Here is a 72089-nt window from a genome sequence, read left to right as displayed (position 1 = left end):
TGTTAAAATATACTATATTATTTCCTATGGTAACATCAAATAAACTGTGTACCTACTATATACATTGTCTATGGACCATGATATGTTATTTTTGAATAAAAGTTGTTCGTTGCTTGCTTCCACTGAAGTACGTCGTTTTATTAGGTATAATCTTTCGCCGTTTTGTGCATTTTAAGCAAAACGAAAATGTAGACAGACCTAGTTCTGATAACGATACTAATAAACAATCTTAATGGATAATACACGACATAATTGTATATTCGTAAGTTTTAATTGTAAAAACGTAAAGCGTTCCGTAGACCAGATTAAGGATCTGTGTGACTTCGCTGACATCATTGCACTGCAGGAGACGTGGCTGATGCCGGACGACCTGGCTTTCCTGAGTACTATTAGTGATGACTTTGCGTGGACGGGAACCTCGGCCGTGGACACGGCAGCAGGCATGCTGCGCGGTCGTCCCCATGGTGGGACTGCGTTACTATGGCGTAAAAGTGTATTTCCATCCGTGTCAGTGATAGCGTGTCATAATCCCCTAATTTGTGCAATAAAAGTGCAGTCTTGTGATAAACCGTTATTAGTATTTAGTGTGTATATGCCCACGGATAAGGCGGAACATTTAATGGATTTTGCTGAATGCGTGAGTACTTTGAACGCTATAATAGTGGATAGTGATATTGAATGTGTGTATATGTTAGGCGATTTTAACGCACACCCCCGTGAGCTGTTCTACTATGAGTTGCTAAATTTCTGTGCGGAGCAACAGTGGATCTGCGCGGACTTTCAAAAATTAGGAATAGACTCAAAAACGTATACGTTTGTGAGTGAAGCGCATGGCAGTGAGCGCTGGTTAGACCATTGTGTTACCACACAGTCGGCTTGGGCCTCGATTGGCGATATTTTTGTGCAATACAGTGTTTACTGGTGTTGTGATCTTGATTTAATTAAACCAAAGACTTTTTGTAATGAGTTAAATATGAATAAAATAGTGTGGGGGGAAAGAAAGCCATTTCAAATTGAGAAATACACTGTTAGTTGTAATGAGTTATTGAGAAAAATAGACTTCCCTATTGAATTAAGTAATTGTAGTGATAAGTTTTGTAATAATCCGTCCCATAGTCAAGTGATACAAAAAATGTACTGTGATATCGTATCTGCTTTAACAGAGGCTTCAATAATTAGTTGTAATTTTAATAATTTTAGTAGTAAGAAAAAACAAGTAATGGGTTGGAATAAGCACGTTCGAGATGCTCACGTTCAGGCCAGGCTTGATTTTCAGACCTGGTTACAAAATGAGAAGCCGCCGGTCGGCTGGGTATATGATGCGATGTACACTAGTCGTAAAATTTTCAAATCTAGACTTAAGTGGTTTCAACTACACCAAGATCAGATTAGGATGGACGTACTAGCATCTCACCATTGTTAACAACGCAAGTTAACACACCTCTAAGACACCAGAGGGGCCGGAGCGAGGCGCGGGACGTCACCGCGCTGCCTGCCACTCAGACATTACGACAGACGACGTACGGAGAGGACGCGTCATTTTAATTGCTCATTTTCTTTGTTATCCAACCTACTTAGTTTTTTTCATTAAAAGTATACTGTTCCTGTAAACTGGTGCCTCATTCCGTCTTCATCATCATCATCGAATCCTGTTGTAAACATTGGTGACCCCGACGTGATATTCGAGAATATTTCGCAGAGTGTAACGGAGGACTTGCGCAAACAAAGGACATCGAGGGAAGTTTGTTCCGTAAGGGAAGTACGGTAATTTTTTGTACAATTACCTACGCGCTGTTGTGTTTATCGATTCATTATTCATCTTTATTTTAGCGAACAGTGTATCAGTTTGGTGCTAATTAAGGTATTCTTTTCAATTTTTTGAGGCCATTAGTCTTACGTGATTAAGTGATAACATATTTTGCATTAATTTCTATAGATTATGTTGTAAAAACAAACAATTCAGCAATAAGTAGTGTTTAATAATCTACTTTCCTATTGCATTTTTTGCTATTGTTTACTTATAATTTCATTTGGGTTTTGCTTATTCACTTATATCGTCAGGACGTTATAATCACATCCTACTTAGCTAATGAATTTCCAACAATAAGTAGACCGTACATGCCTACCTGCCTACCTTGCTAGCTGAGACATAGCACCATACATGACGGTATAAAACGTTGTACATACCTATCTACATTACGGTTTAGTTACTTAACTATTTACCTAAGCACGGTGTATTCCTAATTTGATATAATTGTCTACTTACTTACTTAAAACTTTATCATATACCTACTTAACTATTCGCTATTCTCGCTAAGCTGTTTATTATTTCCTCGCATTTAATTTAAGCTAATCCTTTTAGTTTGCGATTCTTCTAATTTTTAGTTTAATCAAATCCGATTAAACTACTTATAATAGGCACAACAATCTCCTTAATTAGGCAACTCACGTAATTTCTACTTCGGTTATTTGAAAAGATCGGCCGAACATTCCAGTTTCGCCGCAAATCTTCTGCCTACGAGATTACGTCATCGCCGCTGCCGCGCGCTGCCAGAAACTACCTTAACCTACCTTCCTCTCATCGCGCTTACCTACTCGAGCGGCCCTCGCGCACGGACGCTTTTCATTGCCGCTTCGCAGTACATTGCGGGCGTCAAACAAGGTTTATTTTTTCAATTTTCTTTTTATTTGAACTTTGATTTAAGTAAGTATTGCATCTGTTCGTTCACTGTATTGCGTCTTTTCCTCAACACACCTTACCAATGTCTGCAGAAAGGTTTAGATCACTCACTCAAAGACGTTCCACTATGAAAGGAAGATTAACTATCTTTCAAAAATATTTTGAACCGTTAAAATTAATTAAACCTTCCAAGTTTACTAAGCCAGTTCTGACTGAGTTGCAATTGAAATTAACACGTCTTCAAGAACTATTTAAAGAATTTGACAGCATCCAACTTGAGATAGAAGATATTGTTGAACCTTCTGAGGTGGAAACGCAACTTACAGATAGAGAAACTTTTGAAAATTTATTTTACACTTCCATTGCTGAAGCTCAGAGCGTCATTGAGTCAGTCCTAAATTTAGAAACAAAACCTGACACATCCTCATACACATCATGTGAAAATAACTTTAGTGTCAAACTTCCTTCTATAAATTTGCCAAGTTTCGATGGAAACTATTTGAATTGGTTAGAATACCGCGACACATTTGACTCGCTTGTCAATAAAAATGCATCAATTCCATCTATCAATAAATTCCATTATTTACGTTCTTCTTTGAAGGGAGCTGCAGCAGTCGCAATACAATCGATTGAATTTTCCGGTGACAATTATAAATTGGCTTGGAGCATTTTTTGCGAGCGCTTTGATAATAAGCGCATTTTGATAAATAATCATTTAAAATCGTTATTTAATTTCGAACCTTTACAAAAGGAGTCGTACAAAGCATTACGTTTCATTATTGATCATTTCTCTAAAAACATACGTTCTCTGAATAGTCTTGACGAGCCAACCAACTCGTGGGACACTTTGATCATTTACTTAATGACGTCAAAACTTGATAGTTCCACGAGTCGCAAATGGGAGGAGCACCGAGGTGCCTTGAAATCATCACCCACGCTTGAAGAGTTCTATCAATTCTTACGTAGTCGAGCGGACGTTCTTGAAACTGTTCAAGGTAACAAGAGTGATGCCGCAAAACCTGAAAAGCAACATTTTTTCTCCAAAGAAAATAGGCATACAAAGACCTTTGTGGCTTCATCATCTAGTGATCTTCTTTCTTCTTCAAATAAATCTTGTCCGATTTGCAAACAAAGCCATTTTGTTCATGAATGTAACAAGTTCAAACAACTGAGTGTAGATGAAAAATATCGTCATGTCCTTATGTTCAAACTTTGCTCGAACTGCCTTCGTTCGGGTCATCATAGCTCACGATGCCAATTAGGTCCTTGCAAATTCTGTAGAAAACGACATAACACATTCATTATTACATAGACATGATACACACACTCACGCGTACAACAACAACACTACACACGCACCTGGTGGCAATTCCGCTACTGCTGCTGGTGCCGACGCCGCTGCTGATGCCAATACCGCTACTGGTCCAGTGTCACTGTCCGCGGTGATGCCTTCTCATGTGTTGCTCTGTACAGCAGAAGTAGAACTTTTAGACCTAAAAACAAACAAAACTTACCATGCAAAAGCGCTTCTCGATAGCGGAAGTCAGTCTTCGTTCTTAACTGAAAAGGTAAAAGACACTTTAAATCTTGATTGTTCTAAAAATCGTATTTCGATTTCTGGTATTAACAATACCACTACAAACATTTCACAGATGTGCAACATTCGAATCAAATCTTTGAAAAGTTCATTCCATGTCGATGTGTCGTGTCTCGTAGTTCCTCGCATCACTAGTAATTTGCCTAGTGTCCATATAAATACTTCACACTTCAACATTCCCACTCACGTACAACTAGCGGATCCCAGTTTCTTCCATCCTTCCGAAATAAACGTTCTTTTGGGGGCAGATGTCTTTTGGGAAATTGTGGATACCGGTCGAATCAAATTGGGGCGAAATAAACCCACACTACAAGAGTCTAAGTTGGGCTGGCTAATCACGGGCCCAACCGGCGGTATGCCTAATACTCATACTAATTCAGTGCATTGCAATTTTTCACAAGAGGTGAAAGAGTCCCTTGCCAAGTTCTGGGAAATTGAGGATATGCATTATTGCTCACGTCTTCTTAGCAAAGACGAGGAATTCTGTGAGATACATTTCTTAGAAAATACCAACCGTTTGCCAAATGGTAGATTTTCCGTGAGAATCCCATTACGCGAGTCTCCAGACAAAGCATTAGGTGACTCTTATCGTATTGCTCAAAAATGTTTCTTTAATTTAGAAAGAAAATTGTCTAAGAATCCAAAGTTAAAGCAAGACTATGCTGCCTTCATTAATGAGTATAAAGCCTTGGGACATTTAACTGAAATTCAACGTCCAGTCTTTGGTTATTATTTGCCCCATCACGCTGTTATTCGCGAACAAAGCGAAAGCACAAAGCTAAGAGTCGTTTTTAACGCATCATGCAAGACAACATCTGGCAAATCCTTGAATTGTATACAACTGGTCGGGCCTGTAGTACAGGACGATCTATTTTCCATTTTAGTGAGATTCAGGCAAAACACGTACGTTGTAACAGCAGACGTGGAGAAAATGTATAGACAGATTGAACGAATCTCAGCGTCACTTGCAACTAATTCTCTGGAGGGACGAGGAAACGCAACCGCTAAAAACACTACAACTGAACACAGTCACTTATGGCACTGCGTCGGCTCCATTCTTGAGCACGAGATGCTTAACGCAGTTAGCAGAAGAATGTTCAGATGAGGCAGTGGCAGAAGTGATCAAACATGATTTCTATGTAGACGACCTTAACACAGGTTCAAACTCTAAATCTGATTTAAAGCATATTGTAAAGGACGTCATTCAAAAACTGAACGAAGGTTGTTTTCCCCTGCGAAAATTTCGCACTAATTCTCCAGACATCCTTGACGGTATATCTACAATAGATAATACCCAAGATTTCAGCAAGCAATCCACAGTTTTAGGGCTTAAATGGTCACCTACCGATGACATACTGTGCTTTTCCGCCGAATCAGTGGCCATTTCTAAGATTACAAAACGTAATATATTATCCACGTCCTGCAAAATATTTGACCCTTTGGGTCTGCTATCTGCTTGCACTATCATCCCCAAAATGCTGCTCCAAAAATTATGGCTGGAGAAAACAAGCTGGGACGAGCCTGTTCCTGACAGCGTGTCTAGGGCTTGGAAGAACTTCTAAGCTAACATACAAGACATCGCCAATATTATAGTACCAAGACACGTACTTTGCTCTGAATCAGTAACCGTAGAAGCACACACTTTCACAGACGCATCACAGGATGCCTACGCTGCATGTTTATTACTTAAGTCCATTGATGCTCATGGTAAAATCACTACCAATCTTCTGTGTGCCAAAGCCAGGGTCGCTCCATTAAAGCCAGAAATGACAATACTGCGCTTAGAATTACTAGGCGCTCAACTTGGCGCTCGATTGCATGACAAGGTCATAAAAGCATTGCGTATCCGAGTTCATCGATCAATTTTCTGGTCGGACTCGACGATCGTGTTAGGCTGGATCAAGACGCAGCCAAAAACTTTAAAGACTTTTGTCTGTAATCGCATCCAAGAAATACGTGACCTGACTGGCTAACATGAATGGAGACATGTACCTACGGAATTTAATCCTGCGGACCTTGGAACACGGGGTTTAAAACCTGAATTATTAGAAAATAGTGATTTGTGGTGGAACGGACCTTCATTCTTGCGGAAACCAGAAAAGGACTGGCCACCTAACAATCCGTGTGAAGTAACATTACCTGAAACAAAGGTGAATTTAAACATTCATAATAAGCAAAGTGTCATTCCATTTGAGAAATTTTCACAGTTTTCGATGTTACAAAGAGTTTTTGTTTATGTCTTGCGATTTATGCACAACTGCAGAAATGCTCAAGCGCAACATAGAGGTGAACTCACAAAAGTTGAGTTACACAAATCATTAACGGCCTTATGTAAAATGGCTCAAAGAGATTCATTTGCAAAAGATATCCATTCTTTACAAACCAACAAACAAGTACATTGCAAATCTAACATTTTATGTCTCAATCCCTTTTTGGATGGTGACGGGCTGCTTCGGGTGGGGGGACGTATACAAAGTGCATCGCATTGTCCTTACGACAAAACACACCCGATACTCATCGATTCGAAGCACCCCTTTACCAAATTGCTTTTTGCAAGGGAACATCTTCGCTTGATCCATTGTGGGCCGCAGCAATTATTAAATTCTATCCGCGAACAATTCTGGCCAACAGGTGGCAGGGTGCTGGCCAAAAGCACTGTCAATCAGTGCGTAACTTGTCACAGATTCAAAGCAAAAGTATTTCAACCAATAATGGGTAACTTACCTCATTCTCGAGTATCTCCTGCTCCTCCATTTGAGACTTGCGGCACAGACTTTGCAGGTCCATTTATGATCTCCAATCGTAAAGGCCGCGGCGCAAGGACAACCAAGTGTTATCTTTGCATCTTCGTTTGCTTTGCCACCAGGGCGGTGCATTTGGAGGTCGTAAGTGACCTGACGACTAACGCGTTTATTTTGTGTCTTCGCAGATTTGTATCTCGTCGGGGAAAACCTCGATCGATTTATTGCGATAATGGTAAAAATTTCGTTGGCGCAATGGGTGAATTGAACAGAATGCTTCAAACGTCTAACCGGTCCGTAAGCGAGTTTGCGCGAGAGGAAGGTATTGAATTTAAATTCTGTCCCGTTTATTCACCCAACTTTGGCGGAATCTGGGAGGCGGGGGTTAAATCGGCAAAATTCCATTTAAAACGAATCGCAAGCAATACTAGCCTAACTTTTGAAGAGTTGTCAACACTGTTCGCTCAAATAGAGTCAATCATGAATTCGCGTCCATTGACACCGTTGTCAATGGATCCGTCAGATTTAGCACCATTAACTCCGGGCCACTTCCTGATCGGGCGTTCTTTGACCTCACTACCATCACCCGTTACTGAGAAGATCAGCGTGAACCGCTACCAACTTCTGGAAAGACTCAGGCTACACTTCTGGAACCGTTGGAGCGCCGAGTATCTGGCGGAATTACAGAAGAGGGTCAAATGGCGTAAACGAGGCGAAGACATCAAACTAGGAGAACTGGTCATCGTCAAAGAAGAAAACTTACCTCCGATGAAGTGGCTGATGGGACGAGTTACCAAACTGTATCCAGGGTCTGATGGCGTATGCAGAGTCGTCGACCTCATGACGAAGAAGGGCGTTATAAGGAGGGCACTATCAAAATTGTGTCCTCTTTTGCCCAGAAAATCCCATGAGCCTCTTGAAAGTCAGGCTTTCAAGGGGGGGGAGAAATGTTAACAACGCAAGTTAACACACCTCTAAGACACCAGAGGGGCCGGAGCGAGGCGCGGGACGTCACCGCGCTGCCTGCCACTCAGACATTACGACAGACGACGTACGGAGAGGACGCATCATTTTAATTGCTCATTTTCTTTGTTATCCAACCTACTTAGTTTTTTTCATTAAAAGTATACTGTTCCTGTAAACTGGTGCCTCATTCCGTCTTCATCATCATCATCGAATCCTGTTGTAAACAACCATGTTAAAAACGACTTCCGTAGTTTTTGGAAGAGTACCAAAAAGCTGAATAACAGGCCTGGACTGTCAGTTAGTGTTGACGGGAAAACCGAGCCTAAGGATATTGCTAATATTTTTAAGGAACATTTCTCTGTGAAGTCACCGTTAAATTCGACGAGGCCAGTGATCGATGCTGACACGGATGGTGGAGGGGATTTTGAAGTTAGGTTTAGTGCAAAACAGATAGCGAAGGTTATTAACGGTATGAAGAGAGGAAAATCCCCGGGCCACGACGGTCTCAGCATCGAGCACCTACAACATGCAGGGCCGCACCTACCTAGGGTTTTAGCTATGCTTTTCACCCTTTGTATGGGACACTCTTATCTACCGGCGGATTTAGCGAGGACTATGGTGGTTCCTATAATAAAAAACAAGACTGGTGACATATCGTCTAGATCCAACTATAGGCCTATTTCTTTGGCAACAATCGTAGCTAAGATACTCGACAGTTTACTTAATTCACAATTAGAGCGGTACATACATTTACATGATGCTCAATTTGGCTTCCGCCCGGGACTGTCAACGGAGAGCGCAATTTTAAGCCTTAAGAACACTGTCGAGTATTATACTAAAAGAAATACTCCTATCTACGCATGTTTCTTGGATTTGTCCAAAGCATTTGATCTCGTAAATTACGACCTGCTTTGGACAAAGCTAAAGGAAGCTAAAGTACCTAGAGAGATTGTAGGAATTCTTCGGACATGGTACTTGACGCAATTAAATGCAGTTAGGTGGGGAGGGACATTGTCTGATGAGTATGGGTTGGAGTGTGGTGTGAGGCAGGGGGGGTTAACCTCACCCAAACTCTTTAACCTTTATATGGATGCCCTGATCGTCGAGCTCAGCAGCATGCATGTCGGATGTCACCTGGATAACGTATGCATTAATAACATCAGCTATGCAGATGACATGGTGTTGCTGAGTCCGTCGATCGGCGGCTTGAGGAAGCTCTTACTGGTGTGCGAGAGTTATGCTGAAAAGCATGGGTTAAAGTATAATACTAGTAAGAGTGAACTTATGATTTTCAAGGCGGGTAACAAATGTCCTTCTGATGTTCCCCCTCTTATGTTAAACGGATCATCTATAAAAAGAGTTGGTTCTTTTAAATACCTTGGCCATATGATGACTGAAGATATGCGTGACGATCTCGATATGGAGCGAGAGCGTAGGGCTCTGGCGGTCAGAGCGAACATGATAGCCCACAGGTTTAGCAGATGTACAGCTCAGGTTAAGATAACTCTTTTCCAGGCTTATTGTACCTCGCTGTACACTTGTAGCTTGTGGACTCGTCACTCGCAACGATCATTGGACGCCTTACGCATTCAGTTCAATAATGCATTCAGGGTGCTGTTGGGGCTGCCGCGTTTCTGCAGTGCCTCGGGTATGTTTGCGGACGCGCAGGTAGATGGCTTTCACGCCATACTCCGCAAACGGTGCGCTGCGACGCACTGCAGAGTGCGTGCCAGCACCAACAGCATCCTGGCTGTAATAGCTGATAGGTGGAACAGCAGCTTTATAAAGCACTGGACCCATCAGCATTTAAGCGTGTGCCATTATGGTGTTTTATAGCTTTTAAGTATTTTTTTTCTTGTATTTTAGGTTAGTACATATGGATGTAAATTTGTCCGAAATAAAGTATATTTTATTTTATTTTTTATAGTGGCATGGCGACCCATCCAGTCTTTGCTAAGACTTATGTGGTTATTTACTTGAGAAGTTACCTTTACCTGGTTGTCACTAAGAGCTTTAATTGCCTTGTTATACTTAATCGCGTCGGTATAATCTAGATTCCCGGTTAACGATTTGATAACCGAGCCTAGGCCATCAATAAGGCTTCGCTTCATCCTATGTGGTTCTAAGCTTTGTAATTGATACGATACTTTATCTAATTTCGAACTAAGGTAAGTAATTTGAATTTCGAATAATGAATGGGTATCATTAGGTAATTTATTTTCCATTTCTGTTATTTGAGACCTTATTAAATTAATTTTGTCATCGATGTTAGTAAGCTCGATGTATTGCACAAAGCTATGGTGGTGTGTCACCATTCTCATCGACCCTAGTTTAAACGGTAAGATGCCATCCCTACTTATTACGTGACCAAGGAAAGCGGTTTCCAATTTCAAGAACTCGGACTTGTCCATTTGTATCTTGAAATTAGATTCCCTCAATCTTTGAAATACCTTCTCGAGATTGATCATGTGTTCCTGTAAGCTGGTGCTGAACACGATGATGTCATCAAGGTATACAAGACAAAGGCCTCTCAGAACATTATCCATCACCCTCTGGAAGGTAGACGGTGAGTTTTTGAGACCCATGGGCATTCTCAAGAATTCAAAGTGCCCATGTTCAACATTGAACTCGGTCTTGTGTATGTCAGCTTCGTTCATCTCGACTTGATAAAAGCCACTTGCCAAGTCTAAGGTGATAAAGTATTGGCACTTCCCCAACTTGTCGAGTACGTCAGTTATGTTAGGGATGGGATATTTATCGTCAAGTGTTTTTTTGTTCAATTTCCGGAAGTCAACAACCAAACGCCACTTTTGTCTGCCTGAAGCATCAGCTTTTTTGGGTACTACCCAAATTGGCGAACTCCAGGCCGAGTCTAAAGGTCGAATAATTCCCTGTTCTAACATTTTAGAAATTTGGTCAGCGACTTCCTGTCTATGTATAAATGGGTATCGGTAACTTTTACTGTAAATTGGGACTTCGTCAGTAGTTTTAATGCAGTGCTTTATTTTATTGGTAAAAGTCAAATTTTCGCCGTCAATATAGAATATGTCCGAGTAACGTGAGCAAAGCTGTATAAGGTTAGCTTTTTCCTCGGGGTTTAAATGCTCAGTTCTTAAACGAGAAATGACTTCATCGGTTCGTGGTGTCGAGTTCGAGTCAGTGCTCGTGCACTTAGTATTGTGATGCTCAGAAGGGATTTTGAACACAAAACAATGATAATTCGAAAACACTTGATTTTATTGCGTATCTCACACAAACGTTCGCACTCCGACCGTTGACCAAATTCGAATGCCCGACCAACTGACAGCTCCGGTTTTCACAAATCGAATTGACGATAGTTGTTTGACGTCTCGATTGAACATTGACGGGATTGTCAATGTATCGATTAAAATAAAATAAAGATTAATGTAACCACTGGGTTGAGTGTTCGTTACAGTCGGCCATCCGTCACACAAACGAGTCCCTTCGTTTAGTTAATTACAAATTTTTTTGTCACATTGAACTCTTAACTATGACAAAGGTAACATTAACATTGTGATTAATTACAATATGTATGTACAAATAACAAAAAGTAAGCAACCAAAATTAATCCTTATCTATAGCTAGACACTGAGAGGTTACTTCCTTCACCGTAACAGTGTCATAAGTAACGTCAGATTTAACTGTAACCGCCTTTAACATGCCTGTTTCTATCTCGACGTCATCAGTACTAACGAGAGTTAACTTGATTTCATCATTTAAATTAACTCGTTCAAAATTCAAATCGGTTGCAGTCTTAACTATTCTTAAATTAGGACGTTCGGTAAAGCTGTGTCCTAACAAGACCGGGGTATTAATAAGATAATCGTCAACAATAAAAGCATCAACATGGTCTTCTTTTATCCCTTGTACTTGAACGGATACTAAGGTTCTGCCCATGGGTAGGTAAGGGACATTCCCTAAACCCCTTAAAAGTGGGCCATCCACCTGTTCCCAATTCAGTCCCATTTTACGGGCGTCCGTATTCCGAATCAGCGTGGCTTGACTCCCTAGATCTACCTGGCACGGAATTGGCTTGTCATTTATTTTGATCATGATTTTATATTTGTCATTTCCATCATCGTCGACCGAAACCTCAAGAACATTTTTGGATCTACTTTGATTGTTATTATGATTAGTGTTAGTATTTCCCTTTTTGGGGCAATTGTTTGAAGTATGGCCAATGAAGTTACAATCTGAACATTTATTTATTGGTTTGGGGCATTTAAAACTGGGGTGTCCAGGCTCCTTACAATTAAAACACACAATCGCTGATTCTTTAGGTCGGTTTTTGAAAAGTTCATTGTTTCGCTGTGCATTACCTACCGTGGAATTTGTACTATTAAAACGTTTTTCCCTATAGTTATTATCTCTCCTAAAATCAGTACTACTCGATTGGTTTTTAACAGTTTTGAAAAACTCTAGCGTCTCTTCCGGTTTTTCATATTTTCCCGCTTGTGCACTAAGACGTATGCTTTTATCTTCTATTCCGTATATTATGCAATCAACTGCTTGTTTACCAAAAATTTTACATCTGTTTAGCAAATTTATTTTTGAAAAGTAATATAATTCAAGTGATTCCCCGGGACGAGCTCTTCTATTAAGCATTTCTGTCAGTAATTCGGCATAATTTTCAGTGGACGGAAATGATTCCTGCAGTAAAACTTTCCACTCTGACCATGAACGCTTAATAGAAGGCAGGCCCTGGTACCATACTTTGGCGTGACCAACTAACTTAGGTAGCGCATAGTAAACCGTTTGCTTATCATTCCAACCATAAATGTCCGCGGATTCGTCAACTTTACTCAACCACATGTTAATAGTCTGCTCTCTACACAAGGGATCAAATTCCGGAAGTAGGTTGTTGAAAGAAGGAATCGATTCACGGTCTCTACCTTTGAAAATTTTCACAAATTCTTCAAAAAAATCCAAAGATGACTCATACCTAGGTTTCTTACGCTCCGGGCTCCTCACGTAAGAGTCGCAGGCTGCTTTCGATGGAGATCGGCTGACAGCATCTTCACGGAGTAAAGGCTCTGCTTGTGCCGCACTACTATTCCCACGTACTGGTCCTGTTCTCTGTACGTTCCCTGTTTCACGTCCCTTGAGTATCTGATCCTCTAGTAGTCGTAGTCTCTCATATAATTCGTCCCTGTCGTGACTACAACTTCGGTTATTAGCCCCTCGTCGGCTATGGCTGCGGCTACATCGGTGAGTCCTGCCTCTGCTGCGGCTGCGACTCCTTCGATGCCCGTTGTGTCTGCTGCGGCTACGGCTGGGCCTATCTTCTCGGGTACTGCGGCTCGTATTATCGGGATTGCTTATACGTCTGCTTCTGCTATGACTCCGTTGGCGCTGGTAACTCCCGTGTCTAGTGTGGCTTCGTCCACGATTATCACGCTCACGTCTCTCGTTCTCATGGCGGCTGGGACTACGATTACTTCCAACCGGCCGTCGTGAATTCTGTGATGATGGCGTCTCTCGCCTTCGACGATTACCTTCCTCAACATCATCCCCCATTTTGTCTGAAACTCGAGAATAGAAAGCATGTATGTAGATGTTCAGTAACCAACACACTCCGCGATTGCCTTAATTGTCCCTAACAACGATAGAAATAAATTTACTAGACTACCTATTCAATTTCAGAATTTTATACTTTTATTCACTCATAATATTTACAACGTAGGTAGCTTGACGCAAGAACACAAACAAATTGTTCGGAAAAATACTCGTGCACTCATGCACAATTAAATTTAAATCCATTTCCATCTGCCTAATGAGTAGAAAAAAAACACCTATTTTATTATGCGCTTGCTATTCCCAATGTATTTCAGGGTATGCTATCGATATTTTGCATGATTCCCTTAAATTTATGTTTTTAATTATAAAATTAAAAATATGCAAATTCACAATTCAGTATTTGAATAATAAACGTAATTGGTTTAAACCTTAGCTCAACTAACACTACCAAATGCATATTCTCTAAAACTGTAACTTATTTTTTCAATTTAAAGGGATAAAAAAAATATAATTCTCACCTTGAAAATCCAAGGGCGTTGCAAAACCGTATGTTTTGCGGGTTATCCCACTTCTGAGCTGTGATGCTCAGAAGGGATTTTGAACACAAAACAATGATAATTCGAAAACACTTGATTTTATTGCGTATCTCACACAAACGTTCGCACTCCGACCGTTGACCAAATTCGAATGCCCGACCAACTGACAGCTCCGGTTTTCACAAATCGAATTGACGATAGTTGTTTGACGTCTCGATTGAACATTGACGGGATTGTCAATGTATCGATTAAAATAAAATAAAGATTAATGTAACCACTGGGTTGAGTGTTCGTTACAGTATCAAACAGTTCGGTGTTAAATATCTCCGCCGTTGCGGGCCTATCTAAAGAGAAAATAATGTCAAAGTTGGTTGGATTTTCGATTGTGACTATACCGCGATTATTTTTAACTTTTGTTAGGCATTCATGTATTAAACAATTGCAAAGAATTTGTTCTTCAACGATTACGTCACCGTTAGGCGCGTTGATAGGTATCCGATATAAATTAGAACTATTTGCAGGGATTACATTCTCATAAAAGTTTACATTCCGTGAGTTGTACATTTTTATAGGGTTCGTTGAAGTCCGCGTAATTAGAACGTTATCCTTAAGGTCTATTCTCGCTTCCCACTGGCTCAGTAAGTCTGGTCCGATGAGTCCGTCGAAAAAATCGTGAAACTTATATACGAACAACTTAATTTCTTTATCATCGTTAAAATTTGGAAAACAAGGCAACATAATGGCGTAGTTATTCTTACTTGAACCGTGTATATTTGTGACTGCAAAAGGATCAAAATTTAGCGTTAAGTGCGGGTAATACTCCTGCACGGCTTCAGGGTTCAAGAATGATTGGTTGGCACCTGTGTCGATAAGTAATTTTAACGGAGGGTTTTCTATTTGAATGTACGAGTTGCCTTTGACACTGTAAATTTATCTCTATTTTGACTTTTTTGAGCTGTTGGGTTTCCGAAAATCCTGACCATTTTCAGGCTGAGTGATTTGTCCTTGCTTGTCCTGAACTTCAGGCTGCTGATAGCACAACTCAGGTTGTATCTGTGACGGTTCATCATAATGATAAGGAGTAAAGTTGTCGTATATAATACCGTTATATGAATTGTAATCCGTGTATACAACTCGGTGTCATAATTCACATCGGGGCAATAGTTATAACAGCTGTTATAGTCGTAATAGTCGTCATATGAAATGCATTCATTCACATTTACGTCTCGAGTTTTAAAATACACTTCTCATCAAAAAAATCGAAACACTTCCGTTTTCATTGTTTCTATCCGAATTTAACACAAAAAAGAATTCATACGATGAAAAAAAATACATAAATGTATAGCTGGCAGTTTGGCCATTACAGTAATAAGCGAAAATTCTAAATTCAAAATTAGAATTTCATTTGTTTATCTTATAAACGAAATGAATCACTGTTTTGAGACAAATGTGTGTTTAGGGTTGGAGTACATTTAGCGTTTAAAAACTAAAAATTGGCGCCTATCCTTAAACTTTTTGTTTTTTATTTCAATACTGTGACTTTGGGACGTCTGAAAAAAGGTTTTTTTTCTAAAACGTATGGATACTTCGCCCACAGAAGCCGCCCAAGTTGTGGCATTGCTGGATTCTGACCTTAGTCAGCGTGTTGTGGCTGCAAGACTGCATCTAAGCCTGTCATCTGTTCATAGAGTCTATAAACGTTATCGGGAGACTGGTTTGTTCACGCGCCGTTCGGGATCTGGCAGGAATCGGGTCACTTCTGAGCGAGATGATCGATTTATTGTAACAACTTCTTTAAGAAATCGACGCCTTAACGCTTTTCAACTGCAGCAGCGGCTTCGTGTTGTACGAAGGGTGGCTGTAAGTGACTCTACAATTAGAAGAAGGTTGAAGGATCGTGGACTGGTACCGCATAAGCCAGCAAATGGGCCGAAATTAACTGCAGACCATCGAAGAGCGCGCCTTAACTTTGCACGTGAGCACCTAAATTGGTCATACCTACAGTGGAGCAAAGTTCTCTTTTCTGATGAGTGTAAAATTATGCTGTATGGTAACGACGGAAGGAACAAGGTCTACAGAAGAGACGGAGAACGCTATGCACAATGCTGCATTGAAGAAAAGGTCAGCTATGGTGGCGGTTCGTGGACGGTTTGGGGAGGAATCAGCGCCGACGGTAAGACAGAGCTTGCTTTCGTGTCTGGGCCACGTCTGCCTGCACTAAACTGTCATCGGTACGTCGAAGAGTGTCTCGAGCCTCATGTGATGCCCTATGCACATTTTATTGGCAACGGCTTCATATTCATGCACGACAATGCTAGGGCTCACACCGCGGGCGTCGTACGAGATTATCTTAACGAAGTCGATATCTCTATTATGGAATGGCCAGCAAGAAGCCCGGACATGAATCCCATTGAACATCTGTGGGATGAATTAAAGAGACGAATTCGAGCAAGAGATCCTGCCCCAGAAACACTTAGCCAGCTGCAAGATGCAATCCAAGAGGAATGGGACAATATACCACAGCATGTGATCGTGACTCTCATCCGATCGATGAAGAACCGTATGGAAGCAGTAATTAGAGCTCGGGGAGGGAATACAAGTTATTAAATAAACGTTTTTTAGCTTTTTTTCATTTACGTGTGTTGTTTTATCCATTTCCTTTATACTCCATACGGAATAAAAATGACTCATTTAACAAAATACGAAACCTATGAAAAATACATTTAAATTTAGAACATTAACATTAAGATTTGATAAGCTCATATTACTCACTATTAAACGACATTTAACATTTATTCCTAAATGTACACATTTTTCTGATAATCCTGACAAAACGTAAACTTGCAAGGTGTTTCGATTTTTTTGATGAGAAGTGTAGTTCGACGGGGGTGGATTGCCCTGTCGTGACGAGTCATGTCCTGTCCGTAGTGGTTGTCCAGTTGGTGGCAAGACTCGGGGCGTAAAATAGCTAACACCGCTCATAGGTTTTGGGAAATTATTGGTATTAAAAGTGGGTCTTTGTGTAATTTTAAAAGCGTTATTTTGCGGGTTGTAATTAGGGGGTCGTGCTGCGAACATTTGTTGCGTGCGAGTGGGCATACGCATGAAGGGTTGTGGTGCAAATGGTTGAAATTGGGGTTTTTGCGGAACATAGTTATTAAAGCGGGGCTGTTAAGGAACCTGCATGTTAGGTGGGAACACAAATGGTTTGGGCACAACATAATTATCGTGCATTGGCATATGTACAGGAGGTTTGTAACTTGACGCGTTCTGTAACTGCTTTGGCAATAATTCGTTACGATGTTGGAGGTATATAGCATTCGACTCTTCCTGTACATCTTTCAAGGCATCTTCAATCGTTTCCGGACGCATGCACCTTATACGAGATCCGAGTGGATCCTTAAGTCCACGTACTTAACATGGTACGCTTGCATGGTTAACTTTCTGTACAACGTACGCTTCGCTTCTATGGTGGTAGGCACGTTCTCGTGTAAGGTTACATACGTCATTATGGTAGAAAATAACGATTGGCACTTTTCATAGAACTCTTGCGGAGTACTGTTACCTTGGGTTTGGGCAGCAAGGTCATTATTATATAGGGCGGTTTCATCCCTTTGATCACTGAAGTTATTTATGAGAATGATTTTAATGCCTTCCCAACTCGCAGGTATTCCGTTAGAGTTTATGGTTCTTGCTGCTGGACCCGAGATTTTATTTAAAATCCCATTTAGCAGAAACAATCTATTTAATTCATCGGTTCCTCCTCCATAGGACTTGACGAGTTGGTCACACAATTCAATGAATCTGGTAAGCACATTAGGATTTCCATCGAAATCCGGCAGCGCGCGGAGGCTTTTGAAGATAGTATCTGGATCTGTGGCCATTGTGCTATAATCGTCGCTTTTGGTACTACTGCTATCACTATCAATATTCCTACGACTATCTATACCCTGATTACCACTGGATCGTAAAACAGCCTTACGGTCACTAGAATTACGGGGGTGAAAATTTTTGAAGGCTTATAATATTCAATTAAAAATGGGTAGTAATTAAACAAGCTTCTATTTAATAGCATTATTCGCATCTGAAAATCGAATTTGCCTTCTAAATTACTAAGACAGCCACAATCAACGCGCGTCTAAATAATATTATCTTAGCCAATAGTTATCTCCTAAGTAAGCCACTCTAAATATAACTCAACATGGTGGTTATTTTTTAGCATCTAAATTTGTGGCATGCATTCGAGTAGCTAACTTCTAAAATATTAATATACTGCATCAAAATAGTAATTCTATTAGCTTCAAATTTTATAACTCAATATGTTTAAAATGTAATACATCCTACATTAATTGATCCTCAAGTTTACCTAAAATTTTCATCAAATCTATATTAAAGCCACTAATTTCAAGTACCTAGACGCTATTGGGGGAAAACAAAATTAAATACTTTTTTATTTAAAAATCTGTGTACTTATTATTAAAATACCATAATGAAAACGTACAGTTATGTAATTAAAAGTAGAAAAAAAACATTATTGAATAATTAACGCTGCTCGCGCTTTAGTTGGCCTTCCACGCTTTCTTTTCATTCCAAGCGGTTGTGCCTTAGCCTCTAATGGTGGCGTTACGAATTTCAGTCTGATTGCAAGGCCTACCACATGCTTACAGATGTATTTGCGTACATAGGCACTTCGTTTTCACTTTTAGACGTCATAATTAATTAATACTTATCGAAAACATCAATTTAATTACGCCGACACGCGCGAACAACAATAAACAAAACAAACACGGGAGGTAGGCACTCGTCTGCACATGAATCGAATGGCGCTCTCTGATTGGTGCAAATGGCCAGTCGCTGTCATCTCTCGCACTCCCGCCAAATCGTGCAGTGGCAATTTTCACGACAAACGAATATGAATTATTATTTTACGTGCTAAGTAATGATATATGATGTTGTCTATTGAAGCTTGAATTATTAAAAATAGAGGAGCTTGTATTGAAGCTGTAAAACGTAAAATGGTGATGAGTTGTAAAATCCGTGGCTGAGTTAGTAAATTTCGTGGCAAGGTATAAATCAGAAGGACAAATAAAAATAACAGTTGATCCATTTTTGATGCATTCTATACAATATTTAGTTGGCATTATAAAAAAGACGAATTAGTTTATTAGAGGCTATCTCATTTTCCCGTTGCTTTTTTATTAAATGAGAAGTTTGAACACGTGGCCAAATAATAATTCTGCGGCTGGACTTATAATTTCTCATTAAAAATAAGGAAGTATGAAAGGAGAGCAACGCAAATAATAAAATCTAGCGGTGCACTTACATACACATCTTCTTCTTGGTCTTCTCGAGTTGCAATCGATGTCTGGATTCTCCGGCACTGGATCGTAGATTCAGGATACTCTCGATTGTGACTTGAAAGCCACCCGGGGAGATCTTCCACGATGTTCTTCGTTCTTCCCGTGAGTATCCTACCGACTGCGCCAATTATGATCGCGGTAGCCGGAGTACTCAAAAAAAAACAATTTCTAACACTAATTTAATTACGAAAAATAACAAGTTAATTTTACGGGCGAGTTGACCTGATCGATACAAGAATCAAAGTAACTCGCAGTGGCGCGATCACGTTACGTTGGAGTCTCATCGGCGTCAGCAGTTTACCCCACTCGCAGGAATGAGGCCGTGACACGTGTGGGTATTGCAGCGTCTGCAGTTGGGGCCGTGTGCAATATTTCCCTGCAGATGGAGTATTCAGCATATTCCCTTCTGTGTGATGACGTAACACACTCGTTTTCTTTTTATTGTTTACAATTTGTTTATTTGTTTTGGTTGAGTTTGATTTTTGCACATCATGGATTTGGACTGTTTCCTGAATCTCCTTACTTTCTTCTATATTTTCAGCAATTCTCCCACTAACTACGTCGGCATAAGACGGTGCTTCATTCAAAAAACGTATTCTGTTATTCAAGTCCATCTTTTTCTTCTCTTCAGAGATATTTTTACCCACGACGGAACGGAGCAGGTATATGCGTTTAGGGTGAGAGATGTTTGTGTGTGCGTTTGTGCAAAGAAATGTTATTAATTATCTTCTAAACTAATAATCCGATTTTGATGCGGTTTTCAATAACGGGTTTGTGTTTGATGAGTTCATGTTATTAGACAAGTGTCATGTCTGTTACTCACTAGGGGGCGCCACAATATTAGTGTTTAGAATAAATATTATCCGAAACGCCTCTTCAATTTATAATAGCAATTTGTTTGCAATAGTTTTTATTAGTTAATTGTTTTTGACAGGCGTTTTTTTTTTCGGTTCCATTGATTACACGTAATTACGTCGAACACAATGCTGTTTCATTGCTACCTAAATCCCTTAAAAATCAGTAAAAAGGCATTGATATGCCTTTTTGCCTGATGGCATATTCATGGTCCTTCGAGCCAGATTTCAGAGAAGATCCCAGATCACAATCAATAAATTGTAGATAAATTAATACGAAGTGATTGGCGAAGATTAAAGAGAAGATTAAAGAAAAATCAAGATCGACTATAAGTGGCACGTGGATTGTGTGGTCAAGTGAATCAAATTCATCCAATTAATCCTCATTTAATTCATAAAGTTGAACCCATCACTCAATAATCAGGTAGTATTAAGTAAACAGCCTCCGTGGTCTAGTGGTTAGAGCGTTAGGCTCACGATCTGGTGTTCCGGGTTCGATTCCCGATGGGGACATTGTCGAAATCACTTTGTGAGACTGTCCTCTTTGTTTGGTAAGGACTTTTCAGGCTTGAATCACCTGATTGTCCGAAAAAGTAAGATGATTCTGTGCTTCGGAGGGTACGTTAAGCCGTTGGTCCCGGCTATTAGCCGTAAAAACACCTCCACCAACCCGCAGTGGAGCAGCGTGATGGAGTATGCTCCATACCCCCTCCGGTTGATTGAGGGGAGGCCTGTGCCCAGCAGTGGGACGTATATAGGCAGTTTATGTATGTTATGTATTAAGTAAAGCAAAGTGTTGTTAATTACGGTTAGTATAATTTTAATTACATTTATTACCCACGACGGAACGGAGCAGGTATATGCGTTTAGGGTGAGAGATGTTTGTGTGTGCGTTTGTGCAAAGTAATGTTACCACCTATCTTTTAAACTAATGATCCGATTTTGAGGCGGTTTTCAATAGCGGGTTTGTGTTTGATGAATTCATGTTCTTAGACAGGTGTCATGGCTGTAACTCACTAGGGGCGCCACAATATTAGTGCAAAACAATGTTGCAATATAATCAAAACGAAATGTCCGATTACAATTCTGTTTTCGGCAATGTGTACGTGGTAGCTTATTGCATGTTCCCAAATAATAAAAATTACGTCTTTAACTCACTAGAGGGTGCTACAATATTAGTGAAAAATAGTATTGCAATAATATTAAAACGAATTGTCCGATTTCAATGCGGTTTTCAGCAATGGGTTCGTAGTTGAATGGTGCATGGTCTAAGATAAGTCTTATGATATTAACTCACTAGGAGGCGCTGCTATATTAGTGTGAAACGTTTATATTGCAATATTATTAAAATTAAAACGTATTGTCTGATTTCAATGCGGATTTCAGGAATGAGTTTGTGGGTGATTGGTGCATGTTCTCAGATGAGTGTTATAGAGGTAACTTTAAACAGAAAGCAATTGTATAATATATAATAAGGGACTTAATATTATGTGGTAGGATGAATCACACTTATTGTTTTGCGAGATCTTACCTACACATTATATAGTTTATGATTCGTATATGCTCTCTAAAAAGTCTGAAATAAAATTAAGCAAAATTAAAAATTTTGAAAAAACCCACGACGGTAAAAATCTCATCGAAAAAGAATAAAATAACTCAAAACCCCCGACTTAACCCAATTATTATGTAACGAAATATTATATTAGACTTAAAAATACTTTCTAAAAAGAGTTGATATCTCGAGACATCGGTAATAGATATACTTAAGTACCTAAACAATGAATATGGATGTTTACAGTTTTTTCCTAACGTGTCTGTTTCTCGAAAATATACTTAAATGTAGCGATAATAATTTTACCATAATACATAACCGAGGAATATCCGTCGGGGGCTGCCTTTTCTATATGAAATTTCAACAAAAATTTAATCATACTCATAAGTGTATTTTATGTCGTCGTTAAACATCTACAATTCTTCAATAATTGTATTCACGTCACTAGAAAAACTTTAGCTGGGTTAATGGCAGCCCCCGACGGATATTCCTCGGTTATGTATTATGGTAAAATTATTATCGCTACATTTAAGTATATTTTCGAGAAACAGACACGTTAGGAAAAAACTGTAAACATCCATATTCATTGTTTAGGTACTTAAGTATATCTATTACCGATGTCTCGAGATATCAACTCTTTTTAGAAAGTATTTTTAAGTCTAATATAATATTTCGTTACATAATAATTGGGTTAAGTCGGGGGTTTTGAGTTATTTTATTCTTTTTCGATGAGATTTTTACCGTCGTGGGTTTTTTCAAAATTTTTAATTTTGCTTAATTTTTTAATTGATCATATCATTTTTCTGATATATAATGCGATGTTACTTGGTAAATCGCGTTATTTTGCCTAAGCACAAACTTATTTTAATAATGGAAGCTTGTTTAAAACGCCAAATAGTTAATGCAGCAGAAGCTGTTAAAAAAAAGGTTAAGAAGTTGCGAAACATTGAAACCGAAAATGAAGAAGCTTTGAAATCTGTATTCAGACCTATAATAAATCCATTAAATAAAATTGCCAATAAACGCTCCCATAAATTGACAGAAAATGGGATTCGCAAAACAGAAAAGCCGAATTATGAAGATACTATCACGCAACCGTATACTGCAAGTTGTGAAAACGTTAATGAAGATGACTATGAAAACAATAATAGTGCCAGTGATAAGGACTACAATGAAAGAAGTAATGATAGTGATAATCATAGTATTGATCTAGAAAATAGTAGCGACTCGTTCAAAACAGTTGAATGGAACGATGATACAGAAGACAATTTGTCTTCATGGTCATTAACGCCTGAAGATTTTACAAATGTTCCATATGGTGTGAGGAATGAACGAGGAAAATTGATGCTTGGTACAATTCCAATCACTATAGGAGACAAGATCATTAAAATAGATGGAAACCGATATACTACTACTCCAGGATTAATTGAACTATTATATAAAAAAAATCCAGATTTGTCTTCGGTTACAGAAGACGATAAAAAAATATATAAGTCACTGCTTTTGATTTCCAATGCTCACAGGCGCGATTACGATCCTAAAAAACCGATAAACGGCAATAAAGGTAGAAAGTATCTACAAATTATACAACCTCTTTTCAAGTTACCTAACAATACAACCCCAAACCTTAGTCCAATGCCAAAAGGAAAGGGCTTGTCAGTAATGAAGAAGTGGAATAAAAACGTAGATTACGTGTATTGGAATGATCCTAACGAATTGGTTGAAAGATTAAAGTTGTTGATTGCTTCTCAAGAGGCCGGCAATACAGGTTTAGATAATGAAATAATTTCTATTATAGAAGAACTCAAAGAAAGTGGTATTATAAACTAATAAAATACTTCACAAAATATTTATAGTTTCATTCGTAACTTAATAATTAAAAGAACCACCTGTTTCAAAACCATGAATATTGATAAATTCGGACATCACGTTCATAAAAGAATGCGGCTGCCTGAATTATATGATTTAACTAAAACTATTACAAGAACAGATAACGGTGAGTTTAATTTACATTCGCAAAGATTAAGAGGTGTGGTGATACCTATTGAAGCAGACGATGTAGTCAATAAAGAATATGTGGATCAAACAATTCGTAATTTTTATACAAAAGAAGAAATAAAAAGTTATATTCAACAAAACAAGAAAGAAAATATATTTGAAATGCAACTAGCAATAAATCGTTTAAAAGCAACGATTATTGCATATATAGATCAGAAGTTGCAAAACCTTGATACACCTAAGTTTAATAAATCTACTCAACATGATAAAACAACAAATAGTGAATGAAATTCATAAGACAGCTCGAAAAAACTTCATACGTCGCTCCGTTATTCTAAAAGGAATAGACGACTTATGGCAAGCAGATTTGATAGACTTTAAAAACATAAAACCCTATAATAAAGGGTTTAGCTTTATTTTGGTCGTGATTGACTGTTTTTCTAAATATGCTTGGGTAGTGCCACTGAAAACTAAAAATAAATTAGATGTTACAAACGCTTTTCAAGAAGTATTGGAAAAAAGTAAGAGAACCCCTTGTAATTTGCAAACTGATATGGGTACAGAGTTTTACAATGACAAGTTTTCAAATTTAATGCAAAGTTTGGATATCAATCATTACTCTTCGTTTTCAATCAAAAAGGCATCAATTGTGGAGAGATTAATTAAAACTTTAAAAAATAATCTTTACAAATTATTTAGTTTAAATGGAAGTTATAATTGGATTGACAAATCATTAAACGTTGTAGTGAAAACATACAACAATACAAAGCATCGTACTACTAAATATAAACCAGTTGAAGTTAATCGTAATAATGCAGCTATGGTGAAAGAAAATATTCAGTCTAAGCTAAATAAACTGTCTTCGTTAACTAAGAATAAATTTAAAATTGGTGATTACGTACGTATAAGCAAATATAAAAGTAGCTTTCATAAGGGATACACTCCTAATTGGTCTACTGAAATATTTAAGATAAGAAAAGTGAATAAAACTGTCCCTGTAACATATTTAGTTGAAGACCAAAGAGAAATACCAATATCTGGGGCTTTTTATCAACAAGAACTTCAGAAAACATGTTACCCTGATGTGTATCTTATAGAAAAAGTAATTAAGAAACAAGGTAATAAATTGTATGTAAAATGGTTAGGACTTAGTGATAGTTATAATAGCTGGATTAACAATAAGGCTATTGTGCAATAAATCACTTTATATAAATATGATTTTCAATTTAAATCCATAACATTATAAAACAAGCAATGCAAGGCAGTGGACTTCTCAATAATTTAATAAACAATTTACCGTTCGAGTTACATTTACCTGGATATAATTACTGCGGTCCAGGAACCAAGTTAGAAAAACGTTTACTGCGTGGTGATAAAGGAGTAAACGGATTAGACGAAGCTTGTAAGGCTCACGACATATCATATTCAAAATATTCTGATTTGAAAAATCGACATAAGGCAGATTTACAATTACTTAACATGGCTAAACATCAACTGAAATCAAAAAAATCAAGCAAAGGTGAAAAACTTGCTTCATGGTTGGTTAGCAAAGTTATGAAGGCTAAATTAAAAACTGGAAGTGGATTAAAAAAATTTGGTTCTCTGGTTTCCAAGATTCGTAAACACGTAAAAAACAGTAACCCAAAAGATAACAAGACTATGATTAGATGTGCTAATCTCGCTGCGAAGAAACTTGTCTCTAAAAATCATAAAATTAGAGTGCCTCGCGTTTTGCCTTTGCCGAAGACAGGAGGAATTTTACCACTAGTTCCAATTTTTGCTGGATTATCGGCACTAGGCACTTTAGCCGGGGGTGCAGCGGGTATTGCTAAAACTCTTAATGAATACAAAGCTAGCCAACAGAGTTTACGAGAAACGGAACGTCACAATAGGGCAATGGAAATGAGAAAAATAGGGAAAGGTTTATTTGTTAAGCCGTACAAAAAAGGCACACACATACATACACATATACACATATATACATTACACATATATACACATATTATATATACATTAATCATGCAAAAAACTAATTAGTAAGCTACCTAATCGTGCACTTAGTATATAGTCCTCCTTGTCGTATCCGACAACGGCGACCTCAGTCTCTTCTCTCGTGCGCTCGAATGTGACTGGCAAAGCCAAACTTTGTTCTGAAAACCCGGTCACATTGGAGGCAGAATAGCTGTCCATCCGAGTTAAAGGTGTAGCTATAGGTGGGTTTGGGACGATCCTTGCGTTTTTGGCGTTTTTCATCGAGCTCTTTCAGACGATTTTGTTCAAAGTTGGCCACCTCTGTTTTGACACAGTGACGCCAGACAGGTCTTAAAACAGCAAGGTCCTCCCAGCGTTCCGTGGAAATATCGCAGGCGGTCAGGTTACGTTTCAAGACGTCTTTGTACCGCAGATATTGTCCCCCACGTTTACGCTTTCCACTCGCTAGTTCGGAGTAGAAGACGAACTTTGGCAGTCTACAGTCATTCATACGGCGGACGTGACCGCACCATCTTAATTGACTGTTCATCAGCAGTGCCTCCATGCCAACCATGCCCGAACGGCGCAACACTTCAGTGTTAGACACGCGATCTTGCCATGTGATCCGTAGGATATTACGGAGACACCGCATGTGGAAGGTGTCCAACTTTCGAATGTCGGTTTTGTACAGGCACCAAGTTTCCGAAGCATACGTCAGTATAGGAAGCACCAGGGCCTTATACACAGAAAGCTTGGTGTGCAGCTTAAGGTCGTGAGATTTCCAGACTCTCTGTGTTAGCTTCCCGAAAGTTGCAGCAGCTTTGGCTATTCGGGTGGGAATTTCAGATGATAAGCGATTGTCACTCCGAATCTGGCTACCGAGGTATTTGAAAGTAGAAACTTCTTCTAAAATCGAGTCACCCAGAGTGACATTCGACTGGTCAGCGTTACAGCCTCTAGGTGGTTGCTTGAGTACTTGGGTCTTAGATACGCTAATTACCAAGCCAAATTTGGAGCACGATTCGCTGAGAGAGTCTAAATAATGCTGCAAGGCTTCAAGTGTATTGGTCATCAGGCATACGTCGTCGGCATAGAGGATGTCCACTATAGAACTGCGCGTTACTTTATTTCTGGCTTTGAAGCGAGAAAGGTCAAAGACACCTTTGTCCGTGCGAACATTTAGATGGATTTGTCCATTGCAGTGAGCAAGTGCGTCGCTCATAACCGCGGCGAAGTACAACGCAAATAAGGTCGGGGCCATTACGCAACCTTGCTTTACGCCTGCCGTGACTGGGAAATAGTCCGAAAATTCGTTGTTGTGGTGCACCTTAGCCATCATGTTGTCATGGAATTGCCTTATGAGGTTTACGAATTTTGCGGGACAACCAGATTTTGCCAGTACCGTCCAGAGAGCTTGACGTGGAACTCGGTCGAAAGCTTTCTCCAGATCTACGAAGCACATGAACAGCGGTTGATGCTGTTCAAGGCTTTTTTCTTGGATTTGCTTGACGACAAATATTGCGTCCACTGTACCCCTGGATGGCCTAAACCCACACTGGGTCTCTGGCAAAACTTGTTCAGCGAGATGCGATAAGCGTGCGTTGATAATGTGTGCCAAGATTTTACCAGCAGAAGAGAGAAGAGAGATACCTCTGTAGGACCCACAATCTGATATATTGCCCTTTCCTTTATAGAGTTTACAAATAGAGGCATCTCTCCATTCCTGAGGAATTATTTCCGACTCCCAGACTCTTAAAACAAGTTCGAAGAGTCTGCCCTGGATGTTCACGCCGCTGTACTTGTAAGCTTCCGCAGGTAGACCATCAATGCCAGGTGCTTTAGCATTTTTTAGCCTCATTAGTGCTTGATTAAACTCATCAGGTGAAGGAGGATCAGCGAGATGTTCGGCGACAGGTAATTTTTCGAGGTTATTGACGTACTCAAAATCAGTTGTTTGCATAGCAGGGTTCAGGACGTCATGAAAATGAAAATGAACAGTCTAAGCTAAATAAACTGTCTTCGTTAACTAAGAATAAATTTAAAATTGGTGATTACGTACGTATAAGCAAATATAAAAGTAGCTTTCATAAGGGATACACTCCTAATTGGTCTACTGAAATATTTAAGATAAGAAAAGTGAATAAAACTGTCCCTGTAACATATTTAGTTGAAGACCAAAGAGAAATACCAATATCTGGGGCTTTTTATCAACAAGAACTTCAGAAAACATGTTACCCTGATGTGTATCTTATAGAAAAAGTAATTAAGAAACAAGGTAATAAATTGTATGTAAAATGGTTAGGACTTAGTGATAGTTATAATAGCTGGATTAACAATAAGGCTATTGTGCAATAAATCACTTTATATAAATATGATTTTCAATTTAAATCCATAACATTATAAAACAAGCAATGCAAGGCAGTGGACTTCTCAATAATTTAATAAACAATTTACCGTTCGAGTTACATTTACCTGGATATAATTACTGCGGTCCAGGAACCAAGTTAGAAAAACGTTTACTGCGTGGTGATAAAGGAGTAAACGGATTAGACGAAGCTTGTAAGGCTCACGACATATCATATTCAAAATATTCTGATTTGAAAAATCGACATAAGGCAGATTTACAATTACTTAACATGGCTAAACATCAACTGAAATCAAAAAAATCAAGCAAAGGTGAAAAACTTGCTTCATGGTTGGTTAGCAAAGTTATGAAGGCTAAATTAAAAACTGGAAGTGGATTAAAAAAATTTGGTTCTCTGGTTTCCAAGATTCGTAAACACGTAAAAAACAGTAACCCAAAAGATAACAAGACTATGATTAGATGTGCTAATCTCGCTGCGAAGAAACTTGTCTCTAAAAATCATAAAATTAGAGTGCCTCGCGTTTTGCCTTTGCCGAAGACAGGAGGAATTTTACCACTAGTTCCAATTTTTGCTGGATTATCGGCACTAGGCACTTTAGCCGGGGGTGCAGCGGGTATTGCTAAAACTCTTAATGAATACAAAGCTAGCCAACAGAGTTTACGAGAAACGGAACGTCACAATAGGGCAATGGAAATGAGAAAAATAGGGAAAGGTTTATTTGTTAAGCCGTACAAAAAAGGCAATGGATTATACATTAATCATGCAAAAAACTAATTAGTAAGCTACCTAATCGTGCACTTAGTAATGTGGATATTCTAAAACTCGCCATACATATACCTTATTTTCGAGGTGTGTATATGAAAGATCAATTACCTACAAAATCTAATCTTATTGAATGTGGTATTATAAATTTGGATAACTCTGAAAATAACGGAACACATTGGGTAGCTTATGTCAAAGTAAATAATTATTGCGAATACTTTGATAGTTATGGGGATTTAAAACCCCCGTTGGAATTTTTATACTATGTTCAGAACTGTGAATTATTTTATAACTATACAAGGTTTCAAGAATTCAATTCTGTTAAATGTGGTCATTTGTGTTTAGAATTCTTAATTAACTTTTGGTTTAAATAAATTATGTATAAAGTAAGGAAACATTTTTTTATTTTATCATTTGCACCATGTCTTTTACACTATCAATAACTGGGAACTCCGCTCTTCTATCTACATATTATACACCAACTTTACAATTAGAAGGCGAGTACGAATGTGCACTATTGTATTTAGCAACATTTAATTCTATTCCAAATATTGATAAAAGAAACAATAAATTATACTACGGTGAAAACAAAGTCATCGAAATACCTGAAGGTACCTATGAACTTCAAGATATAAATGATTATATAAGAACCAAAATTGACGTACCATTCAATCTGTCATGCAACAATAATACAATGACAACATCGTTATTTTGTTCTAAAGATATTAATTTTGAAAAACATGATTCTTTAGGCCATTTATTGGGATTTTCTAATCAGGTTCTAGAGGGAAATATATTACACACGTCTCACCTTCCCGTTAACATTTTACCAACGACTGTGGTGAGGGTTGAATGTGATATAGTGAGCGGATCATTTATAAACGGAAAACCAAGCCATATTATTTATGAATTTGCTCCTAACGCACCACCTGGTTACAGAATTATAGAAAGCCCTACAAAAATAATTTACTTTCCAGTAAATCAAAGTAATATAAGTTGTATTCACATAAGATTATTAGACGCATACAACAATTTAATTAATTTACTTGGGGAAGAAGTACAACTATATTTCCATCTAAAGAAAACATGATAATCTATAATAAAATGACGACTCCTTCAATTAAAAATACCAGTTATTCTCGAGGCATCAACAAAAGAACATCTAAGAAGTGTAATAATTTATCTGCTGAAAATATAAATTTCCTCAAACAAATTGGGTTGAAAAAATGAATATTTTAGATATATCATCTACACCTACTTTATCTGCTGAAAATATAAATTTCCTCAAACAAATTGGGTTGAAAAAATGAATATTTTAGATATATCATCTACACCTACTTACGACAACAGGATTGACGGTATTGAATTTCATTCTTATAAACCGTAAATACGCATCCCGATCAACCAGCAAGATTTATATGTTTTACCATCAGCCAGCACTCTATATCTAGAAGGAAAAGTGCTCGTCGGCAAGAGAGATTCGAAAGAAATAGCTTCGTCTGTTCAGTTTACAAACAATCCATTACTTTACTTTTTTCAAGATATTCGATATGAACTGAATGGTATCGAAATAGATAGAATAAAAAATGCTGGCGTAACCACTACTATAAAATCTTTATTATCTATGAATGAGTGTGAATCAAAAATGTCTAAAGTGTGGGGGTGGGATATTAATGGCACAAAAAATATAAATTCAGGTATTTTTTCTGCTTCTATTCCCCTCTGTAATATACTAGGGTTTGCAGAGGACTATAAGAAAATTATCATTAATTGCAGACACGAACTTATTTTGTTACGTAGTAATACTAATCTTGATGCATTAAAATTAAATACTGGAGAGATTGTTAACGATATTCAGATAAATAAAATAGTATGGCGTGTGCCACACGTGAAAGTTTCCGATAAAGAAAAAATTAATTTATTGAAACATTTAGAAAGGGATAGACCAGTCCAATTAGCTTTTAGAAATTGGGACCTTTATGAATATCCTACTTTACCAAAAACTACAAAACATACGTGGTCAATTAAAACTTCATCAATAATCGAAAAACCTAGATACGTCATAATTGGTTTGCAAACTAATAGAAAAAATAATGGTGACGCAGACATGTCTCGATTCGACCATTGCAATTTACGTGATGTTAAAGTATACCTAAATTCCACTTATTTCCCTTATGAAAATTTAAATGTCAATTTTTCAAACAATAATATAGCTTTATTATACGAACAATACGCGAGGTTTCAACAGTCTTATTATGGACGCCGAACAGAACCATTACTAAGTGCAAAAGAATTTAAAGAAATAGCTCCGTTATTTGTGATAGATTGTTCGAGACAGGTTGATAATTTGAAGTCTGGACCTGTAGTAAATGTGCGAGTGGAAATAGAAACCAATACCGAAATACCAGATTTAACTTCGGCATATTGCTTAATTTTGAACGATTGCATAGTTGAATATAAACCGCTCTGTGGGGTGGTTAAAAAGATATCATGAATTCGCAAACAATAATCGTTGATGTTCAAGGTTTTAAGGATCTTAGAAATAACTTCATAATAAAGGAGCTCGCTATAGCAACCAGTGATTATACGCAAACTTTTTTGATTAAACCTCCATACTCGTATAATACTCTAACAAGGGAAGAAAAAAAACAAGTTACATGGCTCGAAAAAAATCGTAAAATATATTGGAGTGAAGGATTTATAGATCATCGAGAATTCAAACGTATTATACAGCCTTATTTAGCAAATAAAAACATTCTTACTAAAGGATTAGAAAAAGTAAAGTGGATAAAAGAATTAGGCTCTAATTGCGAAGTGACCGATTTGAGTGAAAAAGAATGTCCTAACCTTTCTAAATTATGTGATAAATATACGAAAAATGAAAAAAATTATAACTGTATAAACCATTCTAAATCATGTGCTTTGAAAAATGTATTGTGTATTAAAAAATGGTGTATAGAAAATAATAAATTTATTGTGTAATGAATGAAAAAATAGTTTTATTTTTACCTTTAATAAATTGCTTTAGAAGAAAAATAAATAAAAACACCAGAATAAATATAAAATATTTATTGCACTAGAAATGATAATTACACAACTTTTTTGATATGTTTGCGATAAGTGCTTCTGTCTGCGTTAACACTTCATCATAGGAATCCTTATGTACCACGTACTGGGCGCTCATTAAAATGTTTTCCTCAGGGTCCCCGTTGTCATGAGTAACTTGAGGACTGTTCTCTAGATCGACAACTTGGACTCTAATTAGTCGAGTGCCCGGGGTGTGGTGGTTTTGTAGCACGAAGGATGATGTGTCCTTATGACGTATTTTTTTGAGACGCACTGCACGCTAACATTTCGCTTGGCAGGCTTCCTCTTCTTTGGTTCGCGGTGGAGTCTGGCCAACTCTGGATAATCTTCATCAAAGTTTGCCAGCGGGTCTTGCGCATGTTGTTCGAACATGTACGTGATGTCTTCAGATGACGTCGTCATGTTGATCTGTTAAACAAAAACATAAGATAAGAAACATATTAATAAAAAAGAAAATAAAGTTTTTCTAAAATAAACACAATTTAGAACTATCTGTACGTATATCTTCCTAGCGTTATTCCGTTTTTACAGGGTCTGCAGACTTATAATTTAGAATTAACGTCACAATACATAAAAAATACAAGTAATATAATAAAAAATAAAATAATAATATTGACTTACCAAGTAGATGCACTCGTGTCGTGTCTAACCTCTTCGAGTTTTAAAAATGAATGACGCACCTTGAAGGTATTAAAGTGTAGATTGCAAATAAAATGCAAAATACACAAAATGCACGATTTTTGCAAAATTTGCTAGAATGACGTATTGTGCTTACCAGTGATGTGTCGTTCCCGAGAATTTTCCCACTTAGGGAATGTACCCAGCAGTAAAAGACGGAAAATTTATGATAAAAAATTAAGCAAAATTAAAAATTTTGAAAAAACCCACGACGGTAAAAATATCATCGAAAAAGAATAAAATAACTCAAAACCCCCGACTTAACCCCAATTATTATGTAACGAAATATTGGGAAAAGGCTGCCTTTTCTATATGAAATTTCAACAAAAATTTAATCATACTCATAAGTGTATTTTATGTCGTCGTTAAACATCTACAATTCTTCAATAATTGTATTCACGTCACTAGAAAAACTTTAGCTGGGTTAATGGCAGCCCCCGACGGATATTCCTCGGTTATGTATCATGGTAAAATTATTATCGCTACATTTAAGTATATTTTCGAGAAACAGACACGTTAGGAAAAAACTGTAAACATCCATATTCATTGTTTAGGTACTTAAGTATATCTATTACCGATGTCTCGAGATATCAACTCTTTTTAGAAAGTATTTTTAAGTCTAATATAATATTTCGTTACATAATAATTGGGTTAAGTCGGGGGTTTTGAGTTATTTTATTCTTTTTCGATGAGATTTTTACCGTCGTGGGTTTTTTCAAAATTTTTAATTTTGCTTAATCTGAAGAGTGGTTAGTCGATATGTTTTGTAGAGGTTTAGAAGAACGCTTACGGTTTTTGAAAAATAGCCAAACAAAACAACAAAACAGACTAAGAGTAGCTCCACTCCAAGAGTTAATTAATGACGAGTTTATTTTAGGAGAAGGTGGAGTAGAACCCAGCAGTAAAAGACGGAAAATTTATGATAAAAAGAGCTTTATTACCTAACCTTTACGCAGATAACATTATAGAGCACAAAAAAGAACAATTTGAAAAAGAAAAACAGCCAGTATTTTACTACTAAAAAGTTTTTGCAACGGAAACATTCCCACTTTGGGAACATTCCCGAGAACGGCACATCACTGGTGCTAGCAGTTGCTACATTCTTATAAGTTCGCTGACTTGATGAATGATGACATCAATGTAGGTCAAGTAATCTACAACCATAAACTCACGATCACGCTCGTAATCCCTAATAGAGTAGGCAGAGACACTAGTTGCTTATCACTCGTGAAACTTAGTCATGAGATTACTCGTATCCTTGAGACAACTTTCATAGGTAAGGAGGTAAAATTTCTTATGATAAAATAAAAAAACATTCATATTGAATATAATATTTTATTGTATAAAAATTTAGAAAGTACTTATAAAACATTAAATAAGTATAGTAAATTTTGTTAGTAAACTTAAACTATGTTAGGAAATCAGTACAATGTACAATAATTCGTAACCAATTTTATACAAATTTAAGTTAATATTAAGTAATTTATTATATTACTACTTATGATTATTTGAGATGGTCTTTAGGTTTTACTCATAATCTAGGTTTTTAAAAGTTAAAGCGTTTCCCCAAGCTCGGGTTCTAATTTTATCGGTACATATCGATCGTTTGTCATCGCTGTTAGATAATGCAACTTTATTTACGCTTTGTGTGAATATTTGATGTTTTATCGACTTGAACAAAATATTTTTTCTTTTAATTATTTCATTATCAAAGAGAACTTTTTCATAGTCTGTAATGGTTAAGTCACGTACTACTGAGGACTTTACGCCTTTAGCCTTTTTGATAACTTGATCACAATTTTTCACGCAATAAAGTTTTGAGCGTAAACCGACAAAGTCAGTAATAATCTTTCCTCCCATCTCATCTTTAAAAAGACCAGGAACTTTTTTGTTTTTAATAGGAAGGCACCATTGGTTTTGCTCGTCGTAATTACTTGTATCGAAATAACTATGAAAAGTACTTTTTATGTCCAGATAAAAATCTTTTGTATGTATTAAATACAAAAACGAGTCGGTATCCATATAGCACAATTGTACTCTATCTTTATAAAAGGGCTTGATGACATTATAGTGAAAGTGAAACATATGGGATTTTGATAACTCTAACACTGTAAACCCTATGTATATTGGTTTATCTAAAACAATCTGGTCGGGCTTCATTTGTATAGCAACTAAGTTCTCCGTGAACACTGAAACACTATGAAAATAAGGACTAGCTATCAATCGCTCCGCTTGGGTAGACTTTTTTGTTATATTGTTTTCATCCTTCCACCTATTAACTAATTGGACATTCACTCTATTTTCGGTATTTTCTAACGTTTTTCCAAATGTACTATTATTAAATAATTTAAATAGGTCCTGCTCAAATACGCTTGTTGCTTTTTTACCCACGACGGAACGGAGCAGGTATATGCGTTTAGGGTGAGAGATGTTTGTGTGTGCGTTTGTGCAAAGAAATGTTATTAATTATCTTCTAAACTAATAATCCGATTTTGATGCGGTTTTCAATAACGGGTTTGTGTTTGATGAGTTCATGTTATTAGACAAGTGTCATGTCTGTTACTCACTAGGGGGCGCCACAATATTAGTGTTTAGAATAAATATTATCCGAAACGCCTCTTCAATTTATAATAGCAATTTATTTGCAATAGTTTTTATTAGTTAATTGTTTTTGACAGGCGTTTTTTTTTTCGGTTCCATTGATTACACGTAATTACGTCGAACACAATGCTGTTTCATTGCTACCTAAATCCCTTAAAAATCAGTAAAAAGGCATTGATATGCCTTTTTGCCTGATGGCATATTCATGGTCCTTCGAGCCAGATTTCAGAGAAGATCCCAGATCACAATCAATAAATTGTAGATAAATTAATACGAAGTGATTGGCGAAGATTAAAGAGAAGATTAAAGAAAAATCAAGATCGACTATAAGTGGCACGTGGATTGTGTGGTCAAGTGAATCAAATTCATCCAATTAATCCTCATTTAATTCATAAAGTTGAACCCATCACTCAATAATCAGGTAGTATTAAGTAAACAGCCTCCGTGGTCTAGTGGTTAGAGCGTTAGGCTCACGATCTGGTGTTCCGGGTTCGATTCCCGATGGGGACATTGTCGAAATCACTTTGTGAGACTGTCCTCTTTGTTTGGTAAGGACTTTTCAGGCTTGAATCACCTGATTGTCCGAAAAAGTAAGATGATTCTGTGCTTCGGAGGGTACGTTAAGCCGTTGGTCCCGGCTATTAGCCGTAAAAACACCTCCACCAACCCGCAGTGGAGCAGCGTGATGGAGTATGCTCCATACCCCCTCCGGTTGATTGAGGGGAGGCCTGTGCCCAGCAGTGGGACGTATATAGGCAGTTTATGTATGTTATGTATTAAGTAAAGCAAAGTGTTGTTAATTACGGTTAGTATAATTTTAATTACATTTATTACCCACGACGGAACGGAGCATTTATATGCGTTTAGGGTGAGAGATGTTTGTGTGTGCGTTTGTGCAAAGTAATGTTACCACCTATCTTTTAAACTAATGATCCGATTTTGAGGCGGTTTTCAATAGCGGGTTTGTGTTTGATGAATTCATGTTCTTAGACAGGTGTCATGGCTGTAACTCACTAGGGGCGCCACAATATTAGTGCAAAACAATGTTGCAATATAATCAAAACGAAATGTCCGATTACAATTCTGTTTTCGGCAATGTGTACGTGGTAGCTTATTGCATGTTCCCAAATAATAAAAATTACGTCTTTAACTCACTAGAGGGTGCTACAATATTAGTGAAAAATAGTATTGCAATAATATTAAAACGAATTGTCCGATTTCAATGCGGTTTTCAGCAATGGGTTCGTAGTTGAATGGTGCATGGTCTAAGATAAGTCTTATGATATTAACTCACTAGGAGGCGCTGCTATATTAGTGTGAAACGTTTATATTGCAATATTATTAAAATTAAAACGTATTGTCTGATTTCAATGCGGATTTCAGGAATGAGTTCGTGGGTGATTGGTGCATGTTCTCAGATGAGTGTTATAGAGGTAACTTTAAACAGAAAGCAACTGTATAATATATAATAAGGGACTTAATATTATGTGGTAGGATGAATCACACTTATTGTTTTGCGAGATCTTACCTACACATTATATAGATTATGATTCGTATATGCTCTCTAAAAAGTCTGAAATAAAATTAAGCAAAATTAAAAATTTTGAAAAAACCCACGACGGTAAAAATCTCATCGAAAAAGAATAAAATAACTCAAAACCCCCGACTTAACCCAATTATTATGTAACGAAATATTATATTAGACTTAAAAATACTTTCTAAAAAGAGTTGATATCTCGAGACATCGGTAATAGATATACTTAACCGTCGTGGGTTTTTTCAAAATTTTTAATTTTGCTTAATTTTTTGCGTAACTCGGTATTTAAATCAATATATTGTTTTAAGTATGCGCTCTGTCTAAAGGTAATAACTCGATGGATTTTACGTAATATTAAACCATGCTCTATACACTTTTTTAGGTGTACGTAATGAATCACATATTTGTATTTATTATCTAAGTTTGGAACGAGTTTTTTAGTTTTACCACCAGGAGGAATGCACTTTTCTGCACAAAATGGAAGATCGTTGTGGTATTGATGTAAATGGTCAGGATATAACAGATCTACTTCAAGTATGTAACCCCAGGCATTGTTGTCGGGTATATTTGAAACGTTAAAATCATTTAATTCGCTTTCAAGCAAAAACCTGAAATTCGCGTATGGTAAATATTGACACATACTGAAACCATAAAGATTATTACAATCCACATAAATGATATAAGACTCGGGTTGTGATTCATCGTATTCATTAATATATTTATTGTTAGCTTTAGCATAGCGATGCGAACACATACATAATCCACCTCGAATTCCGTCTTGAATCATTCGGGTAATTTCTATGTCAGATATAAGTTCAAGTTTGATTCCTGTTATTAATAACATAGCGTCAAACGATAGGCTTGGCGCTGAGATGTAAAAGACAGGGTCGAGAGTGTAATGTCGCTTACAGGTCTTACGGAAATTCTGAAATATATCAGTTAACAGAAGAACATCCGATTTGAGATACAAGTCAGTATACTCTCCTAAACTAGTCAAACTAAATCGCGACCATACAGACATCGCGTGATTGTAATCATCATCGGAAATTGGATCATTATTTAATGAATTAAAAAAACAAGACTTCGATGGCAGTGCGGTTTCTTCGTAATTATCCCAACTTGACATAGAATCATACGGATACACTCCCTTACGAGTCAATAATTTGAATTTTTCCTCTTCAGGAAAATGACGCCGAAGATAAACAAAATCCTCAGTTTTCATTGTTTTGGTTAGTTTGTCTAAACTCGTTCCTAAGAAATTAAAAGAATCTACGAAACGTAAATGTATGTACTCTTTTTCGTTGATAGGAACAAATTTAGAAAACGAGGTGTACTTTTCCTTCGTTTTAGGTATTATTGTTATTTTTCCAGGAACCTCTCCTAACTGCTTAATAAATAAATGGCAATCGTAGCCAGATAAATTATGGAAAAAGATCGGGATACATTTAGGAACTTTAAATTGTAAATTACAATGACGATGGGCTGCTCCGCGATACTTTCCAGTAATATGACAATGATCTCTAACTTTTTTCCCCCATAAAAAATTATTACAAATGTGGCAATATAAAGATTTTTCGAAATCACGAGCATCACTTTCAGTAAATTTCATTCCTCGATTCGTATTCAATAAAGTATTAATTTCCTTAGCATCATCCAAAAGCATATTTATGAATTTATTAACACAATCTCTACCACGATAAATTCTAAATTGGTTAAAATTAGGATCAATGGAAGACACAATATTATACGCAAACGCCGCGGGCACGTGACATTGCAATTTTGTTGTGTTAGCAGTATCACAGTCATTGTCTTGAATAGGTCGCAGAATTGTTTCGAAATCGGCATAGATAACAAACGGAATGTCTTGTTTTCTGTTGTAGTTTTTAAATGTAATAAATGAACCCTCTTCTGGTAAAACAGTAACAGTTCCTTCGCATAAATGACTATTGATGCGTTCAACTGAGTGGAAAAATAACAAACAGTTTTCACAGTAATAAACTTTTTCGTGATGTTTAGTAATTTGGTTTCTAACAAGACGAGTCAAGTCTTTGATTAGACAAAAATGAGATGATGTATCGTTTTCTAGGAACAAAAGATGTACAACTTTACGTTTATCGTTCTTTATGGTCGACTCTGATTTGTATAACGGACCTGTTATTTCTTTACCATTTTTTAATCCATAAACAAAAATACTCAAACTAGGGTTATTTTTTTCAAATATAGAAATATCTGAGAAAGTGATCGGAAAATTTAAGTCTTTAATGTTTAGTACTTGTTGAAAATGGGGATACGATGATACCCGCTCTGGGTGCTTTTTTGAAGGATACAGAGCAGCGGTTACACACCATAAGAGACAAAAGTCATCCTTGTTTTGTATATTGAGGCATGCTTTTTTGTTTCTTATATATTTAGGCAATGAGATAAAGCTGGAACCGCTTAAAGGCTGATATTTATTTATATTTATTTCAAGGTGTGAATTGCTTAAAAATGTCCAACCACTGTCTCTTTCTTCAAATTCCCCTACTTTATTCAACAGAAAAGAAACAACTTCGTTATAAAGATTATCAAAGTCAAAATTTAAGTGAATTGTAAAGTTCTTTGTAGCAAACGACTTTACTTCTTGTACGTCAGTTTTAGGCAAAAGAAAAGATAAAAAAAAATCGAAGTTAATTTTAACAGAAGTGTGGACTTGTAAGGCGTGATTTACAAGAGATCTAATTTGTTTACGAATGTTGTTTAAAAATAAAGAAGGTAAGTTTTTTGCTTCTTCATTAGATGCAATAATTCGATAACTTACTATACGTCCTTTAAAAGCGGATGTTATGATCTCTACGTTATCATAAAGCGGAGCAGTACAATTATTTTTGTGCTTACTGCTACGGAAATGTCCAGTCCACTGTCTTCCATTAACATTAACATTACACACAGAGCAGTAACCCATTTTAAATAAAATCGAAAATGGTTCAAAAAAAAGAACCTTCCTACCAAAATCTATAAAGACACTTTTGTGATATTGTTTTAATTATGAGACGAATTGAGTAAAACCTATAGACTATAAGGCGATCTAAATACTAATTAATATTATAACTTAACATAAACTGCTGGGCACAGGCTTTCTCTTAATCAGACAGAGAGAGAGATAAATTAAAAGTAGTTACATACAATTATTTGAAGCAGGAAATCAGGAGCTCTTCGACTGCGCGAGTAGCGTCGATGTGGAGAGTCCTTAAAGATGATTATAAGTTCAACCCGAGTATAATCTGTGAAACATGCATTTATATATTACTAAATAGGCAAATGTCGATAACCTAAACTAACTTTAATTATGACACTATTCAGACTTACCATTTAAGGGTCTACATCAACTCGTCATCTGGCTAGCTTCAAGTCGATAAAGAATGGTAGTCACCTCGTATCTGAAAGTTAGAATTAAATCAATATCTTCATCGTTTACCGGTTTTTTGAGCTAGATTAGGTGCGTATGAAAATAAATATTGTGCACTCTTACCTCGAGAGTGATCGTTGACTTTAATAGTACTTTCTTGAATTTTCACTCATGAATCGCAGCAAGAGAGCGATTCCCTTTTTGACCTGTAAATATTTCGTAATTTTATTAGTTCACTAACCATTTTTTTATAGTTTAAATAAGTATTTACTTAAGTATAATTAAGTTCTTACTCACTTTTTGTTGTAAGTTGTTGAAATACCTTCCTCTGTGTATCGGTGCAGATCGTGGATCTTCTACTTAATTTTTAATAAGTAAGAAATTTAAAGTTATTAGCTCATAAGTTCATAATTATTGATTTATGAAAAAAAATAACTGAATTACAGTACTTAGGTAAACTTATTTTAATTCAAACTCACCTTTTTGGTAAATCACAGTAATTCTGAAATATATCTTGAGGTTCAAACGTACGAGGGCTTCAACGGACGAAATATGTATGGTAATTCTGAGTAAGTATTAGACACGTGTAATTAAAAGTATTACGTATTAAGTAGGTATGCTGGTATTGCTTTTTTGAATTGATGTTGCAATATTCCGTAAGCTATTTGTTCATCGAAAAAAGATGACTTTAAATATTTTTTGTCAATGCTCATCATTAAGTCAACCTCACACGGGCGTTTCGTGAACGTTTGCACTCCGCGAACGTACATTTGACGCAAACGCGGCGCTCAGACCGCGAACCATATCGTTTTTCTAACGTATAGCACGAACGCTCGTGTGGGTCGACCAGTAATTGAATTAGGTTGCTTTTGCTTGCAGTTTTTATAATAGGTAGAGTTCATGTTAAATGGTTTTCAGTGCTTTATTCAATTTACGTTGCAGGTTTTCGTGAGCTGTAACATGGTATCCCAAATGAAATATTTTCGAAAAGGACGTATGTCAACGAATTAAATAGGCTTTAAGGCTTTTTAAATTACGATGTAACTCAAATTCAAATTCAAAATTCAAAAATATCTTTATTCAGTAGGTAACATAGTTACACTTTGAATCGTCAATTTTTACATAACGAACGTCTCATCCGCCTAAAACTACTGCAGCTTCTCACAACCTGTATAGCCGGGGAAAAGAAGCTGCAAGAAAAACCTCGGCACAGGGCCCTAGACGTTCTTTTTAAAAAAAATAAAATAAACATAAAATATTGATATACAATTGAGTAATTTAGCTGCCTAATATCAGTTCTCAGACAGTTAATCCCATGCATTCATATCTTCTAAATAATCACTAACTTTATAATAACCTTTTTTGTAAAGTTTTTGTTTAACTACTTTCTTAAAGCAGTTGAAAGGCAAATTCTGAATGTCAATGGGAATCTTATTGTAAAAACGTATACATTGCCCCTTAAAAGATTTAGTAATCTTATGTAATCGACTGACTTGTAAAGCAAGTTTATTTTTATTCCGGGTATTAACAATGTGCCGATCGCTATTTTTTGCAAATAATCCTATATGTTTTTTTACATATATTAAGTTTTCAAAGATATATTGTGATGCCATAGTTAAAATATTAATTTCTTTAAATTTATTTCTAAGTGACATCTTGGGTCCCAATTCGTAAATCGCCCGAATGGCCCGCTTTTGCAGAACAAAAATGCTGTTCACATCTGCAGCATGACCCCACAGCAAGATGCCGTACGACATTAGACTGTGGAAGTAGGCAAAATAAACTAATCGCGCGGTTTCTACATCGGTTATTAAACGAATTTTTTTGACCGCGAATGCTGCTGAGCTGAGCCTTTTGGACAACTTATCAATATGAGGACTCCATTGCAACTTAGCGTCCAAAGTAATTCCCAAAAATACAGCAGTATCCGTGAGGTCCAATTCCTTATTTTTTACAATAATAGAATCGAGCGGCCTACTAACATTCGATAACGTAAAATAAACATATTTTGTTTTATTTTCATTAAGTAGCAGGTTGTTTACAGTAAACCAATCCACTACCTCTGAAATGGCGTTGTTTACATCGTCAAAGGAATCTTGTCGTCTCTTTACTTTAAAAAGTAAGGAGGTATCATCTGCAAACAGCACCACTTCATGTTTTACAAGACTAGGTAGGTCGTTTATGTAAACTAGGAATAGAAATGGACCTAGAATTGAGCCCTGCGGGACGCCTATAGTGACGTTAGATCCACACGATCTGGAGCCATGCACATCAACCCTCTGAACGCGGCCACTAAGGTACGACTCCAAAAGAGCGATGGCATTATCTGTTATTCCATAGTGACGAAGTTTCGCGATCAATATATCATGACAAACGCAATCGAAGGCTTTGGAAAGGTCACAAAAGACACCAATAGCATCTTTGGACTCCTCCCAAGCCTGAAAAACATGATTTATTAACTCAACACCAGCATCGGTTGTTGAGCGACCCTTTGTGAAACCAAATTGTTTATTAGACATTAAATTGTTTAAATTGAAATGTTGAAGTAATTGCAGTAATAATTTTTTTTCAAATATTTTACTAAGCGTGGGTAGTATAGATATTGGTCTAAAATTAGTAGGGTCAGAAGTACTACCAGCTTTAAACAATGGAATGACTTTACTGTGCTTCATTAAATCTGGAAACACACCATTGTCTACACATTTATTAAATATACATGATAGATAGGGAGCTATGCAATCAATCACGGAGTTAATGACTTTAACAGAGAGACCATGAAGATCTGCAGTCTTTTTCATTTCTAAAGATTTAAAAGCTCTTAAGACGTCCCTAGGACTCACGTGTGTAAATGTTAGTTTATCTACTTTGGACGTATCTATGTGCTCCTTTACAAGTGATTGAGCGAGTGCAGGAGATGACTTCAAGTCCTTGGTAGTCGAAAATGGAATGTCAGTAAAGAATTTTTCAAAAGCTTCAGCAACTTGCTTATCATTTGTGAGTAGTTTACCGTCAATTTGTAATTGATACTCGAGATCGCGTGCTTTGACTTTCCCATTTTCGCTATTTATAACTTTCCAAGTCATTTTAATAATATCTGAGCTACCTTTAATTTTACTGCTAACAAACATTGCCTTCGCGGTAACGCAAACACGTTTGAAAACTTTTGAATACCGTTTTACATAGTCGTGAAAAGCTACGCTATGATTGTATGTTCTTTCTTCATAAAGTTCATACAACCTGTTTCTACTCTTATAAATTCCTACATTTATTCCTACAATTATTTATAACATTTTTGCTCAATTTTAGTTTTGGGGTATAAAACAGCGAAGTCTTTGGTAAAAATTATCAGAAGTAGATCAAGAACCTCCTCGCTGAAAAGAGTTGAGTAACCCCCGCTCCTCAGTGAAGAGAGTTGAGCCCTGAGCGACACCAGCCACCGCTTACCAGCCCTGAGGCGACCCCGGCGCTGTGCAAGTGAACACTTCAAGCTAAAACAAGTTCCACTTATGAGCACTATGTAAGTTCTCCATCACATAATTTTGGAGGTTTAACTTAGAAGTTCTGCTTCACCTATTAGTGTGTGGAGTACACATCACCCAAAGAATTTCTACAGTTACAGTGCAGTACATTACATTGATTTGATTTGATTTATTTTGTTTCAGGTCCGATTCAGAATTTGAAGTTATTCCGAAGCAGGGATCTACAAAGAAGACTCCTGCTGCACGCCAAATGAAGCGTTCGCGAGCCCCTCCGTCGATTTCGTCGATTGACCAGGAGAATACAAAGTGAGTATAATTAACCATGTGACATGTTAATATTTTTTCAGCATGTGGTGCATTGGCTTGATACCTTGATTTCTTCAACAGAAGTCACGGGTTCGATTCCCTGTCGAGTCAATTTACGATCCGGTTCATTACTTTACGTTCGAGAACGGTCCGTATCCCTCCGTTTAAAGGCTCCTGCTGTTCCTGCTATTTATGGCCTCCGTGGTCCAGTGGTTGAGCGTTGGGCTCACGATCCGGAGGCCCCGGGTTCGAATCCCGGTGGGGACGTATCACAAGAATCACTTTGTTTTTATTTATGTTATCGTTATCTCTCGAACAAGTATACATTCCCTACATTCCATACATTCACCAATGTTTTAACTATTTATATTTATTATCAAATATGACAGCAAGTTGGTTTTTATTACTTTGTAACTCTAAAATATATTTTCTTTTTATTACAGGAAGAAATCAAAGACACACGACATCTTCGGGCTAAGTCACGGGCGCACGGTCGGCAATGAAGGAAGCGACAAGAGGATCGTATCGTACTTCGTGAACAAGGTGGCGAACGGGTCAGAGCGGCGTACAACTAGCTTGGATGGCGAATACGTGGTGGACTTGAAGATATACCATGCCAACGACGTGAACAACACTGATTCAAGAGAAGTCTGGCGCAAGGCTCTTCTACGAATCAAGCTGCAGACTCCGGATGACAGCGATGAGTGGAAGTTGTTACAGAAGCTAGTTACACGAATTGACAAAAACTTTGAAGATGAACCACGATTTTACTCTGACAAACTTGTAGATTGAACACGATTGAACAAATAAAAGCATTACCCTTACCTACCTTATTTTCTTTAATTACGCCTAACATCAATACTTACACACTCGTACCTACCAAAACTCGTAAATAAAAATTTTCTGATACTTACTTCAAATTAACATTGAATCACTTTGATTAGTTACTTTGATCACTTTGATTACAAACGCAGATTCGATTCTTATTCAAAGATTTAGCGAAGTTAAAATTCTGTTTATCGCGATTACTTACACTTTTATCATGATTACATTTTTATCATGTTTACATTGTGTTAAACATACTCTTGCAGTGGGCAGTATTCACAACATCTATTGTAAGTACATACAAAATAGAATTATTAAAGCATGAACCTTGTTTAAACTTGTTAAAACATTTTTCAATAACTTATTTCTTTCACATTTTATTTTTGTTGTTATTCTTGATTTTGTTCTTGGTGTTGTCTTGTGATGGGTAATTAATGTGTTATTTTATATTATTGGGCATTCCACCCACCTAAGTGAGCGCAGCGAACGGTCGTGAGCAGAGCGAACGATAGGTGGGGCAGAATGCCCAATAATATACTACTACTACCACTATATGAGACGCCTCAAAAGGACGCACATATAAGATAACATACAGTAGCACCTTAATGAAGGCAGCCTTCTAATGAGGGGGCCTGTCCTGCACGTTAATAAAACCAATCCATCAAAACTGCTTATGGTCAGTCGACCGATCGCATGTTTGGGCACAAAAATGAAAAAAAAAAAAAAAAAGATTTGGGTATTATTTACTAGCTGGTACCCGCGACTTCGTCTGCGTACTTTTGAATATTAAGGATTATATTAAGGGAACGATATAGATTTGGGTATAATTTATTTATTATTTGAGAATTGTGAAGGCCGAACTGAATGCAGCCCGCGAGATCACTGCGACCTTGTCAGATATATTGTGACCTAAATCCCTACATTTAAAAATTCTCCTCTAGACCGATCCGTTCGAAGAGATCCAACGCCTTTTTGGGAGAAAGTTGCATGACTTCCTGGGGGTCCATTATTTAGTCCCCAAGTGTACGGCTTCTACTATGTATGAGAGCCTCACAGCTGCACAGCAGATGTAGTGGCGTCTCATCTTCCCCTAAGCAGAATCTGCATAAAGGAGAGTCGGTCAGCTCCATTCTGTGCATGTGCTTATTGAGTCTGCAATGCCCCGTGAGGGCCCTTATTAAAATCCTAACCTGCCCCCTAGTGAGAGTAAGGATTTCTGATGAGAATTTCTTAGAAAAAGGTCTAATCAGCTGCTTCAAATGTTTCAGGCCAACTGAGTTGGGCCAAAATTCCTTGGATTCATTTCCTAGTCGTACCCCCAGATGATATCTAGAGGTGCTTTTCGAGATCCCGCAGAAGGGTTCGGGTCCGTTTAGACTTGTTCCCGATCCCTCTCTCGCAAGTTCGTCAGCAATTTCGTTGCCTTTATTGTTAGAGTGCCCTGGGACCCAGCCTAATGTTACCGAGTTTGAGGCCCCCAACTTATTCAGACTATTTGTACACTCTAGAATGAGTAATGAGTCTAATTCAGTCGCCGCCCGCCACTGCCTTAAGAGCAGCCTGGCTGTCCGACAGTATGAGAATGTTACTGTTTGTGTTCCCCAAATTTTGGTGCACACAATCAATTATGGCATACATCTCGGCCTGAAAAACTGTGGCGTGTGCCCCCATGTTGGTTACCCTCTTTCGCTTGGGGCACCCTCCGTAAACACCCGCCCCTGAAAGCCCATCTCGCTTAGAGCCGTCGGTAAACCACACCCGATCCGCACTGGGAAAGGGCGAGGGTACAGTTCTAGACCACTCCTCTCTCTCTGGTATTACCACCTTGAAGTAACTCACAAAGTTATGAATCCCGACCATGACGTCTGAGGGCATCGCCATAACCGGGTCAGTCATAAGGTCCTCTTTGAGCTTTCTCATGACAGTTGATCCCCATGTCGTCTTACCCCTTTCCTTAGCCCGGAGCATAGCGAGTCTAGCTTCCCCGATTATGTACAGATGGAGTGGAGGCAGGTTTAGTGCCGCCTCCATTGCCAAGGTTGGTGTGGATGTTTAGAGTTAATAAATTGATTGATCAATAGTCCAAATATCCAACTCTTTATCTCTAATCGATGGTCCAGTAAATAAAACAAGTAAATACGTCTGAACTGTATTTCAGTATAGCAAGAACTATTATTACATACATTTTATTAGGACATATAATTATCGCTATATGGGTGATGGGCTATTGCAAGCGCGGTTACGTCACCGCATGCATTAGCTGTATACATACACATGTGTACCTACAGTAGCCCCCCTCTTAAAAGAGAAAAAAATAATAATAATAATACAAAATTTTGATTAAATCCGATCTTACGTGTTACTAACGATTTTGAATAGCAGAATCTAGATAATTTATTTATTTATTTATTTCTTTTGAAATTTAATTATTTTTAAACATTACTAATGTGCAATGCAATTGTGGCGTATGACAAGGCTGAATGATGTTGTAGCCAGTGCCAAATAAATTCGACTCACGCTTGGCCATATGTCACACCGCTCGCCCCCGCACCTCACCTCTCTCTCTTGGGTGAAAGGCTTGCTAGGCGACAGGTGCACTTTTAACTCGCTCTGAGATTTTTATATAATTTATTGTGATTGTGTGTTTATTCTGTCCTATCCATGTATGTTGATGAACAATAGAAGATACCCATCATAGTTCGGACTTTTATTTATAAAAGGAGGCCCATCTCCTCCTCATTGGTGACCACCGACAGAAGAAAATTTCGACCGAGGACGGCCATTTTGCGCGCCTCGTCCAGCACGCGTAAAAATCCGCAAAAATAACAGCAATCGACCACGAGAGCAGAAGCACATTATCGCCGTGGTGCGTGGTTATCGGTTGGCACGCGGCCCGCCAGCAGCATTTTGACGTGCCCGCCCACCAGCTCAACCTCGCCGAAGCGGCCGGCTTACACCAACCGCCGAACACGCCATAGCGGCCGGCTCGCAAGTACTAGCCGCCACACGTTCACGCCGGAGACGTCGGAAGCGGCAGCAACGAGAGCGACGACGAGACACCGACGCGAACGGCGATCATTCCCTCGCCGCGGCCATCGTGTCACGTAGGGCTCCGTCGCATTCGAACCAACGCCGTGTGAATGTGAATGTAGGTAGTGTGTAGCAGCGAAACATAGTTTTGTGACGTGCGAAACATAAACTTTTACGTCGTGCACTCGCCGATCCACCGCTGCAGCGCTTTGTGTTGGCGTCGTCTAGCGGGAACTGTCACCGTCGCAGCGCCACAGTGCTTCGGGTCGACGCGACGCTATCTAGCGCCCTTCATCGCCGCAGAGCTGCAAGTTGGCGCCGTCTAGCGCCGTACAGCGCGTTCTTCAGCGCTGCAGCGCTATAAACCGTCGCTGTCAAACGTATTGTGACAAACGTTATTGAACTTTATTTTAGTTCTGTAAGGTATATTTTTATTTTTTATTTTTACACTACACTTTTTACATCCACTTTACTGTTTATATCTAATTTTATTTATATTTTAATGGTAATGGAACCTAAAGAGCAATGGGCAGAGGCGACAGGAGAGGAGAGATCGGTCAACCGGGTCTCTGTAAAAGTGCCCCCATTTAACCCAGACAGACCTGCGTTGTGGTTCGCAAGTCTCGAGGCACAGTTCCACATCAGTGGAATAACAGTGGAGACTACAAAATACTTTCACGCTGTCGGCCAACTAGACACCAAGTACTCGGCTGAAGTTGAGGACCTGATAATTAATCCTCCCACTTCTGAGCCATACTCCAAATTAAAACATGCACTCGTGTCACGATTTTCAGTTTCCTACGAAGAGAAGGTTCGGAGACTGCTGGAGAAGGAGCAGCTCGGTGACCGCAAGCCTTCGTCATTCCTGCGGCACCTGACGTCACTTGCGGGCCCGGCCTTCCCAGAACAGCTGCTCAGAACGATCTGGGCTAACCGGCTCCCTCGGCAAGTACAGATCGTTCTCGCGACCCAGAGGCAGGAGCCTCTGACCCAGCTGTGCGACCTCGCGGACCAACTAATGGAATCGCGCAACCCGCTGCCTTCGAGGTGCGCGCCCCTACGCCTGAGCCAGCAAGCAACCTTCAAGCCCTGCAGAGCAAGGTGGAAGAGCTCACTCGCGCTGTCGCCGCTCTCACAGCCGGTAAGACCTTACCATTTAATAACCGCAGCCGCAGTCGCAGCCGTAGCCGCTCACGCCCGCGCAATCCGCAGTTATGCTGGTACCATAACCGGTTCGCAGCTAGGGCAGCTAAGTGCGAAAAGCCCTGTAACTGGACTGGCGCACCGCCCAGTCAGGAAAACGCGAGCGGCAGACAGTAATGACGGCTACTGACTGCAGCGCCTCAAGCCGCCGTCTCTTCGTCACCGAGCAGTATACTAACAGGAGATTCCTGATTGATACTGGGTTGGATCTCTGTTGCATACCTCGTCAGTATGTACAAAGTCAAGGATGGGAGTTGAAGCCGCAGCCCTACCATTTAATAGCTGCAAATGGTACGGTAATACCTACTTACGGGCTACTCAAGTTGAACCTTAACTTAGGGCTCAGACGGGAATTCATATGGAATTTTGTAGTAGCAGACGTAGCAGTTGGGATAATCGGGTCAGATTTCCTAGCTCACTTTCATCTCCTGCCAGATTGCGCTCAAGGCAAGCTACGAGATGCGAAAACAGGCTTATCTGCTTCCGCGCAGCTCTCAGCAGTGGACCAACATAGCGTAAAGGTAGTGAGTATACCAGACTCTCCATACGCTTCCCTTCTAGCGCAGATCCCCAGCATCACGCGGCCCCCCGGAGCCCCTCAGGTTCCCAAGCACGACACTGTTCATTTTATTAACACCTCTGATGGTCCGCCGGTTACAGCCCGTCCACGTCGGCTAGCACCGCACAAACTTGTTGCAGCACAGAAGGAGTTCGCCGAGATGGTCCGCGCCGGCACTGCCAGACCTTCCAGCAGTTCATGGGCATCCCCTCTCCAGCTGGTACCTAAGAAGGACAACACGCACCGCCCCTGCGGTGATTATCGTCGTCTCAACGCGCATACCGTTCCGGATTGCTATCCTGTGCGCCACATAGGTGACTATTCCCAAAATCTGGCAGGGTCATCCATCTTCACGACCATCGACCTAGTGAAGGCATACCAGCAGATCCCTGTCCATCCGCCTGATATCTGCAAAACCGCAATTATCACACCGTTCGGTCTGTACGAATTCCCTTATATGACCTTCGGTCTGCGTAACGCGGGTCAGACCTTCCAGCGCTTCGTAGACGAGGTGGTACGAGGTCTGGATTTCTGTTTCGCCTACATCGACGATATACTCGTGCACTCTAAAGACGAGGCTGAGCATAAGAATCATCTTAATATTCTGTTTCAGCGGCTGCACGAGTACGGGGTTATGATCAACCCGGCCAAATGCGTCTTCGGTGCCGAGGAGGTGACCTTCCTCGGTTACCGAGTTAGCGCCGCAGGTACACGACCCCCAGACGAGCGTATCCGAGCTCTCATAGAGTACCCGCCTCCGAAGACCATCCAAGGAATGCGTAGATTCCTGGGCATGGTCAATTTTTATCGTAGATTCCTACCCAATGCCGCACAGTACCAGGCGCCACTGATCAACGCGGTTACGGCCGCCAACACCAAAGGCCTAAAACCGTTTGTATGGACACCGGAACTTGAGCAGTCCTTCGAGGCTTGCAAGAAGAGCTTAGCCTCGGCAACCCTGCTGGCTCATCCGGATTGCACCGCTTCAATGGCACTCTTCACGGATGCGTCAAGTTCCCACGTCGGGGCCTGCCTGCAGCAGAGAAAGAGCGAGTCTGAAGACTGGCAACCGCTCGCCTACTTCAGTAGAAAGCTCAACCCTAAGCAAGTACAATGGCCGGCGTACTACAGAGAACTTCTCGCCGTGTACGAGAGCGTACAGCATTTCCGCCACATTATGGAAGCACTTCATGTCACTATATAAACTGATCATAAACCGTTAATCTATGCATTTTCACAGCGGAGAGAAAAGCTGCCCCCGGTCCAGTTGAACCAGTTGTCGTTTATTTCCCAATTTACGACCGACATCGTCCATATTCACGGGAGAGACAACGTCGTCGCGGACACCATGTCGCGCGTCGAGGCAATTCGCTGTGACAACTTCGCCCCACTCGCCGAGGACCAGGCGACGGACGAAGAGCTTCGAAATATGCTCAACAGCTCATCCCTGAAGCTAGAGAAAGTGCCAATACCGGGCACGGACGTCGAAGTCTACTGCGACGTATCTACAGGAAAGCCCCGGCCTTTCCTAACACCATCCTTCAGGAGAGCATATTTTGACAAGATACACAACTTAAGTCACCCTGGCGCGCGGACAACCGTTCGCATGGTGGCTGACCGTGTTGTTTGGCCTAATATGCGCAAGGACTGCAACAACTGGGCTCGAGCATGCATCACCTGTCAGCGGTCCAAGATATCTAGGCACACGTCCACACCACTCGGCACCTTCAACAGCCCGACAAAACGTTTTTACCATGTACATATTGACATCATTGGCCCTCTTCCTTCCAGCAATGGCTACCAGTACTGTCTCACAGCAGTGGACAGATTCACCTGCTGGCCAGAAGCCTGGCCGATGGTCAACATGACGGCAGAGGAGTGTGCAGAGACCTTCTTCCGAGGCTGGGTCTCACGTTTCGGTGTTCCCACTCTCGTAACGACCGACCAAGGTCGGCAGTTTGAGTCCTCTCTGTTTCAGACCCTTATGCAGATCCTCGGCTCCAAGCGTCTTCGCACGACGAGCTAGCATCCGTGTGCGAATGGCCTCGTCGAACGCATGCACCGACACCTTAAGACCGCTCTAATGTGTCATGAGGACACCTGGCACAAAACGCTACCTGTCGTCCTGCTAGGTATGCGTGCTGCCCTCAAGGAAGATCTGCAGTGTTCAGCAGCGGAGCTCGTGTACGGAGAACCCCTACGGTTGCCAGGTGAGCTAATTTCCCCTGCTGAACCCAATCAGGACCGCTTCGAGGACCTGCAGAGCTTCGCAACTCAACTGCGTCGGAACATGGCTCGTCTGCGACCCATAGCTGCCTCGCGACACGGCCAGCAATCCATCTTTGTACCGAAGGACCTCAGCACCGCGTCTCACATTTTTTTAAGGGATGACACAGTCAGGCCTTCTCTTAGACCGCCTTACACAGGACCGTACAAGGTCGTGTCTAGGAGGGATAAAACTATCACCATCACCATAGGTGATAAGAATGTACAGGTAAGCGTTGACCGCGTCAAACCGGCGTACATACTAGATATCCCCACCTCACCAGCCACCCGGGTACCCATCGCGCACTCACCTGCGACTTCCGAGCCCGTTCCTGCTGCTCCGGTGATGCCTGCTGCACCAACTGCGCCCCCAGTCTCGCCTGCCCCTACTGTTCGACCTACGCCTACTGATAACAGCAAACCGCAGTACACTACGCGGTCCGGTCGTAACGTAAGATTTAAGGACCGTCTGGATTTGTAACTGTCCTACTGTCGTCCTCCCATATGCTCACACATTGCATTTACCTTTTCAGTTATACATACCTTTGTTTTGTTGTACTTATAATACATTTTTACATTTACCTATACTTACTAAACAATTCATTCTTTTATTGATGTTTGTTTTATATTAGGTGTCCATGTACCTAACAATGCATGTGTTTCTTTTTATTATCACAAACTAGTTGTTATTGTTTTTTTTATTTTTTAATATTGCCCGCAGTATGTAACAACATTAATGTTACTTGTCATACTTGTACAAAGTACCTTTATGTTTATCTTAATACTTAGTTATAAGTTATGCTTATTAATAAGTTACAAATTAGTTAAGATTGTTAGCAGTTTGTATAAGAGTTTAATTTGTTTCTTTGGATACTTCCAAAGCATTATTCAAATGTTTTATTCAATTGTGTTGTATAGTGGTTACTTTTCAGCATTTTTTTTTTTTTTGAAATGTTGCATTATATACCTAAATGTTTCTTTTTATTACAAGAATGTATAATTGTTTCCTTTGGGGTTGCATTGTAAGATAATAATATCATTGTGTCTTTCGGGTTGGGCTATTTTTCTGCCTTGGGGGGTGGTGTGGCGTATGACAAGGCTGAATGATGTTGTAGCCAGTGCCAAATAAATTCGACTCACGCTTGGCCATATGTCACACCGCTCGCCCCCGCACCTCACCTCTCTCTCTTGGGTGAAAGGCTTGCTAGGCGACAGGTGCACTTTTAACTTGCTCTGAGATTTTTATATAATTTATTGTGATTGTGTGTTTATTCTGTCCTATCCGTGTATGTTGATGAACAATAGAAGATACCCATCATAGTTCGGACTTTTATTTATAAAAGGAGGCCTATCTCCTCCTCACAATAAAATGAAATTCATTATCGTTATTATATTTTTAGATTAATACACATTTGCTTAAATCTCAATACAAAGAAAAAAAAACATTACGTTCCTACCATACCTACTAACTAACATTAATTTCCGCAACATTTTCGCCCATTTACACTTTTCACACAATTCTTCCTTTACACCATCACATCACTAATATCCGTCGTTACTACTGGGAGTAGTCGGCGGCTGCACCGTGTGTACTTTTACCACAGGTGGAGACCAGCCCGCTATGGCTGCTTCCTTGTGGAACCAGCTCCGCACCCGCTTTCTGAGTTGGTCTCTCAGACAGCATAGCGCAGACAACACGACGACGATGGAAAGAACGATGACCGCAATTTCAATCAAACTGACTCTGTTTCCCATGACTTTGTTGGATACTGACTGAGTCAAAGCAACATTATTTTGCTCCTGTTTGCTTTGATTGTAACCCATCTTGATTACTGTCATGTACGTACAGTTCAAATATCAAGATAAAATTAATTCGTTTTATAGTGGCTCTGCGGGGGGTTTGGATGGATTGCGTCCCAACCACCTCAAGGAATTAACGTCTGTGTCGGCTGGGGAAAATGGGTGCCGTCTTCTGGGATGCTTGGTGAAACTCACAAATTTTTTGCTTAGTGGGCAAGTGAATGCCCAAGTATGCCCTTATCTGTACGGCGCCTTCTTATGCGCGTTGGCCAAAAAAGACGGCGGTATAAGGCCTATAGCTGTCGGCAGCGTTTTTCGTCGTTTGGCTGCCAAATTAGCGTGTCGCGCCATAAAAAATAACATGGCCGGTTATTTCCAGCCACACCAGTTGGGTTTTAGGACGCGTCTGGGTTGTGAGGCGGCCATCCACGCAACGCGGTCGTTCGTAATGGAACCATCGAACTCGGACAGCATTGTACTGAAGCTTGATATTTGCAACGCGTTTAATACTTTGGAAAGAGACGTTCTATTGAGTGAGGTTAAAGAAAAAGTTCCTTCTCTCTATCCTTTCCTTCATCAGGTTTATAAATCTCCGTCGAAGCTTTTCTATGGTGACAACCTCATCCTTTCTCAAGTGGGAGCTCAGCAGGGGGATCCGCTCGGGCCGTTAGTCTTCAGTCTGGCCATACACAAAATCATAGTCGAACTCAAATCGACCCTGAATGTATGGTATTTGGATGATGGCACAATAGGAGGGAAACCAGAAGACGTTCTTCAGGATCTTGAGACCCTTATTCCTCGTCTCAAAGAACTAGGTCTAGTGGTTAATCCCTCCAAATGCGAATTTTTCCCCTGCAGTACAGAGGCTCGTTCACACTTCACTTGTTTCTGTTCGATTCTGCCAGGCCTTAAGGAACTTTCGGTTTCTGATTTCACCCTTTTGGGGTCTCCAATTTTTCTTGATGGAGTTCCTGGGGCCCTTTCTTCTCGCACTCGCCTTCTCTGTGTCACTCAGGAACGTCTTAAAGACCTTTCCGCGCACGTGGCAATTGTTCTGTTGCGGATGTGCTTTGCTGTTCCGAAGATTACGTACCTGCTACGGACTACGGGTGATGTTGTAACGCCTGCCGCGTTTTACTACTGAGTGTAATTGCTCTTGTTTTTCTGTTAGGAACTATCAAAAAGTTATCATTGAAAACACTTAAAAACTACTGCTTAAAACTAAAATATTATTACATAAATAAACTTATACTAATTAATTTAACAAAACATAGCTATTTACAAAATAATTCCGTTAATATTGTACGACTTTAATAATTATCACATTGCGTAGGTAGCCGTACCTACATTCCACAGCCGAGCCGCTACTCTTCCGATCGGATGTTCGACACAATCCTTCTGCCTTTGTAGCGAGAACACCTCGATTACTCGTATATTTTTTTAAATAGGTACTTTTTTTTACTAATTTTGTCTACGATATAATAATTTATAGTATTGTGTTATCCCCATTAATTGGGTAAGTGTAGCAATTACTATTTTTATTAGTTTAAATATCAACGTAGACTTGTACATGCTTTCTTTGTTCATTGCATGACTGTCATTTTTCATAATCATCGGGTAAATGTATTTTCACGCTTTAGTGCTTATTTTATATCATAATTAGCAATCTTTTATGTTCAAAACAACATTTAAATTGTCAATTTTTCTAAATTAATTCTACTTAACCAACGTAAAGTTATCTTTGTACCTAAGTACTTTCCTTGTTTAAATAATTCTTAAATGGAACAATAATAATGTACAAAATACGTTTAATATCGTTACTATTAAAATTATTCAGCTTAAAATATTCAATTTTACTATTTTGTTAGATAGTTTTTTAAAAACAACTACCTACCATAAATTTATCTTGTTCTTTGTTCTTTTTCTAAATTTATTTTGCTAAATTCACTTTTATTGTGTGTAATTTGCTGACAGCCACATCTTAGATTGCTAAGCTTGCTTGCTATCCACTTCCCATCTTCAATCAAGCTAAGGAATCGGCATGTGGCAGTCAGACTGGGAATTCGGACAATTCTTGAAATGACTAATTCCGGGTTCCAGGGTTCACCCTTCGAGTTCAGCAACCGCAGGACCCACTACCGGTCCTGTACTTACCTGCACCGTTTCACCCTTCGAGTTCAGCAACCGCAGGACCCACTACCGGTCCTGTACTTACCTGCACCGTTTCACCCTTCGAGTTCAGCAACCGCAGGACCCACTACCGGTCCTGTACTTACCTGCACCGTTTCACCTTTCGGGTTCTACAACCCGCTGGATCCACTACCGGTCCTATACTTACCCCACCGCTTCTGCTGCCCTGCTGCGCGCGCCGGTGTACCCCGTGTCGTCGTGGGAAGAGTTACAGGGAAGTGGTAGTTTTCCTACTGCACCAAGGGTGCTCAGCCAGTATCAAATTACCTGCGACCCAGAGATCCGATCTATGTACTTGCTAGGGATTTAATGAAATAAACTTGGTTTAATTTCTATATACCGTTTTATTTTCCCTAGTAAGTACAACCTATTTGATTCGCGTGATAAGAACGCGACAATGGCGCCCAACTAAGGAAATACTGAGCTGAGTATCCTTTTTGCTGGTTTTAGCATTTTTGGTCATCTTTGGTGTTGGTCTGATTATTTTGTCTAGCTCTAAGTGAATTGTAATTGCAACTTTTGTGTGCTGTGGTTGCTTTGTGGGAATACCTAACTAATTCTCTTTCAAGGTGATTGCATACATTTAAAAACTCAAAATCGAACCTACCACATCGCACAGAAGGAAATCTTTGATTTTGCACTGCCAACCTCTGTCTATCCCTGTGTTTTAATTGTTGTGTACTTTTGATAGTAGCATTTGTTTTCTTGTTATTTTCCTTCTGCCGTTTGTTGTGTTTTAGTTATTAAGACTTCAGGTACTTGCAACACTTACTCAAAAAAATAACTATTCAACTAAACTAATTACAATTTAAACATAAAGTAATAGAGATGTCTCGTCCAATTAAATATTTATCACTTCCTAATCCTTTCCGCTGTATCTTCCTATTACTTTTCAAAACCAAGTTCATACACTGCAAATCTATGTCGTTCCAAGCATTCAAAACACGCTTATTCTTGGAATGGACTTCTGGACTGTGTTCGGAATCTTCCCCAAACATCTACATTCTGTCATTCTATCTAAAGAATTGGACTTGACTTCAGCAAATGTGGCCACTAACCAGGCACACATCTGCCCCTATGATAGTCTCACAGGCGCCCAGAGGGTTACTGCTGATAACATCATCTCTCAGTTTCAGAACATATCTTACGAGGAACGAGGACTAGGTCGTACTTCTTTAATTTGTCATACTATTGATACTGGGGATGCTGCCCCCATTCGTCAAAGATATTACCGTATGTCACCTGAGAAGCAAAAGCTCTTAACAGAGCAACTTGATGAAATGCTGAGGGAGGATGTTGTCGAGCCTTGTGAGAGCCCTTGGTCGTCTCCCGTTTTACTGACTCCTAAAAAGAATGGAGAGCTGCGTTTCTGTCTCGACAGTAGGAAATTAAACGCTGTCACCAAGAAAGACGCTTACAGACTTCCCTACATCTCCGAAATTTTGGACAACCTGCGTGATGCGAAGTATCTTACTAGTTTAGATTTGTCCAAGAGCTTTTGGCAAATTTTAATAAAGGAGGAAGATAGGTGCAAGACGGCATTCTACATACCATCCAGGGGAACCTTTCAATTTAAATCTATGCCATTCGGCCTAACAAATGCACCAGCTACCCAACAACGTTTGGTGGACGTACTCTTCTATGGCCCTGAATTTGAATATATGGTCTTCGTTTTTGTAGATGACATCATTATTGTCTCACCCACCTTTGAGAAGCATATCTCTCTTCTGCTAAGAGTTCTCGAGAAACTTAAGTCAGCTAATCTGACGATAAATTTTAAGAAAAGCCAATTTTTCAGGAGCCAACTTAAGTACTTGGGCTACGTAGTGGACTCTAACGGCCTTCATCCTGACCCAGAAAAGGTCGAAGCCATTGTGAACCATCCAACACCTACTAATCGCAAGGAAGTTCGGCGATTTATAGGTGCTTCTTCTTGGTACAGGAGGTTCATCCCTGATTTCAGCACTCTCGCAGCCCCTCTTAATAAATTGACTTCGCAGGGAAAGAATGTCCCGCCCTTTGTTTGGTCTTCGGAGGCCAATACAGCTTTCTCAAAACTAAAGGGAAGTTTAGTATCCGCCCCTATACTTACCTGCCCTGACTACTCCAAGCCATTCGAGGTCCATACTGACGCAAGCGACTTCGGCATTGGTGCTGTCTTGACTCAGAGACAAGATGGTGAGGAGAAAGTCATAGCTTATATGAGCAAATCCTTATCTAATCAGGAGCGCAACTATAGCGCGACTGAAAGAGAAGCGCTCGCTGTCTTGATAGCCATAGAACATTGGCGATGCTATCTGGAAAACGGAATGAAGTTTACTGTTTTCACAGACCATTCCGCCCTAAAATGGTTTTTAAATCTAAATAACCCTACCGGTAGACTAGCTCGCTGGGGCGTACGTTTATCGGCCTATAATTTTGAAATAAAGCATCGACGTGGCAAGGACAATGTCGTTCCAGATTTTCTTTCCCATGCTGTACCCATTTCGGCGGTAACAACGGATCCTTCCAGCTCCAACGACCTTGTTCCTGCCACATCGGACAGTTGGTACTTAAATATCTTCAACGGTTGCATAAATACACCATCTTCTTATCTAAATTACAGAGTAACTGATAACAAGCTGTTTCGATTTGTCAAGAGTTTAAACCCGTTGACTAGAGAATTCGAGTGGAAGGAGGTTATTCCTCTGGAACAGCGTAAGGACATCATTACAAAAAATCATAGCGAACCCACATCTGGACATTTCGGTATCTTCAAGACTAACAAACGTCTCTCGTTAAACTATTTCTGGCCAAATATGCACCGCGACGTCACCAACTTCGTTAACATGTGCGATACATGCAATTCTCACAAACATGCAAATCACGCAACCCTTGGTGTCATGGGTCGACCCAAAGAGTGTTCCAGACCTTTTCAGATGATCAGCATGGATCTCGTTGGACCCCTGCCCCCAACAAGACGTCAAAACTCTTACTTGTTTGTGGTAACGTGCTGCTTCTCTAAATATACACTCATTTTCCCCATACGTCGTGCTACTGCTGATATTATAACACGGATTCTCGAGGAGCAGGTCTTTCTGGTTCACGGAGTTCCAAGTACTGTCCTTATGGATAATGGTAAACAGTTTGTTAGCAATACTTTGAAACAACTGTTTACTAATTACAAGATACCAAATGTACAGTACTGCCCTAAGTATACTGCTCAAGTTAATTCTGTCGAGCGATACAATAAAACGATTATGGTTGCCGTATCAAGCTTTATTGAAAACGACCATCGATATTGGGACCTAAATATTGCAAAAATACAATTTGCCCTAAATAGTTCTGTGAATGAAGTTAGCAGATTCACACCAGCATTTCTGATATACGGGCGAGAACTCGTCACTTGCGGGTCTCATTACTTGGACACAGTCGTTGCGGAAGATTTGATTTTCAGCCCCAGAGACGAGTATGCCGAAAACATAGGTGCGCTTCGTAAAATATTTGAAAAAGTGCAAGCCTCTCTAATAAAAGCACACTCAAGAAATAGTGGCTACTATAATTTACGTCGTAAAAACGTAGAATTCAATGTGGGAGACACCGTATGGAAACGCACCTATTACCAGAGCGACAAGGACAATAGATTTTCCAAAAAACTAGCACCTAAATTCATAAAATGCAAAGTTGTTGCTAAAAGATCTCCGTTGGTCTATGATTTAGAGGACGAACGAGGAGTAAGTTTGGGTACATGGCATGTCAAGGATATTAAACTTACAAACTATTCTAAATAATTATATCTAAACTTTTACCTAACTAAAATAAAACTTTCTATATTTACAAAACTTCCTTGCTGGGATGGAAGTGAGAGAAAAACATAGAATCCCCCAGCTGCTTACTAATTCTCGAGCAGACTGTAAGAGTCAGTCAAGAGATTGATGTGTAATACCATCAAACGCCTTAGGCCTGCCAAAAACTTAAATCTTGAGCATGGCATGCGTCTTCTAATATCTTCTAATATTCTCTAAAAATACCTTACATACTACCTTAAAAAAAAAAAAAAACTAAAACTACACTTACTAAAACTATACTAAAAAATCCAAAACTAGCCTAAAACAATGTCTTACTTACTAAAACTACCTACCGTCTTAAATATATTTACTTATATATAGTATTTCTAATTTTTTTTTTACAAAAAAAAAATATTGAATCTCCAGGCCCTACCCCTAGGACATTCTATTTATTTTATCTTCGGCCCTACCCCGAAGATAAGAAAATTATACTATAAAAAGAAAAAAAAAAAACGGTTACCTTAAATCTCCTATTGATTACGTGTGAGTACTAAGCTGCGGTTAAAAGTCTAGTACTCTTTTTGGAAAGGACGCAGTCACTTAAAACGAAATAAGATAACTGTTTGTGTGTGAAAGGGATGAAAGAAAGTAGGGGGGTGAATGGAAGGGTTGAAATGAATGTGTACCACGTAATTTTTAGAATGGTCAATAGTAAGAAGGACAGACTAGCTTACATTTTAGTCAGCGGATTTTCTTAGCGAAAATCCTACCCAAAAAAGGGGGGTATGTAACGCCTGCCGCGTTTTACTACTGAGTGTAATTGCTCTTGTTTTTCTGTTAGGAACTATCAAAAAGTTATCATTGAAAACACTTAAAAACTACTGCTTAAAACTAAAATATTATTACATAAATAAACTTATACTAATTAATTTAACAAAACATAGCTATTTACAAAATAATTCCGTTAATATTGTACGACTTTAATAATTATCACATTGCGTAGGTAGCCGTACCTACATTCCACAGCCGAGCCGCTACTCTTCCGATCGGATGTTCGACACAATCCTTCTGCCTTTGTAGCGAGAACACCTCGATTACTCGTATATTTTTTAAATAGGTACTTTTTTTACTAATTTTGTCTACGATTTAATAATTTATAGTGTTGTGTTATCCCCATTAATTGGGTAAGTGTAGCAATTACTATTTTTATTAGTTTAAATATCAACGTAGACTAGTACATGCTTTCTTTGTTCATTGCATGACTGTCATTTTTCATAATCATCGTGTAAATGTATTTTCACGCTTTAGTGCTTATTTTATATCATAATTAGCAATCTTTTATGTTCAAAACAACATTTAAATTGTCAATTTTTCTAAATTAATTCTACTTAACCAACTTAAAGTTATCTTTGTACCTAAGAACTTTCCTTGTTTAAATAATTCTTAAATGGAACAATATTAATGTACAAAATACGTTTAATATCGTTGCTATTAAAATTATTCAGCTTAAAATATTCAATTTTACTATTTTTTTAGATAGTTTTTTAAAACAACTACCTACCATAAATTTATCTTGTTCTTTGTTCTTTTTCTAAATTTATTTTGCTAAATTCACTTTTATTGTGTGTAATTTGCTGACAGCCACATCTTAGATTGCTAAGCTTGCTTGCTATCCACTTCCCATCTTCAATCAAGCTAAGGAATCGGCATGTGGCAGTCAGACTGGGAATTCGGACAATTCTTGAAATGACTAATTCCGGGTTCCAGGGTTCACCCTTCGAGTTCAGCAACCGCTGGACCCACTACCGGTCCTGTACTTACCTGCACCGTTTCACCTTTCGGGTTCTACAACCCGCTGGATCCATGTCAAGGATATTAAACTTACAAACTATTCTAAATAATTATATCTAAACGTTTACCTAACTAAAATAAAACTTTCTATATTTACAAAACTTCCTTGCTGGGATGGAAGTGAGAGAAAAACATAGAATCCCCCAGCTGCTTACTAATTCTCGAGCAGACTGTAAGAGTCAGTCAAGAGATTGATGTGTAATACCATCTAACGCCTTAGGCCTGCCAAGAACTTAAATCTTGAGCATGGCATGCGTCTTCTAATATCTTCTAATATTCTCTAAAAATACCTTAAATACTACTTTATAAAAAAAAAACAATAACTACACTTACTAAAACTACCAAAACTTATACAAAAAAATCCAAAACTAGCCTAAAACAATGTCTTACTTACTAAAACTACCTACCGTCTTAAATATATTTACTTATATATAGTATTTCTAATTTTTCTTTTTTACAAAAAAAAATATTGAATCTCCAGGCCCTACCCCTAGGACATTCTAATTATTTTATCTTCGGCCCTACCCCGAAGATAAGAAAATTATACTATAAAAAAAAAAAAAAACGGTTACCTTAAATCTCCTATTGATTACGTGTGAGTACTAAGCTGCGGTTAAAAGTCTAGTACTCTTTTTGGAAAGGACGCAGTCACTTAAAACGAAATAAGATAACTGTTTGTGTGTGAAAGGGATGAAAGAAAGTAGGGGGGTGAATGGAAGGGTTGAAATGAATGTGTACCACGTAATTTTTAGAATGGTCAATAGTAAGAAGGACAGACTAGCTTACATTTTAGTCAGCGGATTTTCTTAGCGAAAATCCTACCCAAAAAAGGGGGGTATGTAACGCCTGCCGCGTTTTACTACTGAGTGTAATTGCTCTTGTTTTTCTGTTAGGAACTATCAAAAAGTTATCATTGAAAACACTTAAAAACTACTGCTTAAAACTAAAATATTATTACATAAATAAACTTATACTAATTAATTTAACAAAACATAGCTATTTACAAAATAATTCCGTTAATATTGTACGACTTTAATAATTATCACATTGCGTAGGTAGCCGTACCTACATTCCACAGCCGAGCCGCTACTCTTCCGATCGGATGTTCGACACAATCCTTCTGCCTTTGTAGCGAGAACACCTCGATTACTCGTATATTTTTTAAATAGGTACTTTTTTTTACTAATTTTGTCTACGATATAATAATTTATAGTATTGTGTTATCCCCATTAATTGGGTAAGTGTAGCAATTACTATTTTTATTAGTTTAAATATCAACGTAGACTAGTACATGCTTTCTTTGTTCATTGCATGACTGTCATTTTTCATAATCATCGGGTAAATGTATTTTCACGCTTTAGTGCTTATTTTATATCATAATTAGCAATCTTTTATGTTCAAAACAACATTTAAATTGTCAATTTTTCTAAATTAATTCTACTTAACCAACGTAAAGTTATCTTTGTACCTAAGTACTTTCCTTGTTTAAATAATTCTTAAATGGAACAATAATAATGTACAAAATACGTTTAATATCGTTACTATTAAAATTATTCAGCTTAAAATATTCAATTTTACTATTTTGTTAGATAGTTTTTTAAAAACAACTACCTACCATAAATTTATCTTGTTCTTTGTTCTTTTTCTAAATTTATTTTGCTAAATTCACTTTTATTGTGTGTAATTTGCTGACAGCCACATCTTAGATTGCTAAGCTTGCTTGCTATCCACTTCCCATCTTCAATCAAGCTAAGGAATCGGCATGTGGCAGTCAGACTGGGAATTCGGACAATTCTTGAAATGACTAATTCCGGGTTCCAGGGTTCACCCTTCGAGTTCAGCAACCGCAGGACCCACTACCGGTCCTGTACTTACCTGCACCGTTTCACCCTTCGAGTTCAGCAACCGCAGGACCCACTACCGGTCCTGTACTTACCTGCACCGTTTCACCCTTCGAGTTCAGCAACCGCAGGACCCACTACCGGTCCTGTACTTACCTGCACCGTTTCACCTTTCGGGTTCTACAACCCGCTGGATCCACTACCGGTCCTATACTTACCCCACCGCTTCTGCTGCCCTGCTGCGCGCGCCGGTGTACCCCGTGTCGTCGTGGGAAGAGTTACAGGGAAGTGGTAGTTTTCCTACTGCACCAAGGGTGCTCAGCCAGTATCAAATTACCTGCGACCCAGAGATCCGATCTATGTACTTGCTAGGGATTTAATGAAATAAACTTGGTTTAATTTCTATATACCGTTTTATTTTCCCTAGTAAGTACAACCTATTTGATTCGCGTGATAAGAACGTGACAATGTGGCTTCATTTGATGAGGCCCTAAAATTGACGGTTGAGTCTGTTTTAAACGTCTCCTTTGATGAAAATCAATGGGTGCAGGCGACTCCCCCGATCCGGTATGGGGGGTTAGGGGTGCGATTATCTCGTGATGTGGGCTTGCCGGCTTTCTTGGCGTCGGCGCATGGGGTTGCAGACCTTGTCGCTACTATCCTCCAATCTAATGGCGGCGGGGAAAGTTTGCCTTATGTGTCCGATGCCTTGTCAGCATGGGGGGCCCTCAACGCGGGAGAGTCAATCCCTGTTGAGTCTGATTTTCAGCGTGCGTGGGATGATGTCGGGGCGAAGCGGATCCAGGGTCAACTTATGTCTCGTGCCGATGGGGCATCTTTGGCCAGACTCCGAGCGATTACCCAACCTGAATCTGGGGCATGGTTGCACGTGTCAGAAATATTTAAGGGAAATATAGTGAATAACAAAGAAAATAAACGTTAAATCAAGTATATAATGGGAATGTAGAAAAGAAACAAGTAATTTCTAATCATAAATAATTATATTCGTCATTTAGAACATTTAACGTCCACACATTTTACGTTATGGCCATTATTTTAATAATATAAGCATTTAAAACATAAAAGTAATATTAGCAAAGTACATAAAAAGACACTTAACTCACGTGAGGTCTGACTCGAACCACTGTTACACCAAAAGTGACGTTTTCTAACCGCGTAAAACTATTATTGAAACTAGAAAGATGACGTGATAATCGACCAATCACAAAATTGCATTTGTTCGAAACATTAAGTGAATATTTCTACTAAAGAACACAAAAACATGTAAAACGAATTAATGTTTAGACTTTCAATTCTATAGTACATAATATTTATAATTATTTTGCTTTATGAAATAGAGAATAAACAGGAAAAGCTTATAAAAGTATTTAAACTACAACTTACGTCATTTTTGTATTCGTTCAGTAATCTTAAGTTAATACAATGAATTATCGTTTCAAAATTAGGTACACTATACATTGCTAACTTAAAAATAACATCAATTTTATAATATTATTATCACATACATGTCACGGCCAGACTGACAATACTTCGCTCCCGAAGTATCTATATAAACATAACTAATAAAAAAGAAATAGACATAAAATAAAATAGCTATCTACTAAGTAACACCTGTCACATTAGGAGGACAAAATCTACTCTCCACTCCTTTCACATTAGGAGGACAAAATCTATTCTCCACTCCTTTCACATCAGGAGGACAAAATCTAATCTCCACTCCTTTCACATTAGGAGGACAAAGTCAACTCTCCACTCCTTTAACATTAGGAGGATAAAACCAACTCTAAATAATACATACAATAGCAATTTCAAGCTGATATTAAGATCAAGAAAAAAAAACACATATCTCTCTAACAATAAATCATAATATTAGTCAGAAACTATTACATACATACATACATAAATTCACGCCTATTTCCCACCGGGGTAAGCAGAGACTATAGAATTCCATCAGAAACTATTATTTCATATATTATTTTTATATTTTTTTTTATTTATTATTTTGTTATTTACTTTTATTTCGTTTTCAGAAACTATTTTTTTTTTATTAGTCACACACAAAAGTTCTTAAAACATAAATTAATATTTCTATTATACTTAGAACTCCTTGTTTGTTATATATCCATACTAATATTATAAATGCGAAAGTAACTCTGTCTGTCTGTCTGTCTGTCTGTCTGTCTGTCTGTCTGTCTGTCTGTCTGTTACTCTTTCACGCCTAAACGGCTCAACGGATTTTGATGAAATTTGGTATGGTGATAGATGATAACCTAGAAATGGTCATAGGCTATAAATAATCACGCCATCGTTCTTAGGGGGTAGGCAGTTGGCAGATAACTAAATTGATTTAGTGATTTGTAGTCGTTTTTGTTGGGACTTTTGCTCTTTCACGTCTAAACGGCTGAACGGATTTTAATGAAATTTAGTAAGGTAATAGTTGGTTATCTAAAAACGGTTGTACGATCAAATTGATCACGTCATCGTACTTAGGGGGTAGGAAGTAGGCAGAAAACTGAATTGAGTTAGTGATTTTTTTATGGTTTTTGCTGGGAGTTTTGTCTATCATGCCTAAACGGCTCAACGGATTTTGATGAAATTTAGTTAGCTGATAGATAGTAATCTAGAAAAGGATATGGCCTATTAATATTTATGCTATCGTACTTAAGGCGTAGGCAGTAGACAGAAAACTAGGTTAGTGATTTTTAATTGTTTGTTTTAAAAGTTTGCCTCATTCACGCCTTAACGTCTGAACGGAATTTTATAAGACTTGGTTAATTTAAAGATAGGATCTTAGGCACGGACACAGGCTACTTTTTATGGCGGGAAAATACCTCATTCCCGCGGAAATCTAGATTTCGTGATCGTGTCAAGAAGCGCATGACGCCATAGCTACTGGAATGATTTCGATGTTTTTTTTTAAACTGAGTGACCTCAAGTTAGTATTTGATCACTTTTCTAACTTAGAGGGTAGGTAGGCGCCATAATTTAGGGAATTTATGATAAAATTTTGATGCAACTGTCTTTATTAAACAGTTATATCTCATTCCTACAGGAACCTACACATAGCTATAGCTAGCTATCTATTAACATTAAAACTCTTTCTAGAATCACATTACGCCAATTAATTGATCTGATTTGTATAAGTTTTTTTATTCAACTAACTATTACATTACATACAGATAAAATCTAATTACTTACACCACATAATTAATATAGTACTACATGACTAGCTACGCTTTAAACTTGAGGAGGTAATTCGATAGACATTTATACGAACTTTAAGCCCAGTAATCAATCATAGTAATAAGGTAATACTCATTTTAGACAAAGAAACGGATAGGTAATCAGTTCGTCAACGAAATTATAACACCTACACTTAGTTTGTTTACTATTTAACGAGGGAAAATAATCCTTACTAATATTATAAATGCGAAAGTAACTCTGTCTGTCTGTCTGTCTGTTACGCTTTCCCGCTAAAACCTCTCAACCGATTTTGATTAAATTTGGCACAGACAATCTTTAGACCCTGAGAAAGAAAATAGGATACCTTTTATTGCGAAAAGAAGGGACGAAGAGATTGAAATAGGGGTTGAAAGTTTGTATGGGATATTTTAATTTTAAAATATAAATCCATGAAACTTTATATTTAAGCACTTGATAAAAAATAATTAAACATTTGTTCTAGCGTTGCTGAAATTTCGACCAGTGAGGGAGTGAAATGAGGGTTGAAAGTTTGTATGGGAGTTCGTCATTTTTGGGGATAAAACCACGAAACTTTATATTTAGGAACTTGATAAGAAATAAAAAAACAATTTGTTAAAGCGTTTTTGAAAATTCGATCTTTGAGGGGATGAAATAGGTGTTGAAATTTTTTATGAGGTTCGTCATTTTTCAAGATAAAAATATTAAATTTTGTGTTTAGGCACTAAATAACAAACAAAAAATCGTTTGTTCAAGCATTTTGAAATTTTTACCAGTATGGGGGTGAAATACGGGTTGAATGTTTGTATGGGTATTCGTCATTTTTGAAGATAAAACCATGAAACTTGGTACGTAGGTCTCTTAGGATGTGCAGAGTTTTTCAACAAACGGATTTTCCGAAATTCGAACGGAACGGAACGGATTCGGAACGGGAACTACGAAGCCAAACTTTTTGTATACAAAATATTAACCACTGAACCTAGGAACATGATATTTAGTAGTTTTGGGTGTATCAAGTTAAAAAAATTTGGCTTTTGTAGATAAAGTTCCTTTTAACGAATACTCTGCATCGCCGCCACTGCCGTCGGTCGTCGTTCGTCGTCGCGCACATTCGCCGAAGTGTGGCGGCAGTCAACGGCGCTGTCTTGTGGTGGGGGAGCGCACGTGGTGTATACGTGGCCTGCTCGCGAGTGTCGAGTCCAAACAATTTCTACATTTTAACAAATAATAACAAAATAGCAAACGTTGTGTACAAAAAAGTTTTAAATTAGGTCATTTTAAAATATTTTTGTACACAACGTGACGCTGACCCCTGTAAGTGTCTTGGACATAAGGGACCGATAAATATTCCTAGGTAATTTCTGCCACTCAATGGAATACATAGGTACTTTATAACGACTGTAAACAGATATTTTTTATTTTTTTTAAATATACCTACTTACTCTCTTTTAATCACATGCTATACCGTTCCTTTTATATAATCCTTAATATTCAAATTAAAAGTACGCAGACGAAGTCGCGGGTACCAGCTAGTTATTATATTATATTAGCTACATATCACCTCATTAATTCGTAAATCACTTATTATTTATTTACATTATAACTTAAAGGTAATTCATAACATAACATAACAAATACTTTATTGCACAAACAGGAAAAAACAAAATACAAAACAAAAGAGAAATAGAATTAGTACAATAGGCGGCCTTATTGATAAGTAGCAATCTCTTCCAGGCAACCTTTAAGTATAAGAGATATTGAATATTAGGTAATATAGCGGGATAGTGCAGCATGGGAATACTTGTGCATATAAAAATAAATACACTTTTGACTACATAAACTACATAATAATAATACACATAATTATAATTGTTATAATAAATAAATATCACTACTTAAACTACTACATATACTATGGAAGAAAAGGAGTAGATAGATTATGAAGATGAAGAGGAAATAGAGGTAAGGAAATGCGCCTTGACTTGCCGTTTAAAGGACTCCAATGACGAAGCTCTCCTAATGCTTTCAGGCAGAGAATTCCACAAACGGACAGCTTGCACCGTGAAAGACTTGGAGTAGAAAGTTGAGGAATGGGAAGGAATATTTAGAGACAGATTGTTGGATGAACGGAGGTTGCGGGTGAGAGTGGAAGAATGAAAGACGAAGCGATCTTTAAGATAGCAAGGAGATTTAGGGTTAAAAAGGACGGAATATAGAAGGAACAGGATATGGCAGTCTCTCCGACGATAAATCGGTAACCACCCAAGCCTCGCACGGTAGTCGGAAACATGATCAAACTTCCGCAGGCCAAAAATAAATCTTATACATAGGTTTTGTAATCGTTCAAGTTTTGCAACTAGTTCCACAGAGAGATCCGGGTAACAAACGTCCGCGTAATCTAAAATAGGCAGGACGAGACACTGTGCTAGAGTGATCTTGGTTTTGGTCGGCAAGAGGTTTTTTAGACGCTTTAGCGACCCGTACGCGGCAAACACCTTCCTGCTAACTTCTGTCACCTGAGGTTTCCAGGAGAAACACTCGTCAAAGATAATGCCCAGATTCTTAACAGTATGGCTATACGGAACATGTACACCGTCAAACGTTATAGGGGGCAAAGTATTAAAGTCAATTCTAGACACGAACCAGCGACTTCCAATTATAATGGTCTGAGTCTTGGTAGGATTGACCTTTAGGCCATAAGAGTGGCTCCAGTCTGCGATGCACTTTAGATTTTTGTTGGTCACCTGTATTGCATCAGAGAGATCACACAAAGGAGCCTGAGTGTAGATTTGAAGATCGTCTGCATACAAATGATAGGGAGAAGATAGTGGAAGAGTAATTGAATTTATGAAAATAGCAAACAGGAGTGGAGACAACACGCCACCCTGCGGTACACCAGCAGAAGTGTCGCACCACGTAGAGAAGGTGTCTTCAATACGTATGCGCTTCCGGCGCCCATACAGGTAACTACGAAACCAGTCAACAACTGTTGGAGATACGTTAAGTGAAGTCAACATTGCCAACAAGATATCATAATCAACAGTATTGAACGCATTGCTAAAATCTAGCAGCGTCAACACAGTCAACTTCTGATTTTCCATTCCCAGTCGGATGTCATCGGATATATTAACCAAAGCAGTAGCAGTACTATGACCTGGACGGAAACCGGATTGAAAAGGATTTAAAAGGTTGTTCATGGAGAGAAAATGAGTAAGTTGGTGATGAACAAGCCTTTCCAGGACCTTGGATAGGAAAGGTAAGATGGAGATTGGGCGATAGTCGGAGAGGGTATCAGGATGGGACTTTTTTGGTAGGGGCATAATTAGTGCTTCCTTCCATGCGGTTGGAAACACACCAGAGGAGACGGAGTTATTTAAGATTTGGGTAATGACGGGAGATATGACGTCGATGAGAGGGACAATCATAGTACGACTAATGCAGTCACTACCAGTGGCATTCGATGAGATGGCAAGTATATTCTTTTTAACATCACAAGCAGAAAATTGACTTATGTGAAATGGTGGAAAATTTGGTGTTGGCAGGGAGGAAAGATGGTTAAGAGTACTATTTTTAATGCCACTATCTATACTGGCAGAGGAAGAGAAATGCGTATTTAGGGAATCAAGATCAATATTATTAGGTGAGGAGCTACTACGTGACTTGCCAACTCCAAGTTTATTGAGAAACGACCAGACTTTGGTAGGATCTCCATTTTCAACCGATTTATGAATATGGCGTCGTTGTATATCCCGTATCTTTGTATTGCAGCGATTCCTTACCTCACGATACTTTTCGCGATTTTTATCGCATGGGTCACTCCTATATTTAGCCTTTGCCCGCGTTTTCCTATCCATAAACCTGCGCATGTCATCGTTAAGCCATGGTGTAATAGTTGATGTAATAGTTTTAAAATTACTTTAATCACTATCAGTCCACTCGCCAGGCCACTGCCTTAATTTATCCTTAGCTACTATAATATTTCTTAAATTGCCAGTGCCTCTTAATGAAAACCTATCACAAGGAAGTATAGAAACAATGTTATAGGGACCTTTGTACCGCACACTTAGTTTATCGTGACGCCTGTGATCCTGACTAACATAAACTACATCACCTACCGCATAAGACTTGTTATCACGGCGTACACTGTCAAAACGGTTCTTAAATTTGCCAGATTCTATTGCAAGACGTCTACAAGCTATTTGTCGATCTGCTCGTGTATCTATTATAGGTTCGGCGGCATTAACTTCGTTCAGTCGGGCTTGGATACTAGGAATATTAGCGTCGACACCTATCAGTAAACGAATGGGGGTAAAACCAGTCGATTTTTGTGTTGTCGTGTTTATAGATTGTTGAACTTTCCATAACGCGCTTGGCCAATCTGACATACCATTACACGTAGTATTCAACATATCTATTACAGTTGTCACGTAACGCTCGACTTGACCGTTACCTCTCGGTGTCCCCGTTGCGACCATATGGTGTTCTATTTGTAAATCACTAAATAGGGTCTGTATTTGCCTGGAGCTAAAATTAGTTCCTCTGTCCGTGATTACTCTGGATGGGGTACCAAATATCGTTATAGTATCTCTTATTAGTGGAACCAATTCTTGTGCACTTAAACCCTTAAGAGGCTTAAGTAGGCAGAATTCGGTAAATCCATCAACCAACAGCAGTATACATTTGTATCCCACAGAACCAAGCTGACATTGTACTGTTCGCGGATGACACTTCTCTTATATTTAAAATCGATAGAAAGTTAGAGGAACTTGACGAAGCAAACAGCGCTGTGTCGCAGGTTCTGAGCTGGTTTACAGTAAATAACCTAGTTCTAAATGCTAAGAAAACGAAGTGTATTAAATTTGCTCTACCAAACGTAAAGAAAGTAAATAATAACATTAAAATTAACGACGAGAATTTAGATTTTGTTGAACACACCGTTTTCTTAGGAATTACTGTAGATTCAAAACTTCAATGGGGCCCACATATTGTATCACTAGCGGGCAAGCTAAGTTCAGCAGCATATGCCGTCAGAAGAATCCGACAACTCACAGATGTACCCACTGCTAGACTTGTCTACTTCAGCTACTTCCACAGCGTAATGTCTTACGGTATTTTATTGTGGGGTCGAGCCGCTGATGTAGAAACTATTTTCATCATTCAAAAAAGGGCAGTTCGCGCTATTTATAATCTGCGTTGTCGGGACTCTTTAAGGGAGCTGTTTAAAGAAATAAATATACTGACGGTCGCAAGTCAATATATTTATGAAAACATTATGTATGTGCGTAAGAATGTATCTCTCCTTCCGAGAAACTGTGAAAGGCATACTTACAATACAAGGAATAAAAATAAAATTGTTGTTCAAAATTCTAGATTAAGTAAATTAAATTCATCTTTTTTGGGGTTATGTATACGTTTTTACAATAAAATACCAGATAATATTTTAAATTTGTCAGAGAATAAATTTAAAACTCACGTGAAGCTTACTTTATGTAAAAAAGTTTATTATAAGATTAATGATTACCTAAATGATAAACATGTCTGG

General features: G+C 38.5%; 2 protein-coding genes and 3 long non-coding RNA genes across 5 annotated transcripts; 3 read left to right on the top strand and 2 right to left on the bottom strand.

Moving 5' to 3' along the window:
* Window positions 1-31975: 31975 nt before the first annotated feature.
* On the bottom strand, window positions 31976-32824 carry LOC126381048 (uncharacterized). The gene is made up of 2 exons (XR_007568648.1): window positions 32630-32824; window positions 31976-32416 (listed from the first exon to the last, which is right to left on the bottom strand). It is a non-coding gene; the product is annotated as an uncharacterized LOC126381048 (long non-coding RNA).
* Window positions 32825-40000: 7176 nt separating this feature from the next.
* Window positions 40001-40578, bottom strand: LOC126381055 (uncharacterized). The gene is made up of 4 exons (XR_007568658.1): window positions 40507-40578; window positions 40333-40415; window positions 40170-40240; window positions 40001-40084 (listed from the first exon to the last, which is right to left on the bottom strand). It is a non-coding gene; the product is annotated as an uncharacterized LOC126381055 (long non-coding RNA).
* A 2822-nt stretch (window positions 40579-43400) lies between these two features.
* LOC126381035 (uncharacterized) lies at window positions 43401-44801 on the top strand. Its single transcript, XM_050030594.1, has 3 exons — window positions 43401-43726; window positions 43872-43994; window positions 44438-44801. The coding sequence occupies exons 1-3, from the start codon at window positions 43716-43718 to the stop codon at window positions 44784-44786; spliced, it is 483 nt and encodes a 160-aa protein (XP_049886551.1). The 5' UTR covers window positions 43401-43715; the 3' UTR covers window positions 44787-44801.
* Window positions 44802-51745: 6944 nt separating this feature from the next.
* LOC126381069 (uncharacterized) lies at window positions 51746-52357 on the top strand. Its single transcript, XM_050030611.1, has one exon. It carries the CDS (start codon window positions 51746-51748, stop codon window positions 52355-52357), a length of 612 nt encoding a protein of 203 aa, XP_049886568.1.
* A 6886-nt stretch (window positions 52358-59243) lies between these two features.
* On the top strand, window positions 59244-61436 carry LOC126381058 (uncharacterized). Its single transcript, XR_007568660.1, has 2 exons — window positions 59244-60750; window positions 61401-61436. It is a non-coding gene; the product is annotated as an uncharacterized LOC126381058 (long non-coding RNA).
* The last annotated feature ends 10653 nt before the right edge of the window (window positions 61437-72089 follow it).

Source organism: Pectinophora gossypiella, unplaced genomic scaffold (assembly GCF_024362695.1).
Source record: "Pectinophora gossypiella unplaced genomic scaffold, ilPecGoss1.1 Pgos_34, whole genome shotgun sequence".
Taxonomy (NCBI): domain Eukaryota; kingdom Metazoa; phylum Arthropoda; class Insecta; order Lepidoptera; family Gelechiidae; genus Pectinophora; species Pectinophora gossypiella.
This window is presented reverse-complemented; position numbering and strand designations above follow the sequence as displayed.

Bases quoted from the DNA above. Each gene is read 5' to 3' on its own strand.
- LOC126381035 (XM_050030594.1), top strand. The intron at 43,995-44,437 runs GTGAGTATAATT...TTTTTATTACAG, and splicing joins ATTGACCAGGAGAATACAAA to GAAGAAATCAAAGACACACG.
- LOC126381069 (XM_050030611.1), top strand. From the start codon at position 51,746: ATGCGTGCTGCCCTCAAGGAAGATCTGCAGTGTTCAGCAGCGGAGCTC.